The 61,787-nt window shown below is 36.3% G+C and overlaps 1 protein-coding gene across 2 annotated transcripts; it reads left to right on the forward strand.

Annotated features, from left to right (window-relative positions):
* The first annotated feature begins 15,216 nt into the window (after positions 1-15,216).
* On the forward strand, positions 15,217-59,753 carry KLHL8 (kelch like family member 8). Of its 2 annotated transcripts, none has more exons than XM_019731260.2 (10): positions 15,217-15,409; positions 36,721-37,072; positions 42,792-43,340; positions 44,577-44,763; positions 48,348-48,491; positions 49,484-49,595; positions 55,448-55,616; positions 55,837-55,996; positions 58,461-58,662; positions 58,904-59,753. In XM_019731260.2, the coding sequence occupies exons 2-10, from the start codon at positions 36,824-36,826 to the stop codon at positions 59,025-59,027; spliced, it is 1,896 nt and encodes a 631-aa protein (XP_019586819.1). In that variant the 5' UTR covers positions 15,217-15,409; positions 36,721-36,823; the 3' UTR covers positions 59,028-59,753. The 2 variants fall into 2 exon arrangements, with proteins under 2 accessions (XP_019586819.1, XP_019586820.1); XM_019731261.2 differs by lacking the exon at positions 15,217-15,409 and adding an exon at positions 15,426-15,764 and having other exon boundaries at positions 58,904-59,176.
* The last annotated feature ends 2,034 nt before the right edge of the window (positions 59,754-61,787 follow it).

The raw sequence follows: 61,787 nt of genomic DNA on the forward strand, positions 1-61,787 counted from the left end.
ATAATTTTTGTCACCATTCTTTTTTATAAAGTTCCTTTAGAACTTTATTGCATAGTCACAATGACAAGCCAAATAATGTACTGCTTGAATGAACCTCCATGTCAGACTGTTTGGGTTTTAATCTCAGCTCTGTCCCTTTTTTAGTTGTGCAGCCTTATGCAACTTACTTAACCTCTCTGAGTTCAGGTTTCACCCTCTAAAAAGTAGAGATAATTATAGGACTATGTCATAAGCTTGTAATGAGGATTAAATAAGTTAATATCTGTAATGGATTTTCAACACTAACAATCGCTAGTGCTATGAAGTGTCAGGTATTATTACCTACCTCCAAAGCTTTAAAATGTTGTTGAGGCTATGATTCTTTTATTTGTTTATTTTCAGTTTAATTTTTTAAGTGCGCAATTCAGTGGTTTAGGTACAATCACAAAGTTGTGTAACTATCACCACTATCTAAATCCAGAATATTTTTATCACTGCACAAAGAAACTCGTATATATTAGTCACTCCCCACTCTCTGGCAACCACTAATCTATTTTTGGTCTCTATAAATTTGCCTGTTATGGATATTACATGTAAATGGAATCATGGAATACGTGGCCTTTTGTGTCTGATTTCTTTTACTTAGCTTAATATTTTCAAGGTTCATCTATGTTGTAGCCTATATCAGTACTTCATTTCTTTTTATGACTAAATAATATTCCTTGTATGGACATACCACATTTTGTTTCTCTATTCACCAGCTGATGGATATTTAAGTTGTTTCCACTTTGGGGCTATTATGAATAATGCTGCTATGAATATTTACATACAAGTTTTTGTATAAATATAAACTTTCTTTTTAAAATTTTTTAACAAATACAAATTTTCAATTCTCTTGGGTAAATACCAAGGAGTAGAATTGCTATGTCATGTGATAACTCTATTTTTAATATTTGAGGAACTGCCAAACTGTTTTCCAAGATGGTTATACCATCTTATATTCCGACCAACAATATATGAGGGTTCCAACTTCTCCACATTGTTATCAACACTTGTTTATGCTTTTGATTATAGCCATCCTAGTGGCTAAATGAAGTGGTACCTCACTGTCATTTTGATTTGCAATTTTGCTAATGATTAATGATGTTAAATATCTTTCCATGTGTTTATTGGCCATTTGTATATTTTCTTTGGAGAAATATTTATTCAAGTCGTTTGCCCATTTTAAAATTAGGTTATTTGTCTTTTATGGTGGGGATGTAAATATTCTTTATGTACTCTGGATATAAGTCCCTTATCAAACAGATATCTTTTCTCCCATTCTCTGAATTGTCTTTTCTTGATGGTGTCCTTTGAAGCACAAAAGTTTTTATTGTTGAGGAAGCCCAATTTTTTAATTTGTCTTTTCTACTTGTGCTTTTGGTATTATATCTAAAAACCATTGCCTAATCCAAAGAAAGCCACAACAGTTTATGTCTAGGTTTTCTTCTAAGAGTTTCATAGTTTTAGCTTTTATATTTAGGTTAGTCTTTAACCTATGTCACGTTAATTTTTGTATATGGTATGAAATAGGGGTCCAAATTCAATCTTCTGCATGTGAATATCCAATATGTCTTTATTGGTAGTAGAATAATACTAGCCTAATAGAATGAATTCGAAAGTTGAGACAGATCTAAGGATCTGTCCATTTTATGCGTATTATCTAGAACTATGTGGCATATAATTTTCATTGTATTCCCTTATAATTCTTGTTTTGTTTGTTTCTGTGAGTTTGATAGTAACATCCCTGCTTTCATTTGTGATTTTAGTAGTTTGAGTCTTCTTTCTTTTGTTCTTGGTCAGTCTTGCTTAAACTTCGTCATTTTTGTTGACAAAGAAACTTTATTTGATTTCTCTTTTGTTTTTATATTCTCTATTTCATATAATTCTATTCATTTATTATTTCTTTCCCTCTGCTATCAGTTTAATTTTCTCTGTTTTCTAATTCCTTAAGATATACAATTAAATTATTGATTTAAGATCTTTCTTCTTTTCTAATATAGGCAATTGCAGATATAATTTTTTTCCTGCTCTAAGAATATGCTTGTTGAGAAATTGTCAAGGACTAAATGCATAAACTATAAGATATAATGCTTAGCATCTAAGGACCTAAAAGGTATTAATAGGATACAGATTTTTTTTTCTGAATGTAAAGCAAAACAGAACTCATTATCAATATTAAATTTGTATTTTTATCTTCAATATACAGACAAAGCGCTTTAAGCCTAATATTATTTTCAGAAGTAGGATATAAATGATAAATATATAATTTATAATCTATCACTCCGTTAATTTCTTCCTGTAGATCAGCCCATATTTTCCTTATGCTCATGTGGATACATTTATCTCAGTCTAATGATTTGTTTATTTAACCAATGGTTGCATCACTATGTTGTGTGTTAAGCCTCCTAATGAAATAAACTAGAACTAGGCTAACTTTCTGTTCTCCTAATTATTGTTTTTTTTAAAAAAAAACATTTTTGGAAGAGAATTTCTACTTAGAACAGCTAAATAAACAATTTTAAGAAAGAAATATGTACTAGCAAGTACTTCATCATTCCAGTCCCAGCTCAAATACAACTTTCCTTTGAAGCCTTTTCTGATCATCCAGAAAATTATGTTTCCATAATCTTCTAAAACATCACTCTTTTGTAGGATTTGTCATTTTTTTGTTGTTGTTGTTATTGTTTGTGTTATTATGGTATCTTCCCCAGGGGGTTGTTAAACTGTGAGATCTGTGAGGGTGAGGAACGCGCTTTATTCATCACCACATCATCAGGGTTTGACTCAGTGCCTGGGACTCAACACTATGTTAATCTGGAAACGTGGCCAACAGCCAGTTCTGGGATTTGAGCCAGGAGGGTTTGTGGCACTTTGGAAGTTTGTTTCACATCTGTTACCTTTTCGTTTACCCTCCCACTATCAAACAGTTTGGGACTGTTATTGTCATCTTCACTTTAAAATTACAGGTACGCAGTACATAGAAGTTAAATGTCTTTCCAAAACTCACCTAGTGAATAAAAGTCTAAGCTATAAATAAATTTCCAGTCATCGGTGTTCTAAAATGATGTGCTCTTCCCTGAGGCTGCTCACGTAAGGTGTCAATTAACGAATCACGTTCCTGCTTTTTCATTCTATAAGGCAAATTACTAAAGTAAAAGGAAAAGTGACAAATTCTATATAAAACCCTAGAAAAAAGACTACTGTTGTTTTAAACCTTCCCTTTTACCTAGTGTCAAAGCCAACTTTTAGGGAAAGCCATTCGTTTCCTTTTGTTTCCATTCCTTCCACTTTGGAGGTAAAGCACTTCCTTCACTACTGCTTCTTTAACAACATATTCCAGCAGAGGGAGCTCCAAGTGTTTTACAAATATCTGTTACCACAGTGCCTTCACTTCCTCCAACTCCGCCTGTCATCACAAAGACTTCAATTTTGGCCTAATTCAGGTGCCAAGTCATTGAGTAGGCCTGGCTTCCCCTGGGGGTACATTAGGAGCCGGTAGGGTTTGAAAAACCTGAAGAGATAGACTGTATTTTATCATACATTTCCATATTCGATTAGAAAGTTTATATTTAAATATACAATATTAAGTATAGAGTATAATTTTTAATGCTGGATTTGCTATAGTTAGAGGTCATGATAAATAATGACTAAATAACAACAAGCATGCTTTCCTCCCCCCAAAGGTGTAGCATATACAATTTATCTCAAGGAATAACACAGGGATATTTTCCATTTTCGTCATTTAGCAGGCCAAATACTTAAAAATATCTCTACATCTACAATATGGACCCAGAACTCATCCCACTCTAACTCTAGTGGTTCATCTAAGAGTTGAATACTGATTGTAGCAAACTGTTGCTCACCTGTATTTTAGGTAGTTTATGCAACATCTAAACAATGACAGAGAATGCATTGTGGAGTGGTTCTAAAAGACACATTCAACTTGAAATAAGTATTTCTAAAAACCATTTACTTAAAATAATAAATCAAAGAATGAAAAAATAGGTGGAAAAATACTGAGTATCTTCTACAGGCTAGCTATGATGTGGGTATAAATGGTAACATAATAAAAACTTCATTTATAAAATCAATTCAGGCAGACTAAGGATTTAAATATGAAAGGTAACCCTCCAAATTTTAGAAGAAAATGTCTTTATGTCTCAGGAATGGGAAAGTGTTTCTTAAAGAAGATATAAAAAGCTCAACCCATTAGGTAAAGATTGATAAAATTTTATTACATTCTAATTAAGAACTTCTGATTATCAAAAGATACCATTAAAAAAGGAAGAAGATAAGCTATTAATGGAAGAAGAAACTTAATACTTATTTAATGAACAGAGAATTACTATTTAGGTTATAAAAAATGTACTCCAAAAAGACTAGTCAGAAAATCAAAACAAAATTCCAATTTAAAAAATGGGGGGAAAAATTAAAGAGGCATTTTGCAGAAAAATAAATCTGAATTGGTAATAAATATATGAAACATTCATAAAACCTCATTCATAACTAGATAAATGCCAACTAAAACCAGGAGATACTGTTTTACATTTATCAGATTGGCAAAAATTAAAAAGTCTGGCAAAACTTAGTATAGGTCAGAATGTAGTACAGATGGAATCCTCAACTTTTCTAAAAAGTATAAATCGATATCCTCATCTTGGAAGACAATGTGGCATTATCTGGTGACATCAAAGTCATGAATACTGTGAAATTAACAGCTCTACTTCTAGAGAAACTCTTGCATTTGCTATGTAAACTTGTACATGTCACAAGTATTCATAGCAGCGTTGTTTGTAATAGTAAAAAAACTAGAAACAACTCAATACCCAAAAACAGGATAGGAAGTAAATTATGGTATGTGCATCCAAGGCAATACTACACAGTGGTAAAAAATGAATAAATCACAGCCAAATACACCAACAAGACTCACAAATACAATGTTGAGCAAGAAAACCAAGTTGCAGAAAAAGACATACAATATGATAACATTTATTTAAAGTTCAAAAACATTTAAAATAAATGCAACTAGTGTAAAACTACAAAGAAATCGGCGAGAATGGTAAACATTATATTCAGAATAGTGTTTACCCCTACGGGACACAGGGGGATGTGTTTGTCAAGGAGCCCACTAAGGGCTTCTTTTATTTAATTGCCTTTTCTACCTTATGTACACACATATGCCAGTAAGTGCCAGATACATTTGATTATTTTTAAATAGTAAAATTTTTATGTTTAAAGCTCTATTAGCTCTGAATTGAGAGAAGTTATTCTGACAAAATGTGATAGGTTTAAATTAGAGTCATAGTTGTAGAGATAAAGTGTTAGGAGAAAACTTGTGAGATGTTGTGAGCAAAGAAACTGTAAAATCATGTTTGATTGGATTTGGGTACAAAAACAGAAAAAAGATTAAAAAGAAATTTTCAAGTTTTGGAGGCCAAGAGAAATTGGGTGGCCTGAGGAAGTTGGGAATAGTAACAGATTGGAAGTCAGGACTCAACATGTTGAAATCCAATATTAATAGGAGAGCCAGTGGAGAGATCCAGTCCGTTACTGGAAAGACTGATGTGTGAGGTGATTGGTACAGGGGTTAAGGTTAAACCTAAGTGTGAATTAGATACCTGAAATAATGAGCTGTCAGAGGCCTCTCTTAGGCCTGTTCATGGAGGAGGAGTAACCAGCTGAGTAACAAAGAGCAATAGCAGCATGACTTTCATCTATTATTACAGCAGCAGCGTCTTCCTACAATTGGCCTTACTTACAGAAACACGGCAGTTCATAAAAAAAGGAAAAGAATGACCAATGGAAACAACAAAAAGTTCATCCTTATTAATCAAAGAAATAAAATTAAATATTGGCAAAGGCTTCAAAAAGCAAATCAAGTTGATAGAGTTGTCAGGAAATAAATAATCTCATTCATACGTTGCTGGTAGGAGTATAAACCTTCGTAGGGGCCACTTTTAAGGTAAAACATCAGAAACCTTTTGAATTTATGTGACTTCTGATGTAGCAGTTCCACTTTTGGAGAAATATCTTGATGATTTAGCTATAAGTCACACAACCTAGTAATTTTTTATTTTTTTGAAAACTGAAAAACTTAAAACTTAAAAATGAAAGCTTGATTAAAAGAACTAGGAGTAAGTCCATACAGTGAGACATTCTGCATGCATTTTTAAATGTTGTTAAATATAAATATTTTTTGACTTGGCAAGTTATTCAGCATATATTTTTAAGTGGGGGGGGAAGCAAAACCAATTTAGAAAAAAATTAATTCATATAAAGAAAATCGTCCAAAAGAATACACAGCAAGATAGTAACAATTGCTTTTTCAGAACAGTAATGTTATTTTTATTTTCTAATTTTTCAACCGTACCATATGTTTCCCTTAGACGATAAAACAACACCAGTGTTTATTTTTAGTTTAAAAGATGTCTTAGTAATTTTTCTCAGAAATATGTTTGGATATCATGAAAGCAAAGAAAAAGGAAAATATGGGGACAGAGAAGTTATATCAAGCAAAGCAGTTCCTTTTATATTCCAGCCACAAATGGGTTGAATATCACTGGTGTTATCATATCATTCTACTCTAGAGGTAAACCCGAAGATAAGAATTTAAGTCAAAAAAAAACACAAAAAACAGAATTTAAATCAATATTTCATTTGAGAGGTGATTCCAAGAAGCACTGACAGCAGAGGTGGGTTGGGGGAGGAAAGGGAAGGAAGCTAATTAAGGGTGCACTATCAGATGGATTACCCCTGTGGGTAACAGGGCTCAATGCCCTGGAGAATTCTGTGAAACTGTGCAGAAGAATTGCCCCCAACCAGGTAGGTGAGGTTGCTATGATTTTTAGTCACCAACTTCCTTTGGTCATTGTCATGCGGGAGACCCTCCTCGCTGCACCATGTATCACGCGGGGTGGCATGCGGGGTCTCTGCTCCCACTCCCCACATAAGTATGCAGGACACAGTGAGGCCAAAAAGGAACACCCACGGAGCCATAGGTAGGGGAGTCACACCACTATAGCCTCGCTGGAGGCTGGATTCATACGACGTGGGACCTGCTGTCTGCTTTTCTGCCTCCCAACCGACTGACTCCTTGCTAACTGCAATCCGCTCTTGCTAGCTCAGCCACCATCTTCTTGCTAGCCCCCATTTACTGCTAGCATAGCCACAGCAGTTATATTAGTGGCCAACGGCTCACTAGTTACAGCTGACAGCCAACTAGCCACAGCTGATGGCCATCCACTCACAGTTGATGGCCGTTTACTACCTAAGCCAGCACTCAGGAAACCGCACTCCTGGCTCTGTCCCCACAGTCACTGTTTGAGAACTGCTTGTGGGGAGAGGGGAGATGGTAAACTTCCCAGTACTTCTAGCCCCTCTGGCTTTGGGCTGGTCAGGCAGATAGAAAAACCCCTCAGGTAAAGAGTTGCAGGTGTCTGCATAGGGATGCCTAGGTTCCACCTGCATGCTCCCCTGCCCTGTTTCAGGAACACCGCTACCCACGCAGCTGTGTAAAAAATCCTAACATCTAGCTCTCTCGTGCTTTCTAATACTGATTTTTAAATGATTTTTCCCCCTTGAGGGCTCACATAGTAATGTGAAGGTATAAGCCTCCTCTGGGGCAGGTAGGGGGTGGGGATCAAAAGAGGGAGGGAATTAAAAAGATTACAATTTGCTTCGACTGCTCTGTGCTGAACACTGTGTCAGGTGCTGTGGAAATGGAAAAGAAGTGTAACTCATAAATCCTGGTCCACAGAGCTTACAATATAAGAGCATACTTACACACACATGAAACATTTAAGTAGCAGTAAAGGATGTATATAATTAAATGTCAGTATGAGTGATACAGATAAAGATGCTGAGGAGAGAGACATTTCTGTGTTTAAAAGTAGGTCATACACTGAATCCTAGACCAGCCCAGAGGATTATATGACAGTTGAAAATGAGGGCAGTCTAGGTGATAAGCCCAGCATGAGCAAAAATGTAAAAGGCAGGTGTGCTGAGTATCTTCCAGTTGTCTCTCTAGATCCCTCTTCACCCTTCTCTATCCTGCTGTATGACAGAAAAGCTGACCTTTATGGACAGAATTAATGGGCTTCCTGGAACTCTGATTTCCAGCAGCAGCCTTTGTCAGAGTGTCACTTGAGGTCAATGAGAAGGAGAGGGAGTCTGGGGTATTTCTATCCCAGCTCCCTTCTTGCAGGGTCACCCCAAGTTAGCTGATTTCCCTTATCAAGGCTTTATTATAACCAGCAGGCCTCTCTACACACAGCTTTCTCTCCTCTCCACGTTCTGGTAACTGCTCTCCTCCGCGTAGTGTTGTCTAGAACCTGTCCACACCTTTGTTAAATTTTCCTCAAATTGCTCCTTAAATATACCATGAGTGCTCTGACAGCAGCCTGACTGAAAGAGTGAAAATAGGCTCCGTGAGAGGAGAGAAGAGTGAAACCTTGTGTGGAGCTTGAGGAAAGGGTTCATGTTGAGAAGTAGAGGCAGGTAAGATGGACATATCTTTTTAATTTTTTTTTCCTAAAGAAAAACGGTACTACAGATTTGAGGACAGTATTCAGAATGAAGTTTAAAAATTCTTAACTGACATGTAAATGGCTGCTTGCCAATGAATGGCAGAAAGGTGATTACACGGTATCTCCTCTCCTTACTGAGCTTTCTTTGGCCTCATCTGTTTTGTGACATAAGGGAAGAGTCTTTGTGTGGTAGCTCCAGCAGGTAGGCACATATTCAATTACCCTTTGGGCTTCTATGATTCAAGTCTCAGCTGCTGATAAAAGTAGCAACTGAAACCTCCCTAATAGGCTGAAACACAGGGTACTCTATTCTATCATCCAGTTTTGCCTCTGAGGAAATTGGCTGAAAGTTTATCTTCTGGTTCTGTTTCCTTGGAAAATAAATGCAGCTATAACAGTTTTTCTTTTTCAATGTTGGCCTATAAACTCCCAAAGAGAATTACTTACAAAGAGGATGTGAAAATTTGAGCTCCTTTCTGCACCCTCTGTGCAAGGATTATGGGCGTATGAGTTCTAGATTGTGGCAACATGACAGCTAGCAACCATTTAGGGAAAAGAATTATATCATCGGTAAAAGATTGCAACATGATAACCTCAAGGTATTGTCTTAGAGTATCTGTGCAAACAAGTCAAGGCCTAGTGAGGTAAACTCACATACCTCCTCTGATACTCAACCCTGGTTGTTAATACACATAGACCCAGGGAAAGGTCCCAAGACTGAAAAATCTACTTCCCTATTTGAAGGGTAGGGGAAGACGGAAAATAGAGGCTGGCCACTCCAATATGGTAATTAGTAGCATTCATTAAGGGAAACTTACATATAAAGCATGTCTTGAGCAGCTGCAAGATGAAATAGATCCCCTAGCTTAACAGGCAGCAGAGAATTACTTTGGGTAAAGAATGGGGATAGTCATAGGTACTAGTACATGAATGCTACGAGATACAAGAAATTCCATGCTTGACAAGGTGAGAACAATGGCCTGTTCCAGGAACCAGCAAATAGCAAGAGGCAGGGGAGAAGTACTGGTTTATGTCAGAATGAACGTCGATTATGATCAGTCTCTAAGGAGATTTTCAGTAAGCAATCTCCAGTTCAGTCCAGGTCCAGTTCGTGGGTAGGATAGCAGTCCTGTCATGGAATAGTCTCTCCTCCACTGGTTTCTTTCTTTCAATCAGTGGTTTTCAACTGCTGATTTCTTCATTGCTCCTGTCTTGCCTTCTTTCTCCACTGACCCAGTGAAAGAACAATCCTAAATTGCTAATTAATTAGGAAAGAAAGCCTGCAAGTCTGGGCAGGACACTGTGCCTATTGCAAAATTAGGAAGCAGCCACATGTTGTTCATCAGAAACAGGTATTATCTTTTTTGCAACTGGCAATTCCAACCCCTCAAGGCTTGTGGTGATGCTGTTTTGGTGGTTCAGTGGTCATCAGGGACACAGGCTCCTTTTGTCATTTTTCTACCCGTCTATATACGACTTCCACCTTCAAACGAAAGGAAGTTGTCAACAAAAAGAAGACTTGAAGTTTGTAGATTTAAAAGAAGAAAATTTTGTTTGAGCCCATCTGAGAACATTGTCCGAGAGTAAAGTTCCAAGATACCTTGAAACAGTGCTCTCACTCTAGGAAAGTGAGGGGATGTTTACATAGGCAGGAGGACAAATGAAAATACAGCCATGCATCAGCGGTTTTAGTTACAGACATCCAAGGATGGACAGTTTGACATCAGTTGGAGAGAATGTACAGATAAGGTAGGGTCATCGAGCACCTGGAGCCAGGAGTTGTGGGAAGGGGTCTGGAAGCAATTATTTTTACATTTCTAACAGGATATATGAAGAAGACGTACTGCCTTCTGTAACCATTTATCTTTTTAATTGGAATTGTTGGAAAGTATATGTGGCTAGCCCCACGAAACGCCTTGGTTAGGAATTTATTGTGTTCCCTTAGTAACTGATCAAGTTGGAGCAGTAGCTTAGACACCTTTTCTTTTCTCATAGTCCAAAGTGGCTGCTAAAATTTAAGTCATTACTTCCAGGAAGAAAAAAGATAAGAGAGCTACCCCCAAACTGAATCAATTCCCTTTAAGCAGCCATCCCCAAAATCCTATGCAACACTTGTACTTATATCTCACAGATAGAACTTAGTCTGTTATATGGGTACATAGTCATCCTCCAAATTAAAAAAAAACTGGATTATTTTATTAATGAAGAAGCAAGAATATACTATTTAAGCAGCTAGCAGTATCTGCCATTCTGCGTTTACTTTAATTTTAAAAAATTCAAACATAAACTTTTCAGAGAGAGATTCCATTATGAGAATGTGAAGATGATATCAAAAAGCGAATGTAATATATAGATCTACATCTTAATGAGAAAAGTACTTTTCACGGACATCATACATTTGCAATACATATTGGAATTGAAACACAATTACATTTGTTTCACTGTGCCAGTTTTTACCATATATATTGATACATTTTTGCTCAGAAGTGTATTACACATGTTTCAAACATAGATAATAGAAAACAAAGTTTCTCTAAGTGTATTTTTTTTTATAACTAAAATAAGAACACTTCTGGAGTGTGGTAGGGGTAGAGACAAATTGCTCTCATCCTTTTGACATATTGTTCTAGAGAGAATGCCACAGCTCCCACACACCTGAAGCCTGAAAACTCAATGGTGTCTAGGTAGGTTCATGGGAAATGGAAAGTAGTTTGACTTGGGCGGGATGGAATAGCAAAGTGAAATGTTAAAAATGGAAAGAAAAAAAACAACCCCAGATTAAATTATACATTAAAAAACTCACCAACACAAATAATTTTTAAAAGAAATGATTTAGTACACAATCTGAACTATCAGTGGCCATACCAAGGATGCCTTCTCTTTTAGCTCCATCCACCAAACCAACCCCAAAGTACCCAAAATAAATAATCACTCTAAACAAGAACAGTGGATCTGCTATGGAAACATATCCTCAAGTGTTGTCCTCTAGTCCAATGCTGCACCCCCATTCCTTCCACTCAAATTTTGAATACAATTTCTGTCATGCAGATATTTAGTGAGAACTAGGCATCATCCTTTAGGAAGCAGAGTTGAATAGTTGCAACAGAGACCTTACGGTCTGCAAACCTAAAATATTTTCTACTGTGTTTCCCTGAAAATAAGACCTAGCCAGACCATCAGCTCTAATGCATCTTTTGGAGCAAAAATTAATGTAAGACCCAGTGTTATATTAATTATATTATATTATATTATATTATATTATATTATATTATATTATATTATTATATCCGGCCTTAAAATAAGACCGGGTCTTATATTAATTTTTGCTCCAAAAGATGCATTACAAATGATGGTCCGGCTAGGTCTTACTTTTGGGAAAACACAGTATCTGTTCCTTCACAGAAAATATTTGCTGAGTCCTTCCTTATTGCACCAAGTTGATATCCATTCATTTATTGCCCAAGTACTTATTAAACAGCTATTATAGATCAAGTACTGTACTCCTACTTTCTACTTAAGAAGCTTTCAGACAAACGAAGTAGTACATGACCAATTAAAATGCTCACCAATAAGTTCTACCTTAGGGACAAAAATAGATTGCAATGTGAGCATATATGCGAAAAGACACTAACCCAAAATAAAGGTGTATTGTAACCAGAAAAGACTTCCTCATGAAAACAGTATCTAAACTGCTATTGGATGGTGAGTAGGAGTTAGCCAGGCAAAGAGGGAGAAGGCACAAGTTACAAAAAAGCCCAGGGAGAAATTAGGATGAGTCAAATATTTCAGAGATGAGAATGAAAAAAGGTCAGCAAAGTTTAGAGATAACTATGTCAGACTGATAGCAAGGGTAATGGATGAAAGAACTGTTGTAAACTAACTAAAATAACAGAAGCTGGGCCACTGGGCCAAGGCCAGAAAATGCAGCCATCCAGCGTGTGGTGGGGCAGAAGGCAGGAAGTGATTGTTGTTAAGAGAAGCTGAAGCATCACAGGAAAGGGTGGCTGTGGAGGAAGATAATGAGGCAGGAGTTGAGGAGTAGGAGGAAAGGTTAACTGCAGGCCAGTGACTCTGAGTTGCACAGGGAGTGGTGATCTTGCTGGTGGTGTTCAGGCTTTTTAAGTAAGTTTTAATAGACAGGCAGCCAGGGACTTGCCCTCTAGCTGCAAGCTTTGTATCCACTGCAAATGAAGATAAAATTGTCCTTTTCATTAATCTTTCCAAATCCCTCTGCAGGCCTCATCTGAAATGCCTTTGGAGATTATAAAGCCTTTTATTCCAGGATTAGAGATAAAGACTTAAAATACAAATGTCAATTGAGGTTAAAACATTGCAGTTTATTTGGATGAAAGTGCAACAGACAATGAGCCAACAGATATCAGATACTTTCCAGTTTTAATTTATGGGACATTAGGGAAGGGAAGGAGTTTCTAACGAAAGATCCTTACTTAAGGGCCAGTCCTGTGTATTCTCAAATGGAGCCAGAGAGCAATGAATAAAAGCTAAGATGATACTTTTCGTCAGATTTGGGAAATGTGTGTTCTTTTCTTTTAGGTGAGGTTGTAGGGGAGGAAAACGTTTTCTTTGAAACTCCTAAGGTCCCTGGCTGGGTCTGTAAATTAAACTCACAAAGACAGATTAACAAGATAAAAGCACACACATTTTATTGAATTTTTACATGTACATGGGAGCACTCACAAAAGAATGAAGACCCAAAAAAATGACCAGAGCAGGAGGCTTTTACACCTTGTAGACAAAGAAAAAAATTTGTGAAGAATTGACAAGAAAAAAGGTTTGGGCTAAGGTTAGTAAATGGTGAAGAAGTATCTAGGAAGATAAGGGTTAGTTTAACAGGGTTTGTTTATACAGCCCTAAATTCCACCTCTGGTGATAAGTACGTCTTTTTTCCTCCCGGTACAGGGGAGGGTACTTTTTACATAGGAGTTTTAATGACTTGGGAATCAGGGTGAGGGTGGACCATGCAGAGTGACATTCTTGGCTTTTGTCATTGTATTAAATTCCTTCAGCATAAAATATTCAATATGCCAAGGTGCCATATTTTGGGGTAGAATGTCCTAGACCCCATTAAGGTATATCTTGTTTTGTAAGATATATATTTTTAAAAAATAATTACTTAAGGGCATTGTTGTGGATATATCATTTTTTTAGGTGAGGACTTTTCCCCCCAGTTTGTCACTTGCTTTGAGAATTTCCTTTAATTTTCAAAACTTTTGCCTGACTCCCTTCTCCCAATAAAAAGCTCTACACTGGTGTAACTTATATGTTCCCCACTCCCATGGCCACCCTATGCATGCTTTTTTACTTCTCATTATCTGTTTAGTTCTCCGTCTCCTCCCACTAGATCTTAAGTCTCCACCAGCGTAGGGACTATTCTGTTTTGTTCACTGTGTATTTCCCAGTTCCTAGCTCAGGGTCTGGTACATAAAATGCTCAATGCATATTCCTGAATATATAAATAACAATATGGAAGTATTGTGTATATTTATTTGATGTACTTAGTAACTACAAGTAGTCTATTGTTTGTGTATGTCAATGAGCAGAGTAAAAGGAGATCTGCTCCATAAGCTTTTTAAAGGAAACACTGCATCCATGACTAAAAAGAAAAGTTCAGATTATAAAAAAATTTCTATTAGGACATGATCTTATTAAATACATATTGTATTACATCGTGCTTACAACAAATTTTACCTTTTTTTTGGTGCACATTTTAAAACTGGTCTTGAACTATTTTTCTAAGGGCATTTGCATTAGGTTAGCAAAAATGTGCTCTGAAGACAAATATTTTGAAATATTAACAATTATTTATTTCTATTTCTGCTATGTAAAAAAAGGAAGTGATTTTCTTTTATATAAATGAAATTTCAAATTCAAATAGTCATTTTGGGGTTTTTACATAAGATGCTAATGTAAAAAAAGCTCTTTTCTAGCAAAATCAATATAAACCTATGTGTTAATAACTCATAAATGTACTTAGGGTTGAATTATTCTGCAATAGATTCGTAGGGTTGTGGAAGCTTGAGGTTGCTTTAACAAAAGACACACTCAAGGGAGTATCTTTCTTTCAAATTTTTTCCTTTGCTGGCTCTCAATCTCTGCCAACCTACATTCCACTGACTTCATTGAAAAGTTGTTTTATTTCAACATCATTTTTTTTGGATTGGTTTTTAGCAGCGAGTGCTTAGGTTAATACACTGCTTCCGTAGGTTTATAACCTGTGGGTATATGTTTATAAACACAAGCTGTTCTGTATATCCCTTGTAGAGCATATGGAGAAAGTGATATTAGAATAAAAGTAGAAGCGTTGTTTTTTAAAGACATAAGAACACGTGCATGAGGGAACTTGGTGGATACAAAAATAAAATGTGTACTGCCATGGAAATGAAGAAACTGATAACTCCAGAGGTATTCACGCAGCGTCCCCAGAGCTATTTATGCTGCGTCCTATCCAATTGAGTTTTGAGGACTTCCGTTCGGCAGTGGCTGGCCTTATCCCAGCAGGATAACACTTCTCAGGCCCCTGGAGAATCCCGCCGCCCACGAGCGAGCTAGGGCGGCGATGACTTGGGGACAGGGGAGACAATCACACCCCACACTTCCCAGAGTACTGTGCGCAGGCCCCAGCGCGCTCCTCGCCCCGCCCCTGAAGCGCAGCCCTCCGGGGCCCAGCGGGGAGGGCGCCAGGCTGTGGCCGGGGCTCGGCGGGGCCGCGCAGGAGGGCGCGCGTCCCCAGTGCTCACGCGGGGCTGGTGTCGCGCAGCTCTGGGCTGCGGGAACGTACCAGCACAACGGCTGCCTTGGAGAGGCCAGGGGGAAGCGATCGGAGGGACTAGCCGAGGACCAAGGTAACCGGATATTCGTGCGCCTTCACTCCCGGCTCCTTTGTGCGGTGCGCTCACGCCGAGCCCTCGTTCACCCCAAATGCAAATCGTAACGCCTCCGGGCCGCGCCTTAGGCGCCGGGATACTCCAGCCCTCACACGAGCAGTATCCCAAACTCCACAGCTGGAGGGTTTGGGCCCATTAAAGCGCTGCAGGGTTTCGGTCGCCCCCTTTGGTGGAAGGAACGGGGTCGCGATCCACGAGGTGAACCGCAGCCTCTGGCTCTGTCCCCCTCGCCGGCACCACTTGGCGCGCTCCTGTCGATCTTTCAGAGAAGAGAAGGGCAGGCAGGTGCTTCGCGGGATCCAGGGAATGAAGCGTGAGTCTGGAGCCGGTTTGGGTCCGGGAAGGGTGGCTGGTCGCCCCCCAACCCCCGGGACCCACAGCTATGGGGGCGGGGCGGGGGGGTGCTGTGTCCTGCCCCTGCCGCGCGGGGACTAGCAGCCACCCTGGGGGCTTAGCCGCCTGGCGGGTACTTGCTCGCTCAAGGAGCTTGTTGCCTGTTAGGGACTTGGCAGGTACTGGGGAGGAAAAGGGGGTGTTAGTCCTCCATCCGGGGCTTGCCCCTCGGCGGGGCCCGCTGCCGGTCATCCTTGCTGGTACCGGCGGCTTCTGCCGGCGCCAGGTGTACCTCCCGCGGTAGTGGAGACGGTGTGGAAGAGTGCCTCCTGGTATGACATCAGAAACCGCAGCCTCTTTCAATCGACGCAGCTGCTCAATGGAGTTGTTCTACTGCCGCGATGGCAGCTCTTTCCTCCTTCCCGTCGGTCCTGGGCTTAGTTATCTTGCTGGTTTCTTTGGGGAGGACAGTTTGTCTACACACGTAGTTGGAGTTTTCTAGCCGGGGGCTCGTCCTTTACTGGATTTGTACACGTCTAGGTGCCTGGGTTTGAAAAGCTCTTTCTGTATTTTCCCACTTGGCAGCATTTAATCAGATGACTTTTTGTAGAAAATGGAACTTTTCTCCTTATTCCTTTCAATCTGCTTTAATAGCCTAACCATGTTTGGCCCTTTCCCTTATGCTGCTATTACCACTTTGAGAGGGTTCTTTGGGGAAAGGTTCTTGACAGAACCTGGGATGACACAAATATTTTATCTGCTGATTGCACTTTTTTTTTTGTATTGCTTTTCTCTTGCATAAGTTGATAATTGTCAGACTCTTGTTGTTCTACATTCTCCCTCTTTGAGAAAATCCTCTTCCTCCATTTCCCTCACGTCTTGATCCTGCCAGAGGGTAGACTTGGGTGAGCAGAGTACCTCTACCTGGCTGTGGCTTTTTTCATTGGCTGCTGCTTTCCTCCTACTGGCGCCCCTTTTAGTCCAATCAACCCATGCATGACCCACTTCAAACTTTTAGTCACTTTATATAGATTGCCTTTAAGATATCAAGAGTATTAACATAAGTATAAAAAGAATCTCAGGATACTGTACTTCAACCGTTGCTTTTAGCTTCATATTAACATTTAAAGCTGCTATTTCTTTTAGCATTTGATAAGATTACTATCATAGTTTTTTAAGACAACAATATATTCTGTAGTAATTTCACGTTCTGTTTCCTGGCAGGAAACTTAACTCACAGTCAGTGAAGGTAATTTTGAAAAACAGTATTTCTTCATTAGTTAAGAAGAAAGTGAGGTAGATAAGTTTTGACACTGCCACCCCCTTTTCAAAATAGAGTTTATGTTTAGAGCAGGTTTAGGCTCATAGCAAAATCGAGTGGAAGGTACAGAGAGTTCTCATACACCCTCTGCCTCCACATGCCCCCGCCCTGTGCCACATATGCACAGTCTTCTCAACTATCAAAAATCCCCACCCTGGAATGGTAAATTTGTTGCAATTGATGAACCTACATTAATACATTATTATTACCCAAAGTCCAGAGTTTACAGTAGAGTTCAGTGTTGGTGTTGTACATTCTATGGGTTTAGACAAATGACCCTTTAAAAAAAAAATCCAGAACTTTTAAAAGTTGTTGAGAACTGTCAGTTTTAAAAGATTAAAGGGAATATTTTGAACATCCTGAAAGTTAATTTCAAATAGCTTTCTGTTTTAAATTGGATGTTTAAACTTTGGTTTGTTATTTTTGAATTTTCAACAATCATTTGTTTGTATAGTAAGAACTAAAGAGATAAAGGAGAATAAATGCTTCATAGAATAGCAAAGTATCATATTTTTCAGCCCTAAAACTCATTAGCTTGACTATTTCTTCATTTTTCTGAAAAACATGTTTGATGTTAACCAATGAAGCAAGAGGAAATGGGACATTTTGGTTATATTAACTTTTCTTTATTGATATCAAGATATAGCTACAATAATATGTGACCCATTAGGCTTTTTTTGAAAAAAAAATCTGTTTTCTCTATCTGAGGGGCTTTTGTGGAAGAATCAGGATATAATAATGAACTGAGCTTAGTTCTGCAACTAGTCAATTCTGTACTAGAATCCCAGCTCTCCATCTGTTGGTTATGTGACCATGGCAAGTTATTTTCTGAATCTTTATTTCCTTAGCTGTAAATAGGGGACTAAATATTAAGAGAAATAATTTTATAGTGTAATGTGTCATTAGGTTGGTGCAAAAGTAATTGTGGTTTGCACCAACCCAACATATACTCATTGATATCACTCGTCACATTCTGTTATTTAAAACACTGCCAGTATAGCTTGTTTTCTGGTGAATACTGCTTATGTAAATACTATCAAACTTTTTTTAAAAGGTTGACTGTACATGAGATTAAGTTAGTTCTTGTGAGTCAGAGGTAAAACTATGGAAGAGGGTCAAAGGAACTTTGGGAAAATTTCTACTTCATCTCTCTGGTTCTTATAGAGCACACCCTGCTCTATGGGTGCGCCCAAAAATGGTCTTCCAAGAGTATGAGCTCTGTGTATATCTGTACAGTACTTTTATGGGGAGAAGACCCACAGCATTCAACATGTTCAAAAGGGGTTCATGACCATCCTCCCCTCAAAGGTTCTAAGGACCATTAGTTTCAGTTATCTAGGCAGATTTTTTTTCCTAGATGTTTTGCATATTATCTTCAAAATTAGTTTTTTTTCCCCATTCTTTTATTGGGGAAGGGGAATAGGACTTTATTGGGGCACAGTGTGTACTTCCGGGACTTTTTCCAAGTCAAGTTGTTGTCCTTTCAATCTTAGTTGTGGAGGGCGCAGCTCAGCTCCAGGTCCAGTTGCCATTATTAGTTGCGGGGGGCGCCGCCCACCATCCCTTGGATTCCAGCAACCTTGTGGTTGAGAGGATGCGCTCCAACCAACTGAGCCATCCAGGAGATCAGCAGCAGCTCAGCTCAAGGTGCTGTGTTCAATCTTAGTTACGGGGCGTGGAGCCCACCATCCCTTGCGGGAGTCGAGGAGTCCAGCGGGCAACCTTGTGGTTGAGAGCCCACGCTTCAACCAACTGAGCCATCTGGCCACCTGGGAGCTGAGCAGCAGCTCATTGACTTCATTCCAGCTGAGGAGGGCGCAGCTCACTGGCCCATGTGGGAATCGAACTGGCAGCCCCGCTGCCCAGAGCTCGTGCTGTAACCAACTGAGCCACCTGTCTGCCCCCAAAATTAGTTTTTTGGGAAATGAAAGTGAACAGGTAATTTTTGAAGCATTGTGAGTGCCAATTTTCTTCCAGAACTAGAGGTTGATATTTATGATATAATATGTTCATGTGAATAATAGTGCTGCTTCTTATACCTGGAGATGACTCCAATGACTGATCATTATCATTAGGCAGATGCTCTCCACTCCTTCCCTCCCCAAGCTTGATGGGCAATAGAATACATAGTAAAGAATGGCACCCTCATACAATCTAGCATGTTAGAATATTATTTTGAAATGCTAAAATATAATTGGGTTTGTTCTGAAATTTGGACATTTTTTTCTTTTCTCAACAAAACACCAAATGCTAAAGAAAATTAAGTATTTTATCTTACAAACTAGATGATGATATTTATATAGTTTATTTGTTGTAAAATATTCTTCTATAGCACAGAGTGGAAAGTGACATTGAATCCTAATAGGTGATCATTTTGACTTTCAATCTTGCTGACTTGGAAAGAATATGGAATTTACAATCAGCTTATGTAGATTAGATGACAATTTCTAATTTGAATGTATAATATTTAAAATCTTATTTGATATTTGGGGAATTTCTGAATTAGGTTAGATAGAGCTCATTCTTGTAACAAGAGTTTGAAAATAAGGTATATCAAACTGCCCTATTTTCCTTGTTAGTGATAGGTTGCTGGGCTATAAGGCTTTGCAATGTGAAGCCAACTTCTGTTTCTGGGTCAGTTACAAGTACTAGTAGTCACAAGGTCTGAAGAGTATGAGGTGGATCAAGTGATGTTATACAAATTTGTGAATGAATCTGTCCAGCAGAGTAATGTCTTTCTGTCTTTTTCTTTAAGATCTTTTTTTTTTCTTTTTCCCGTTGATATTGGTCAGGTTTTTCAATTGAAAACGGTATACTTTTCAAATTTCAAGGTTCTAAATCAATACTTGGGGATTTATAGAATAAAGTAACAGAACTGTGTTTGCTTCTCTAGATTTGTTATTTATAAAAATCATCTGAGAGGTCTATATACATCTCAAAAATTAATTAGAGATGAATGCCAGCATTTGCATAGTACTATATGTATGAAGGATACATCACTGAGCGGCATCTTGAGTTATTTTAATGCAGAGGATTGCTTATTACTTTAATAATGAGAGTTTCAGTTACATTAATTGGATATGGAAAACAAAGAAGAATCACTTTAGCAAAAATTTTACCTCTGGGAATACTATCACTTTAAGAAAATCAGTGATTTTTATGTGTATTCTCTTACTCGAGCTTTTAAAAATTCAAAAACATTTTTTGTATGGGCAGAATATTTTTAATACCTGTATTTTAGTTCTCATAAAGTAATTTGTACACACTGTGTGAAGATACAGTTACATTTCCCATACAAAGATATAGTTAATGGCATCCTTGGCCTAGTGTTGAGAGTTTTGGCTTTGTCATGAGGCAATCCGGCGCCGAGTCCTGGGCATTGCCACTTAATAGCTGTGTGATCTTGGGTAGGTTTCTTAATTTCCCTGAGCCTCATTATCCACAACTGTAAATATGGGAATAATACCTGTTTAGGTTGTCCTGAGGATTGAAATGAATAAGTGTGAAGTTTCTAACTCAAAAAAAAAAAAAAAAACACAGAAATTACTTACATGACTTACATGCCAGACAACATATTAACTAATGTAATCCTTATAACAATCCTTTGAAGTTGGTATTGTTCTTCATTTTTACAGATGAAGAAACTAAGGTTAATGGAAGGTTATATAACTTAACCAAGACCGTACAGCTTATAAGTAAGCACTCAACTAATGCTGACTGTTTTCATTAAAAAATAAAAAGGCAGAGTTATGGTAATATAGCCAGTTCTCTTCTTTTGTTGTAATAAAAAATGCATTAGAATGTAGAGCATTATAAAGCATATTTTATTTCTTTGCTGGAAGAAATGTTGGTTGGAGGATTGTGTTCCTGATCAAGGACTCAGGATCACATCATTTATAAAAGTAATAATGTCCATTTATGGAATGCTTACTGTGTACTAAATATAGCGTAAGTACTTTACATAGTTTACCTCATTTAACCTTCACAACAACCTTACAAGAAAGCTGAGACTCAGTTTTAAGTGACTTGCCCAAGGCTACACAGTTAATAGGGAATCCCAAAACTGTCTAGCTCTGAAGTCTGCTATTAACCTCTAGTTTGAGCCTTGTGTTAGCTATGGCTAACAAATGTCTCTAAAAAGCCAGGCAGCAGCTAAATAATTTTAAATAGAAAAAAAGTACTCTCATAGTTTGCACCTAGAAGTAAACAGTGATTACCTAAAACTAAGGTCTTGTAGGCCAAACCCAGTGTGCTGCTGCTGGTTTTGTAAATAAAGTTTTATTGAAACACAGCCATAATCATTTCTGTATGTATGTCTATGGCTGCTTTCCTACTACAGTGTCATAATTGAGTACAATTGATAAGGGTGGAGGGTAGAGGCACCAACCTCCCAGCAGGAGGCAGTGGAAAATCTGTGTTTAACCTACTCGCATTTGCAGATTCCCAACCACGGAGTTGTGGAGTTGACCCTTGAACTTAACTGTTGACCCAGGTCAATTGAAAAAAAAAAAAATCCTGTGTTAAGTGGGAGCAGTTCAAACCTGTGTTGTTGAAAGGTCAACTGTAGTGACAGAGTTTCGATGGCTCACAAAGCCTAAAGTATTTACAGAAAGAGATTGCTGACCCCTGACCTATACCAACTCTGCTCTTTTATAAATGAAGAAACTGAGACTCTGAGAGATTAGATAATTTCCCAACAATATAGTTGGTTAAAATCCAGTTCTGCTACTACCTAACTCAACTGTTGTTTCTGTGATAGCCTGCTACTTCCTAGGTTCGATAAAATCAACAAGTGTACCGTATCATTGTATAAGAGACTTTAAAGCATCATAAAAATGTTTATAATATACAGTCATGTGTCACTTAATGTTGGGGATACATTCTGAAAGATGCATTGTTTGGTGATTTCATCTTGGTGTGAATAAGAGAGTATACTTACACAAACCTAAATGGTATAGCCTACTACACAACTAGGCTATATTGTATACCACTATTGTATATGCGGTCCATCATTGACTGAAGTGTTATGCGGCCCATTACTGTACAAAAATATATAACCTAGTGAAAATAGACAAGTTAGCTGTAATAACAGTCTATGTTTCGTCATTTTTCGTCTTACAGTTTGAAGAGCCTGGGGAATGTACCTTGTATGGCCCACGCCTTAAAGTTCTGTGGCCTCCTTTAAACTTATGTTTCCTTATTTTCCTCCACAAATTTATCTGTAATAAATAGAGGCTTTTTGAATCGTTTCATTAATTGATTACAAAACAGCAATTGCAGTTGGAACCTACTGAGCAGTTGGAAACTTAGCACCTATGCATATTTACAAAGTAGAGGTCATGTAGTTTGTATCCAATTTTTTACATTAACTATGGAAGTTTTTAAGTATTGAGGTGATATGATCAGATTTGAATTTGGGAATAGCTGGCAGCAGTAAGAGTGATGTGTTGGTGAGAGAAGGCTGTTAGGAGGCTGTAATAATAGCTGTGAGCTGATGGACCTGTGACTAAAGTGTGGCTGGAGAAGTAGGGCGGGCAACAATGTGAGAGAAATTTAGAAAGTAGAATGTGTGAACCTTGGTTGTAGTAATTGGATAGAGTGAATGGGAACTCTGAGTACGTGTGAGGTATCACATTTAATGGGGATCCTTCTTGGTCACCCAAGCTAATTTAGCTTCTCTCATGATACTTCGTATATCTCTCTACTATTGCCTTGACCACATTATTATTATGTTTTTGTTCCATATAGATGATTTAAGCTCCTTAATGGTAGGAATTATGTCGTATCTTATTCCTCTTTTTGGGGGGTGGGTTACTTTAGATAATTTTTTTTTAAATTAAAATACTCACGTATATATTTTTTTGAAAAAGGAAAATACAATAGATAGATTGGCTCAGGTATTCCTAAATTTCTTCACATTTAGGGTCTGACTCTTTTGAAGCAGTTTTTATCTGAGTCATCTGTGTTTCCATGTAGTATAATCTAATTCATCTAGATTGATGATGGAGGATTAATAGTGGAGCCTTTTTTAAGTGTGCTGTACTATCTTCTGAGGGACTTTCTTTTAAGCCGCCAACACCATTCTTAAAATTTTGATGCAGGTATTTATGTATTTGCTTGGTGTGTGATACACATTCCTTTTGCATGTATCTTAGTAGCAAAACGTAACACAGGCTCATCTGTCGTGGATATCTGCCTTTCTTGAGTCCTATAAAGTAGTGTTTCTCAAACTCTCTGGTGAAAGACTAGTTTGTGAACCAATTACTTTGGTAAAAGACAACAAAAATGAATTACTAGAAAAATGAAATGAAAAAAAAGGACACAAAAAATATAAATTTTTAATTTAGAGTCAACAGATACAAAATTACTCTGTCAGGTGTAACTTTGCTATAAAAGTTTCTAAACCCTCTATTTTTGTGCTTAACCTCATTGCAGACCTGTGAAAAAAAAAGTTTGTGGACCAGACCTACTTTGAATAACACTGCTATAAAAGCGTTTGGTTGTTGCTTTTCATATTCATCTTTGAATTTCCTGACCCTGCAATAGATCAAGTAATGACTGATTAAGTTAATATAAAACAAATGGTGTTTCCCTTCAACACGGACAATATTGCTATATTTTATTGAAATTTCTTGAAATGTGGTTATAAAACCGACTAATTTGTATGTATGTATGTATGTATGTATGTATGTATGTGTCTATGTGTATGTTGGTTTCTGTGCTTACCTTGTGAAAATAAAAGAAGTTCCCAAACTCCTAGGAGAAGACTCATTCTTATATGGCCATGGTAATAATTAGTCACCAGAACCAGTTTTAAACCTACTTACTCAATAAATGACACTTCTTTAGAATTGTTTTTAAGTCAGTGTAGCCAACCAACTGCATCTCGCCTTAGTGGGCAGAATTTGCAAGCCAGCCAGTAGATGATGGCCGGCCCGGTAACATGCTTCTAAGCCTCTGAAAGTCCACTAATACCTACTTCCTGCCAAACCCTATATAAAATGAGCAGTTTGCTCTTCTCAGAGGTACTGTGCCAGACCAGCAGAGCTCTCCCTGAAGTAAGGAATAGTTATTATTCAGCTTTGTGGTTTTTTTGTTTCATTTCAGGTGTCTAGTGGGAAATATCTTTTCACATTTGAAAACAAATTATTGGTAAATTATTTTTTTGTAGGCTTTGTATTTTTATTCAATTAATTATCATTTTTTATCTTATGTACAACCCTGTGACTTCTATGACATTCTCAAATAAAAATAATAAGGAATAGAGACCCCTCCTAAGAGAGAGTGCACACATGTAGCTCATATATTTAGGTAAAATTCAATTCCTGTTTTTTTCTTTTTTACTATTTTATACTATCAGACTTTTAATGACTGTGATACATTAAGTGATCCAGTTCAAACAAGGAAATGATTATGGTAGTGAAGCATCAATAGAATGCCTTCTTAATAAAATAGACCCCAAATAGAAACATCTCACAAAGTATTCAGTGCAGTGCAAGTGTTCTTTATAGATGTTGGAAATTACATGAGTATTTAACATGCAGACTTTGATAACACTTGTATTTACTACATGCTAATACTAAGAAAAGCATGTTTTTAAAGTTACAGTAGTAAATTGTTGGAAATCATGTATACCTTGACTGAGTAGGAACTATTGAGACTATAATCCAGTTTGTCAAAACAGGAGGGTCTCCCTTAATTATTAGCATAATGTATGTTCTTTTGGGCTATTTGATTTAAAATTTAAAATTCCTACTCATTGCTTTTATAAATAGAAAAGGAATAATGTATATAGTTTAATTTTTTCTGACTTCAAAATTTAAAAAAATTTAAGTAACATTTACCTTTGAAATAAAATGATTCAAAAATGCAAACAAATACCTTTGTTAAAATATTTACGTGTGATTGTGATTAAAATAATATATCCAGAATACAGTGTTATTTTAGTTAAAATAATTTAAGTAAATGTTGATTTTGAATAATAGCAGAAAAATAATCTAGCACTCATAATTAATCTGTTCATTCCAAAAATATTAGTACCTCTATTTATTGTATGTGGTGGTCAACATGGGAGCAGTAGGAGTGAAGAGATGGTACCTGTATTTTTGGGGCTTATAGTGTTATGAGAAAGACCAAGAGTGAATAGGCAGTTATTATAAATGTTGCAAATTTGACTAAATGTTGAGGATGGTATAATCCACTTCATGGTTAGTGCAATGGGAAGATATGATCAGATTGTTATGGGGGCACAGAGGTGGGACCCCCAATCCAGGCTAGGAATAAGGAGGATTTTCAGGGATGGCCTTTTTGAGCAAATGAACCTGAGCTGAGTCTTAAAAGATGAGTAAGAGTCAGCAGATGAGAAGGGGTGGTGGTCAAGCATATTTCAAAATGAGAGCATAGCCTAAGCAGAGGGAGAGAGGTAGGAAGTAGCGTGGAGTGTGTGGAGAATGCAGTCGGGTTTTATTCTGTATAACATGAGGTGAGACTTACCATCTTATTTCACAAATATACACAAGTAAATTTTAGTGAATACATTCATCCTCCATCCGCTTTCAGATATAGCTCTAAAATTAAGCAGATAATATTTTGTGTTATCTAATATCTTCATCTAACTGAATTGTAAAGAGCACAAACTAGGGGCGGCCAGATGGCTCAAGGTTGCCGGTTCAATTCCCACATGGGCCAGTGAGCTGTGCCCCCCCCCCCCCCCGCCCCACAACTAGATTGAAAATGGCAACTGGACTTGGAGCTGAGCTATGCCCTCCACAACTAAGATCGAAAGGACAACTTGACTTGGAGCTGATGGGTCCTGGGAAAAAACACAGTTCCCCAATAAAGTCATGGAAATACACACTGTTCCCTAGTAAAGCCCTGTTCCCCTTCCCCAATAAAATCTTGGGGGGAAAAAGTACAAACTAAAGTTATTTTAAAGAAGAATGAGTCTAATAGCACTCTTGCTGCCTGAAGTAGGTTTTGCAGCAGGAACTATATAGCATTGAGGTTTTTCACAGGTTCTTTCAGTCAGTCAGAGTGCCATTTGGAGTTCTCTTTGTACTTAGTACTCTTCTGATTAATGTGTAGTATAAAAGTCACTCTTTGCTTGCAAAGACCTTAGCTATAAAAATTATGCAGTGTAATATGAGTGAAGACAGTGTTCTGTACAATAGTATTACATAGCGATAGTACATGCTAAAATGTGATATAGATTATAAGTGCAAAGAAGTTTGAAAAAAGAAAGTAGACTGACTTAACATAGTATCTTTGTGCTTTTGCTTTTGCTGTAGGTCTTGTTTTCTGGAATTCATAGTCGTGTTTACATATAAAAAACACATTAGTTTTTCATCGATGCAGACAACAGTATGTTGGTTACCAGAGGGAAAGGGGAGTGGGGGAGGGAGAAGAGGGTAAAGGGGATCAAACATAATAGTGACGGAAGGTGACTTGACTCTGGGTGGTGAACACAATGCAATATGTAGATGATGTAATACAGAATTGTACATTTGGAACCCATATAATCTTTATTAACAAAAAATACATTAGTTTTGTTATATATTCTCTGCAGTGAGTCAGTAAAACCCGTCTGCTTCTGTTTGAAGTATTTTTTTCTTCAAACTTCCCATTTTGATTGATACTTTACTGACACTAAGAGGAGCAAAGAAATGGTCTCAACTTCCTCCCTGCTTCAGTGTCATGATGTGCTAGGGTGTGGTGGAAACAGACTTCCATGGACCATGTCTCTTTTTGGGGTATTTTTAATCTCTTAATCTATTTGGGGAAGGGATAGTATTTTTTTCTTTCTTTCTTTTTTTTTCTTTGTTTTGCCTGAGAGTCATGTTTTTAGATACATTGAAAATTTGGGGGGAGTTAGAATTCAGGCTGAGTTATACTTTCACTTCACATTCACATACAGTCTTTATAAGTCCCACACTCTACTGAATTCCTTAGAGTGAAATGTCTTACAGTGAATATTCTTTTCCTGCTCCTGTCTTCCTATTCTATTATATATAATAGATTTTTTAAAAACTTGAGGACATTGCATTCTTTAAATAGACTATTTAAGAGAATTTGGTACAGAAAGTTTCTAAGCTATCGTATCTTGCTCAAATCTGATGTCAAATGTAAAACGAATTTTATAAAAATGAATATTCATTAGTGCCCTTTTCATAGAGCAGTCTTCTGACAAAGGAAATAGTTTTGTGGCAAATAATAGATAAAGCCTTTTACTAGATAGATATTAGAGTGGTTTGATATAAAGGAAGAAAGTGTGTGATAGTTTTGATTTGTATGTATTTAAACCTAGTAAAGTTAAAAAAATAAGATACTCGCGGTGCCTGCCATCATAATACTCAGACGCTTAGAGCACAAAATATGGTATGATGAAAGTTCTAAATGAAAGAAGATTCATTAGACTAACCGGTAATGAAGAGTTGACCCAGTTTTTTTTACATTCGGGGGAAAACACCCAACCCACAAAAATGACGTCGATTTAATCACTCAGGACCCAGGCTCATGTGGGCAAGATACATAGATGTTAAATCATTGTCTTCTCAAAGAATTCACACTGCATTAAGCAATAAGTCTAAAACACAAGTAAAGGCCAAGTAAAGGTAAATGAATGAGTCCGAGAAGTACAAAGTATTACTGGGATTCACAAGGGAGATCACATCTCAGTAGGAGAATTTAGAGAAGACTTCGTGAAAAACGCATTATGTAAGCTGGGCCTTCACATCATTCCCCCACAAGGAATAGCGTGAATATTTCTACATATATTTGAGGAAAATGGAATAGTGAAGTCTGTGATACAGTAGGAAAATAATGGGCTTCATCAGAGCTGAACTGAAACGCTAGCTCCCACGTCAGGGATGTTTAGGCCATCTATAATGAATGTAGTTGTATCACTTAAATGAGAGAGTATATGTAAGATTCCTGGCAAATATATGACATGCAGTGGTTTAGTAAGTAGTCTTTTCCCTCCTTTGCCCTACTTTATGTCAAAAATTAATGGAGGAAAAGATTGGAGGTAGGCTGGAGTCAGAGCAAGGAGGGTCTTGAATGCCAGGATAAGCTTTTTGAAATACATACAGTAAGGAGTTTGGAAGTGACACTTAGGTAAATCTGGCACCATTGTCCTTGATAGATGTTTAAGGAAGGGCCTGGTGATTTGTTAAGGAGGCTATGATAATCCAGGCAAGATACGTGGGTCTGAATTAGAGTACAGTGAAAGAGAGTTCAATGAAAATAGGAGAAAAGGGATGAATGGGAGAGAGGTTTTCCCAAGTGGAAATCAGGGAAATTGAAACTGTTAGGTTAGGCAAGTTAGAGAAGAGTCAGATATGGCTCAGGTTTTGAAATAAGACAAGTGAAAAAAATGGTGTTGCCACTTGCAGAAGTAGGGGAATTAGAATGAATAGCTGGTTTTAGCAGGTGAAGATAGGGACCTTGATTATTTTATGCATTTTGTTGTTGTTGTTGTTGTTCTGTAATTCTATTTCACTTGAGAATGCTCCGGAGAGTATTGCAGTAGTTAACAGCACAGACCCTTGGAGCCCTGCTACTAGGTTTGAATCCTGCCTCCACCACTTACTTGGGTTCCACTCCATCTCATTGTGCCTGTTTTTTTTATTGGTAAAAAAGGGCAAAAGAAGAGCTGCCTTATGGAGTTGTAGTGAGAACTAAATGATTTAATATATACAAAGTACTTAAAAGAGTGGCTGGCAAATAATAGTGTTTTCGATGATGATGATGATGATGATGAAATATTTTGGATGATGGTGGTGGTGCTGATCATGTTGGCATTGATGATGTTTCTGCTTTTATATCTTATTCTATGGCTGAGTTTTGCATCATCTTCATTAGGGATATTGGCCTATAGTTTTCTTTTTTTGTAATGTCTTCGTCTGGTTTTGGAATCAGTGTAATGGTGACCTTGTAAAATGAACTGGAGAGCTTTCCTTCCTCTTGAATTTTTTGAACTAGTTTGAAAGGATAAGTGTTAATTCTTTGTTTGGTAAAATTCACCTGTGAAGCCACCTGGCCCAGGACGTTTGTTTGTCGGGAACCTGTTGGTTAGTGATTTGATTTCATTGGTAGTAATCGGTCTGGTCAGATTTTCTGTTTTTTGTTTTTTGTTGTTTTTTTAATTCACCCTTGGGAGATTGTATGCTTCTAGAAATTCACCCATTTCTTCCAGATTGTCCAATTTGTTGGCATATAGTTGCTTGTAGTATTTTTTTTTTTTCTGCAGTATCCATTGTCACTTTTCATTTCTGATTTTATTTACTTGGGTCCTCTTTTTGGTTTTTATTGGGGAATAGTGTTTTTCCAGGACTCATCAGTCATTGTCCTTCAGTTTAGTTGTGGAGGGCCCAGCTCAGCTCCAAGTCCCGTTGACATTTTCAATCTTAATTGCAGGGGGCTCAGCCAACCATCCCATGAGGGAATTGAACTCGCAACCTTGTTGTTAAGAGCTTGCTTTCTAACCAACTGAGCCATACGGCCAACCCTCGGGCAGCTCAGTGGCAGCTCGTTTTCTTCAATCTAGTTGTGGAGGGCGCAGCTCACTAGCTCATGTGGGAATCGAACTGGCAACTCTGTTGTTAAGAGCTCGCGTTCTAACCAACTGAGCCATTCGGCTGCCCCTACCCTATGTCTTTTGATTGGCATATTTAATCCATTTATATTTAAAGTGATTATTGATAGGTATATAGTTATTGCCATTTTATTATTCATATTTTTGTTCATCATTTGTTTGTTTTCTCCTTCTGTTTAAGAAGTCCTTTTTAATATTACTTGTAATACTGGTTTGGTGGTAATGCTATAGCTTTTTCTTGTCTCAGAGGCTCTTTATCTCTCCTTCAATTTTAAATGATAGCCTTGTTGGGTAGAGTAGGCTTGGTTGTAGGCCCTTGTTTCCATACTTTGAATATTTCCTGCCCTTCTTTCTGGCCTGTAAAGTTTCTGTTGAGAAATCAGGTGATTGTCTTATAGGAGCTCCCTCGTAAGTAACTAGTCGTCTTTATCTTACTGCTTTTGGGATTCTCTGTTTGTCTTAACCTTTGCCATTTTAATTATGACGTGTCTTGGTGTGGGCCTGTTTGGGTTCATCTTGTTTGGGACTCTCTGTGCTTCCCGGGCTTGTATGTCAATTTCCTTCACCAGGTTGGGAAGTTTTCAAATAGATTCTCAATCCCTTGCTCTCTCTTCTCCTTCTGGTACTCCTATGATGTGAATATTATTACACTTGATGTTGTCCCAAAAGTCCCTTTAATTATCTTCACTTTTTTTTCTTTTCTTTTAATTCTTTTTTCCTTTTTGTTTTGATTGGGTGTTTTCTGCTACCTTGTCTTCTAAATTGTTGATTAGATCCTCTGCTTCATTTAGTCTGCTGTTGATTCCTTCTAGTGTGTTCTTCATTTCAGTTATTCTTTATTTGACTGGTTCTTTTTTATGGCTACTGTATCCTTCTTTATGCTTACTATCTCTTTATTGAAATTCTCATTAAGCTCTTTAAGCATTTTCATAACCAGTGTTTTAAACTCTATCTCTGGTAGGTTGGTTGCCTCTATTTCATTTGATTCTATTTCTGGAGGTTTCTCTTGTCCTTTTATTTGGGCTATATCTTCGTTTTCTCATTCTGGCTGCTGTCTGTGTTTGCTTTTATGTATTTGGTAGATCTCCTACTTCTCTTAGTCTTTTCTGGGTTGCCTTATGTAGTATGTGTCCTTGTGTTCCAGTGGCACAGTCTGCCTGTGAGTGTGTTCCAGGAGTGTCCCTTGAGTGTGTTGTGTGTGTTCTGTTTCAGTTGAGCCATGATTACTATTGGCGCATCAGTGGATGGGACTGACTTCCTGGCTGACTGACTGTGAGGATTGGCTATGCCCACATTGTGTGTGGGGTGACCCTTCTGTAGGGGATTCAACCCCACAGGCTCTTGCGCATGTTGAAACCACCTTTTGGGTGTGCCGCTTGTTGGGCTAACCAGGTAATGCTCTGGTGTGGTCTGAGCTGTCCTTTGGGTGTGTTGTTCCTGGTGTCTGTTGGGAGGGGCTTCTGTGCTTGCCAGTTTCAGCCTTTCCTGTGACTAGCCCTGGGGATACCCGGTAGGAGCTACAAAGCTATATGTGGTTTGTTGCTGCCTGTGTTGGACCTGGAGGGGTGTGAGGGTGGCCTTGCTATGAAGCAAGGCCGACTGCCACCAGTATTGGGTTTGGGGCAGCTTTGCAAAAGGCCCAGGACCCCCTAAACATGTTGCCACCTGCCAGCTGCCCATAAGGTTCAGCTTGAAATAGCCTCCTTAGGTGCACAGACCAGTCTAGTTCACCCGGTTTTGAGAGTGCCCCTGGTGATGCAGTAATAGCTGGGTGGGGCGGGGTCCCAGGGAGTCACGAGGCGTGGCTGGTGGTTTTTCACAAGGTTAATGCGTATTTAGCTCTTGCACCAGTGGTCTGTGACCACTTCACAAAATGCCCTGAGAACACAGCAGTCAGTCACCACTCGCCTTGGGCTCACAGATCCCTGAGAGCCGCCCAGGAGAGGCTGTGGCACAGGTTGTGGTTCACTGCCCCCCACCAAAAGTTCCCCAGGCCACTGTGGGCTGTCTGTTGCTGTAAAAGGCTGCTGAAGTTTGTGGGGTGGGGCCGGCTGCTCAGTAGCTGAGAATGCCTGTCAATGCAGTACTAGCTGTGTGGGGCAGGGACCCAGGGCATCACTAAGGTGGTGTGCACATGCAGATTTTACTAGACCAGTGAGGTCTCAGATCTGACCCTTTGTGGAGAGGGTTCAACATAGAAAAGAAGGTGCCCTCGTACGCATAAGGCAGGCTCCCTGCAAGGATAATAGCTGCTGTCCCTCTTGCCTTCACCCTAAAGCCATACAACTCAGTCTTTCCCCACGTCTTTGGTGCCTCTCGAGTTGCTGCCCCTCCACTGGAGACCAGGTGAGTGTTTGCAGACGAGTGTGTGCAAACCCTTTAAGAGGGCGTCTGGGTTTGTAGCTGCTTTCTTTCTCACCAGGACAGGCAGACAGAATCCTCACTGATTTTCACTGCCAGATGTTGTAGCACCATTGAGTATGATGTTTGCTGTGAGTTTTTCTTACATGGCTTCTATTGTTTTGAGGTAGTTTCTTTGTGTTCCTAATTTATTGAGTGTTTTATCATGAAAAGATGTTGAATTTTGTCAAATGCTTTTTCTGCATCATTGAGATGATCATGAGGTTTTTGTGTTTTGGGTTTTTTTTGCCCTTCACTTTCTTGATATGTTGTATCACACTGGTTAATTTTCGTGTTGACCCATCCTTGCATTCCAGGAATAAATCCCACCTGGTCATGGTGTATAATCCTTTTAAAATGTTGCTGATTTTGTCTGCTAGTATTTTGTTGAGGATTTTTGTGTCAGTGTTCATAAGGGAGATAGGTCTGTAGTTTTCTTGTATTGTCTTTGTCTGTCTTTGGCCTTATAGAATGAGGAAATGTTCCCTCCTCTTCAATGAGGATGAGAAGAGGATGTGAAGGGAGGGTTATTAGTGCTCTAACTGTTCAATAGAATTCACTAGTGAAGCCATCAGTTCCAGGGATTTTACTTGTTGGGAGATTTTTGAATACTGATTCAATTTCTATACTATACATGTCTATTTAGACTTTCTATTTCTAAGCAATTTAGCATTGAAAGGTTTTGTGTTTCTAGGACCTTGTCCGTTTCATCTGGTTTAAGTTTTAGTATACGGTTGTTCTTAGTATTATCGTAATGCTTTTTACTTCTGTAGAATCAGTAGTAACACCCCCATTTTCATTTCTGATTTTAGTAATTTGAGCCTTCTCTCTTTTTTTCTTAGTCTATTTAGCTGATGGTTTGTCAATCTCAGTGCTCTTTTCAAAGAACCAACTGTGATTTCATTGATTTTTCTCTATTGTTTTTCTGTTATCTATTTCATTTATCTCTGCTCTATCCTTTATTATTTTCTTTCTTCTCCTTTGGGTCTAGTTTGTTCTCTTTGTGGTTACTTAAGTTGTGAAGTTAGGTTGTTGAGTTGAGATGTTTTTATGTGTTTCTAGCTATAAATTTCCCCTTTAGCATTGCTTTCACTGCATCTAATAAGTTTTGGTATGTTTTGTTTCAGTTTTCATTTATCTCTAAGTATTTCCTAACTTGTGATTTTTGTCTTTGATCCATTGGTTGTTTAAAATTGTGTTAATTTCCGCAATTTTGTGAATTTTTCTATTTTCCTTTTTGTTATTAATATCTGTTGTCATCTTCTTGTAGTTAGAGTAGGATATCTGTCTTTTAAAAACTATTGAGACTTAAATTTGTGGCCTAATATATGGTCTATACTGGAAAATGTTCCATTTGCACTTAAAAAGAATGTGTATTTTGTTGTTGGTTAAAGTTCTGTACATGTCTGTTACAATTAGTTGGTTTATTGTGTTGCTTAAGTCCACTGTTCCCATACTTATGTTCTGTCTAATTGTTCTATTATTGTGAATGGAGTATCGAAATCTCCAACTTTAATAGAACTGTCAATTTTTCTCTTCGATTTTGTTAGTTTTTGCTTCATATATTTTCACAACCTGTCATTACATGTATAAATGTTTGTAATTGTTATATCTTATTGTATTGAGTGTTTTATTAAAGTCTTATTTTGTCTGATATTAGTTTAGTCATTTCTGCTTTCTTTCGGTTACTATTAGCATGGAATTATTTTTTCTATTTTCATTTCAACTTGTTTGTGTATGTGGATTTCATGTGAGTCCCTTGTAAACAGACAGCATATGGTTGGATCATGTGTTTTTATTCATTCTGCCACTCTGTCTTTTGATTGGAGAATTTAATCCATTTATGTTTAAAGTAATTATTGATGATGAAGGACTTCTGTCATTTTGCTATTTGTTATTTTTACACCTTGTAATACACCTTTTTGGGCCCTCATTCCTTGCATTACTGTCTTTTTTTGTGTGTTTAGATTTTTTTTCTTGTAGTGAAATATTTAAATTATTTTATTTCCTTTTGTGTATCTTTTATAGGTATTTTCTTTGTGGTTGTCATGAGGATTACATTTAACATCCTAAAATTATAATACTCTAATTTAAATTTATACCAGCTTATCTTCAATAACAAACAAAAACTGACCCTTTACAGCTCCATCCCCACCCCTTTTCAATTGTTGATGTCACACAGTTACCTTTTTATACATTGTGTCTTCCAAAACATAAATTAAAAATTATTTTACATTATTATTTTAAAATTACTTTTAAATTAATTATTTTTCACTTATTATTTTAAATTATCCTCTTAACTTATGTAGGAAACAAGACTTGGTATTACAAACTAAAGTTACAGTTAGTAATAGCTTTTACATTAACTTTTTTCTTTAAATGTATTAGCTTTTTAAATCACGTAGAGGAAAAAAATACAGTTATAAACCATTGTTACAATAATACTACCTTTTGTAATTACCCGTGTATTTACTTTTATTGAGATATTTATTTCTCCATATGGCTTTGAGTTGCTGTCTAGTGTTCTTTCATTTCACCTTATAGGACTCACTTGAGTGTTACTTGCAGATCAGATCTAGTGGTCATGAACTCCCTCAACTTTTGTTTATCTGGAATTCTTAATTTCTTCCTCACTTTTGAAGGAGTTTTGCTGGCTATAAGATTCTTAAGATGACAAATTTTGTCTTTTAATATTTTGAACATTTCTGCCCAGTGTCTTCTGGCCTTCAAAGTTTCTGATGAGAAATTGGCTGATATTATTATTCAGGATCCCTTGTATGTGAAGATTTACTTTTCTTGATTTCAACATTGTCTATCATTGGCTTTTGAAACTTTGATTATAATGTGCCTAGGTGTGGGTCTCTTTGAGTTTATCATTCTTGGACCTTGGATGTTTATATTCATACCTTTCATCAAATTTGGGAAGTTTTCAGCCATTATTTTTTCAAATATTCTCTCTCCCCCCTTCTTTCCCATTCTTCTAGGACTCCCATGATGCGTATGTTGGTCTGCTTGATGATATCCCACAGGTCTCTTAGGTTCTGTTCCTGTTTATTCAGTCTTTTTTTCCTGTTCCTCAGTTAATAATTGTCATTGTCCTGTCTTCAATTTTGCCAATTCTTTGCCTGCTCAAATTTGCCATTGAATCCCTCTAATGAATTTTTTTATTTCAGTTATTGTACTTTTCAGTTCCAGAATTTCATTTTGATTCCTTTTTAGGTTATCTCTTTATTGATTTATTTTGTTGACACAAATGATTTTCTCCACACTTTCTTTAGTTCTTTGAACATCTTTAAGATAGGTCTCTTAAAGTTTTTATCTAGTATAAATGCATTTGTTCTTTTTAAGGGACAGTTTAGAAATCAGATTCTTCCTCTTCCTTAAGATTTGCTGTTTTTTGTTAGTTTTGCTTTTTTAAAAAATTGTAGGCTATCTCTCTGCTGAAGGTAAGCCTGAGATGTAAGCTTAAGGTGTTCTCAGGTCTTTGCTAAGTCTTTCCCTGGGCATGCACTGTCACTTTCTAGTATTCCTTATATATGCAGTTGTTTTATAAATGTCTTAGTCCTCAATGTCTTGCTCCCTAAAGAGGAAAAAGCATAAATGAAGGGAGTGAATGACACCAACCTTTTAAATCCCCTAGAAAGTAACTTCAGCTGAGAGGGAGGGGCTTGCAACAGTGGGAGGAGGTGCAAAAAAATGGCTGCCCACCTCTTTGTTTACACCTTTGTGACCAGAAACAGGAGTCAGCAGTCAGAGCAGAGATCCTTGATATTTGAAGAACAGGATCCTTTTGGCCCACCATGTCTCCTACAAACTGCAAGCTGCTCTAGGAACACATGCACAGTTGCTTGTCACATGGCTGGGGGTGTGGACTGGGCAGCTGCTACTTTTCTAAGAGCTAAAATTGACCAAAATTAACTGTAATTTACCATCCAAATCTTCTGGAAAAGTTGCAAGCCTTCAGCAGGCTTCAGAGTTCCAAAATAATTACACCAGGCAGATTCTGCCAGTGCAATTGCTGTCATGGTAGGGGGACAAATTCCTGGTGCTTCCTATTTTACCATCTCCCCAGAATTTTCAAATTAGATTTTAAAGGAGTTCCTTCACTAATATAAAATACAGCTGACCCTTGAACAACATGGATTTGTTCTGGGTTGGTCCACTTACATGTGGATTTTTTCAATAAGTATAGTTGGCCTCTTGTGTCCATGGATTTCACATCTGTGTATTCAAGCAACCATAGATCAAAAACAGTAGTTTCTCATTCCCAACTGTGGATTCCCAGCTGCAATTCAAAAATACTGTTTTTGATCTGTGGTAGATTGAATCCACAGTTGTGAAGGGCCAACTTTAGGGTTATACATGGATTTTCAACTGCACATGGGAGGTGGCGCCTCCAACCCCGCCTCTTCAAGGATCACCTGTATTTTGCTGAGGTAGGTAACTTATGTGACATTTAGCATAAAATCTACCAAGTTACCTGTTCTTTTTTCAATTGATTTATATGGCCCTTTTATATATATAGTCAGTACTAGTTATTGATAGTTTTATAGTTTTAACTACAATTACTGATTTGGTTTTCTTTTTTTGTCTCTTTCTATGTGTGTTTTGTTGATTTTTCAGTCTCAGCAAACTGGACAGTGTCAGTGGAGTGGGTTTTGAAAATGTCTGAAGTTTAGTGGGCTGCATCTACCTTCTCCCCACCCTTTACTACAGAGTAAATGGGATGTTTGAGAAGACAACTCTATTAAGAGTGTTGCAGATGGCTTCAGAATCTATGAATGCAAAACAAGCTAGGAATCAGTGCACAAAAGGGAAAAGGCAACAGCACCAGCAAGCAAAGAACAGATCTTCAGTTAGTGATGGTGATGGAGAAGACTCCTTTATCTTTGAAGCACATGAAGCTTGGAAAGATTTTCATGGGTCTCTTCTTCGGTTTTATGAAAATGGAGAACTCTGTGATATAACACTAAAGGTAAGACTGTCTTTTTTTCTTACTTTTCTCAACATCTACAGTGTATTATGAAAAATGAGGGTTTCTATAACCACACAAGGCAAATTTCTGATGCTATACTTATTTATAATCAGAATGATTTTCATATTAATCTTTCTTATTGGAGGGGAAGGGACATAAGAGAGGGTAAAATAAAGGGAAATTAACGTAAGACAAAATTCTCATACTAATTAAATGTTGATATTTGTTACTTCTTAGTTAATTTAACTTCAGAAAGTTCTAAAACCCTAAAACAGATAGTAATTATTAGTAAGATTAATAAGTCGCAGTTGATTAGATAGGCTTTTCACTTGTGAATTTAAAAATATTGATATATTCACTCACGCTTGATTTAAGTGAGAAGTCAGGAATTCTTGGCTGTTTCTTCAACTGCAGTAGTGTTTTACTTATTTATGTTCCTCTTCTCTGTTAAGTGAGGTTGTTTCTCTATACCTGATAGTGAAGTGGAGTCTATTTAGACTTGGGTGGAAAGGTCTTTAGTAAACCTTATGGTCTATGGGATCATGTTGTTCTGCTACAAAAGACAGCTTTAAGAAAAATTGAAAAAGTGATCAAGTAGCATGCGAGAGCCTGTGTTCTAATTGTTTTTCATTATTTGTTTAAAGTACTTTCTTGTTATTCTTACTTCTCAGTGTTTTTCTAGTGATTCATATGTACCCATGCGGCACTTTCCCCATGAGATTTGCCACTTTGGCATCTCTTTGTGGATTTTGCTTCCTGTTCCTCATCAGACAGGTTCTTAGAGCTTGTGGTTGTAATGACTGAGGGCATAATACTTGGAGAATCAGATCGGGGACACTCAGCCAAAGTCCATAAACTGAAAGCATACGCTTTGAGTGCCAGGCCCAGAATGTCCAGGAGTATAGTGTTACACTGTAAATAAATGGCTTATATTCTCTTTACTTAAACTTTTAGTGCTCTTACATATTTCTAAGTTCTAAGATACTGAGAACAAAACCATTATGAAATTATACTAGCTCTGTGTGAAATTTAGTCATGCGTATATTTTAATGAAGGAATACTTTGATCCATATGGTATATTATGTTTGAGCTCATGCCATAGTTCTAATTTTCAACCCTATTGTGAAATTCAGTGACCTACAGTGGTTTTGGCAAAAATAAAACAAATGTAAAATAGATTATTTGAATTTAATCAATTAGCAATTAGCACATCACTATGCATGGAAAACAGATTGCTGATTATATAAATTTTGTAATTAGATTTTAGGATAATTTTTGCAAGCTACTGCATATAAACTTTCTTAACTGAAAAATAAGGATACAGCCATTTTAGGACAAGTAATAACTAAACTTACAACTTTTCTTTGTTTATTCGGTAATTTCAACAGTAGGTTGAAATGAAAACTTCAGAAGAATCTGTAGTGGAAGACTGAAAATAGTATGAAGCAGTGACAGAGGTCATTTAGGAATAAGAAACTTCACTAATGTAAAGGGACTATCATTTTTATTTCCTCAACTGTAAAATTACGATGATGATTAAGATTTTAAAGAATGAGATAATTGATACATGTAAAGTCCTTATGACAGTGCTTGGTACATAGTAATCAATACATATCAGCTATTAAGCTCATTAGATGTACTATTATTGTTGTTCCAAGCGTAATAGATAATTCTGCTATGGTATGTTCCGTTTCTGTTCATTAGAATGAATTACAACTTAATGTTTTAGTAGGTCTGCTGTTGGATTGGTTTCTTAATTTGAGTTTAACATTTTTTCACTTGCAGAATTTAACTATCACAGAACAACTAAATCAAATTGGGTTATGGATAATGTATAATGCCCTATTCAACATAAACTTCACTGTTTATATTCATATTACCTTGAAAATTTTTCCTTGATATAAATTCATCTCCTTTTATTAGTATGTTTCCTTTGATTATTATTGCTTTTAGGATGAACATTTTAGGAAAGCAATTACCAAAATTTGTTTTATTGCTCATGCATAACGTCATTAGCCTGTTTTAAAATTCCAAAGTGAGCACCTGTATTATAAACAAATAAATTCATTTAGCAAAATATTTCCTAAGGTCTTACTCTAGTACATGGAGAGCATAAATGAATTTGAATAATATCCTGTACTTGCCTTGAGGGAATTTGAAGTTTAGCCAGAGATAGACCCATACACAGCTAACTATAATACAATTTAGTGATTGCCATTTTTTGTTTTATTTTTATGGAAGTGTAAGAGAGGATCCATTAATTATGTCTGAGAGGTGATTGGAAAAGCTTCACATAGAAGATTATATATATTATTTTAAGGTCACTCCAAGGAGAGGTAAAACTTGTTTATATAATATGTTTATTAGTGAAAATATTTTCATATATCCAGTGGCGGCTCTAACATTATATATAGGGGAAGCTTCTTAAGGGCAACATTTAGCTAGGGAAAGAGCAGGAGGAAATTGTCCTGAAGAGGTACTGCATAGCACTCATAATATTTAGATTTTATGGTATAGATCAGTAAGAGTGGCATTTACAAAGATGCTTTTATTCGTGCTTTTCGTAGTTTGAGGAAATGTCATTGTCCTTATGAAAGGTCATAATTTTGCTTCAGGAAGTTAATAGAGATTATGAGGGGAGACAACCCCTTATATCACCTTCTGATGCAACCATTGAATATGTTTTATTCATATTATTTGGCTTCCCTTCGTTTTGAAAGTGCATGTTTCTGAGAATTTTTCAAACAAATGTTTATGGGATTCTTTATATGGTGATGGAAGGAGAACTGACTCTGGGTGATGAACACACTATGGGATTTATAGATGATGTAATACAGAATTGTACACCTGAAATCTATGTAATTTTACTAACAATTGTCACCCCAATAAATTTAATAAAATAAAATTTAAAAAAATTAGAGCAAAAATCAATAAACTTGAAATTATGAAATCAATAAAGAAAATCATAACCAAAAAAAAAAATGTTTATGGGATTCTAATACACATTTTCAAGGCCCTAAGTGTTAAAATTATTTGCTGTCAAATCTTCCAACTGACAAGGTAAGAATAAGTGCTCTATTACCCGTATAAATGAAACAGCTAACTCCTGATCGGAAAGCAGACATAATAAAAGAGAAATGATAAAGGAGAAAGTGATCCTATATTTAACACTTAAGCATTCTATGTTAAGAACTGTAATAAAATGATTATCACTTTTTTATCCATTCAACTAGTAAGTCAATCTTTTTATTTTTTCATGTTGCTAAGAAGAGGGCGTACTTATTTATATTCCTAGATCCTTGTTTATTTGACCCCCAAAATGCTATCTAAATTATTTCCATTGTACAGGTTTTTTAAATGAATGTAGTAAGATTGGTTAAGATTGTAGAACAGTGAATGTGGCTAGATAGTGTGATGTGGTAATTCACTATCAACCAAAATAGTATCTTGAGTCTTCTACATTTAACCCCTTCTTGACCTGGGCATTGTAACATTTTTTTGGTTACTCAAACTGGTTAAAATTCCTGGATTATTGAAAAGACTAGTTATTTGAAGGGCAAAATTTCACGGGTCAAACCGAAAAATTAGAATACAGTTTGTAAACGTACATAAAAGAAACCTTGATTATATAGGGTTTTCTTCCCCTCCAGTCTTCATTTCTATGTCACTATGTGTCTTCAGCACTTTTATTTCAATGCAGTTCTCAACCACTTAGCTTGAGTTTCTGTTAAGCGGCATAATTATAAACATTTCAACCTAATGTACTTTACTTTTTGTTTTAATCATTTTTAAAAAGTTTAGTATGTTTGTGAGTGATTTTTTTAACCATCTCTGTTAATGGGATTGTACAGTTAATACTTAGAAATGAAGTGAACCTATGTAAGAACAACTAGTTTGCAAAAGAATAGTTCATAGGCTAGCCAAATTTTTAAAAATATTAAACATAGCTAAGAAGTAAAAGTTAAATCAGTTAAAAATTGTTTGCTTATCAACATATTGAATATTTAAAACATGTTGGCTTTGGAAATTTTGATGAAGGGGTATTCTCAAGCTGCCTGTGGATATGTAAATTGGCACATTGTTTTTCATGGACAGTTTGGTAGTATTATCAAGAGCTATAAAAACTTATAGGTTTAGATTGATTAATTCTGCTTTTCAGATTTTTATCTCAAGGACATATTCTGAAATGCTGCGAAAAACTTTAAAATACTGTTTCAATTTAAAATATGAAAAAAGTTATCTAAATGACAGATATCAGAATGGTTAAAGAAACTATTACATCCACTGTATAAAACAGCATGTAGCCAATAAACATGAAGGTTACGAACGTTTTCAGAAACTTAGGAAAAGGAAACTTTGGAAACAAAGTTCAGGACAATCTGAGGTATGCATAGAAATGCATAAAAAGTTGGAAGGAAATATACCAAAAGGTTGACAGTATTTATTAAATTGTGAGTAAAGTGTTTCCCTTCTATTTTTCTGTGTTTTCTTGATTTTACACATTGAATGTTGTACTCGAGGGGAGGAGGGAGAATACTTGAAAAGTTAAGTGACCTTTAAAGTAAGATAGGTTCATTTTGTAAGTCAAATCTCATGGTTAATGGAATATCTTTTATGTTCTTCATTTAGTTAATGTTCTTTTTGTATCCCTTTTAGTTCCTTTTAACTCATCATTCAGCCAATCATGTATTATTTCCAAACAGAGTTCTACATAGTGAGTCACACAGTTTTTCTGGTTGGACCTCAATTAAAAGTTAGGTTGTTTGGCTTTTCCTTGTTCTCCTCTCCCTGTGTTGAAAGTGAAGTGCTTTACCATTAGGAAAGCCTTTGTTTCATTGTATTTTGATCCCTATTGGCTAATCCATGGAAAATTACTCATGGTTTTAATTACCAGTTTGTATTGCAAGCTTTTTTTCTTGAAAAAATAAGGGATCATTTTATTAATGTTGATATCCTACATATTTCACTAAAGTTTAAGCTTGGCATATTTCCTGGAGCATCTTGAATTACTCCTGTGTTCACTAATCGGATAAAAAAGAATGTAAATTAGAAATTTCACTAGTATCCAGGATAAATACTGCAGTATTTATGTAATTTAAATTGTATAGTAATGTCCATATTTTGTGTATTTTTCACCCAATTTTAAACATTTAGTCTTTTAGACTTTGATTTCTTTCATTTCTAAATTTCTGATGAACTGTTTTTTATGTACAGAGAAGAAAAATGTAGGAATAACTTTTAAGAATATAATGAGACTGTGTAGTATCAAAGGATAATTAATGAATTAAAAAGCCCAAATCTTTGATGTTCCTGTTTCATACATGTGGCTCAAAGCTCTCTTTAAAGTTGTGATGGGTATTTATTCTAAAAGGTACATAGGGGTGTGAGTGTGTGTGTGTGTGTGTGTGTGTGTGTGTGTGTGTTAAATATCCATATTTTTGTTTATTTGGATCAAGAAATTAAAATAGAATTAGAGAGGGGACAGAACCTTATTATGAACAACACGAAAATAACTTGTGGGCCATTGATTTGTGCAGCTTGGATGAGAAGTCAGTGTTAAAATAATGTTTACCTGGGAATCATAGAACCCTATTTTATAGTACTATTAAAACAAATACACTAAATTTGTCTGGAGTTTTTGTCCCTGCTATAACACATGTCCCATGCTGATCTAAAACTAATTTTGATATTAAACTGAGTCTCTCTTTGTTTTGAACAGGTTGGCTCAAAGTTAATCTCTTGTCACAAACTGGTACTGGCTTGTGTTATTCCCTACTTCAGAGCCATGTTTCTCTCTGAAATGGCTGAAGCCAAGCAAACAGTGATTGAGATCAGAGATTTTGATGGTGATGCAATAGAAGACCTGGTCAAGTTTGTCTATTCTTCGCGGCTCACTTTGACTGTTGACAACGTCCAGCCTCTTTTATATGCAGCGTGTATTCTGCAGGTTGAACTGGTGGCTCGAGCTTGTTGTGAATACATGAAATTACATTTTCATCCCTCCAATTGCCTGGCAGTAAGAGCCTTTGCAGAAAGTCACAATCGAATAGACTTAATGGACATGGCGGATCAGTATGCCTGTGAGCATTTTACGGAGGTAGTGGAGTGTGAAGACTTTGTAAGTGTGTCACCCCAGCACCTCCACAAGCTTTTGTCCTCCAGTGACCTCAAGATTGATAATGAAAAGCAGGTCTATCATGCAGCCATCAAGTGGCTACTTGCCAATCCTCAGCATCATTCCAAATGGTTGGATGAAACCCTTGCACAGGTAGGGGCTGAAATAAGAGATTGTGTATAGAAATGAACAATGTGGAAGCAAATCAACATGTTTCACGTATGAAAAGTGTAAATTATCAATGGATGTAATACAATATGAAAATGGCTTTGACTCTACTTTCTTGTTTACTCACTGTACTATTTAAGGATAAATCTGAATTTGTTACATTTGAATTAGATATATTCTCTGCTTTTTGACCTGAATATTTAAAGTATTCCTTTGAGATAGTAGTAATGAATAATTTATTTATTGCTAGTAGAAAATGGTTCTGAGGAAACACCTCAAAATTGATTTATGGCTAGTGTTTTTTAGTGAAGTTTTTAAATTTTATTGAATTACTTTGCTAATTAAAGTACATTTATTTTTAATGCATGTAGATTTATTTTGGAAAGAACTACAAGACATCACTTTCCATTTTCTTCCCTCACCACAGTTTTGCTTTTTAAATTCTCAGAAATGTGTCTCTCTTTAATTTTTTATTTGTTTTTCCTGTCAACAGGTGTTACTTGGATAGGGAGGTAATAAATAGGCCTTGGAATTACTTTGAAAATAAGTTTGTCAACAAAAATAAAAAGTTTCATTACCTTGCAGCTATATTGTGTGTGTGTGTGTGTGTGTGTGTGTGTGTACACATGCTTTTAACTCAAAACCGTCTGACCTGGTTTGATCATCCCTTTAATCCACTAGAAAATCAGTGCATCTTTAAGAGAGGAATGGTGAGTGCCTCTGCTGAAAGAGGTGATGCATCCTTGAGTTAGAATATAACCTTCCAAGGTAACTGATTTGAAGAAGACAACACCTATTTGTTTCACATCTGAATGTTTACATATTTATATAAGAAATAAATTGCATGTCCATATGTTCAGTCTTAGTTTTAAAGTGCAGACGAACAAAGCACAGCAGTTTTGTTTTGATTGTGCTGTTTCTTTATCAGCAAGGAGCCTTGTGATTACAATACCATTTTTGGAAGTGAGTAAGAAACTTGAATGAAGACAATTGAATTATGTTATCCAGCCTACTTAAATTTAAAAGGGGATGATATATTGAACATGTAATCTAATTTCATTAGTGCAGACCATTACTGGAAATTGCTTTAGAGCTTGGCACATTGAGCTTTAAGGCTTTATGAAGTAAATCAGTTTTAAAAAGAGAATGTACTGCAGTGAAAGAGAATGAACTATCCAGTTACAACTTAAAGTTTATATCTGCAACTGTTCATGATCTTAGGTTCGTTTGCCGCTGTTGCCAGTTGATTTTCTTATGGGCGTTGTGGCAAAAGAACAGATTGTCAAGCAAAATCTAAAATGTAGAGATTTACTGGATGAAGCAAGAAATTACCACCTTCACTTGAGTAGCAGAGCAGTACCTGACTTTGAATACTCCGTTCGGACCACACCAAGGAAGCATACTGCTGGTAATTAAATTACTCACTTATCAACTCTGCTGGAAGGATCTTTGTTATGTTTGAGGTTGGTTATGTGCCCAAACTTAATTGTAAGTTGATTAGTATCTGACTGTCTTAAAGTAATAATTGGTAAATAAGGTTATATCTGAATTCTTACTGTACATGATTCAGATAGTTTTACGAATAAGCCCAAAACGAGCCTGCTGAAATACTCTTATTTTGATGTCTTTCTGATTGTTCTGGGCAGAATTAGTTCTGTCATCTGTGCTTTTAGAGCACTTTATTTACACTTGTTTTATTTTTCACTATGTTGCATTGAAATTTGTTTGACATGTTTTGAGCCCTTCAAAGACAGGTATCGTAGTTTTGCATCTGTAGTGTCAAGCTTGGAGCTTGACACATATTACATGTTTAAATACTTGTTTTTATATTTTATCAAATCAAAAGAAAGGCACTAAATCTCACATTTGTATTAATAGGCTACAATAGACTTAGAATCTAAAACTCTTATTTTTGAGGATGCATACAGTTTTCCCTTTATTTGCCACAATTTTCAGACTTTATATTTTCTGAAGGAAATAGTTCATGATCACTCTTTATAAATGTAAAGAATATATGAAGGAGGAGGGAAAATAAAGAAGGTCCAGGAATTCAGGCATCGGTACTCTGAACAGAGACTTCCTCTACATTTGCTGCTACCTGATATACTCGTAGTTATCAAAAAAGAGATCTGTGGAATTGCCTACAAACAGCAAAAGGCAATACTTGTTAGGTATAGCGGGATTTTTATCTAGGCAGTATAAAGAAAGCTCAAAGGTTGTCCATCTGCCTATAAAGAAGTAGCTCTAAACGATTAGTTTAACATGAAAAGCTGCTGATATATTTTCCTTTTTTTATAGATTGATTTCAAGAATTAATTTTTTTTGAAGTGTAGCTTTTTTTAGTTGTGAATCCTGTTTCAAGAAGTCAAGGTATACAATGAAATTTTTCAGATTCATATTTCAATTCAAACAATATCTTGGCAGTCTAAGTTATATGCCAAACATATACCAGACCCTCATATACAGGATCCCTTACATGATTGCAATAACTTTATGAAATAGGTTTTGGTGAAGGATCGATCCTCAGTATGGGTTAGTTGGTGTTACTTCATTTTATGGATGAGGAAATGAAGAATCAGGGTAAAATTATGCCCAAGGCCACAGAGAAATAGCAGAGAAAGGATTTGCATCCTTATCTTTTTACTTCATTCTTAGTTTTCTTTTCTTCCATATCATGTTCCTAGGTACCCTATATAGCTGAAAACACTGCTTTCCATTTAAAGAAAATCTAATTGGTGATTGGGGTTAGTTACATCCTGGGATTATAATTCCAGTGGTGCGATTAAACATCTGTAGTTTGGGCAGATTTCATAAACTCTGAAGGCCTCGGTTTATTTATAAACAATTCTGACTGCCTGATTTTTAAAGTCTCTTCAAACTTTAAATTTTACCTGACTTAAAATATTGAATTAGTTGGAAAAGATAGCACAAGCAGTTCTGGTCATTCATTCATGCAGTCATTCGGTAAACATTTATCAAGTGCCTACCACATGACAGATTCTGGGTTAAGTGTTAGAAATGCAAACATAAATAAATATAGCCATCCCTGTTTTGAGAGAACTTGCAGTCTGACCTAGGGAAATAGACATGTGAATAAATAAAGGCAATAAAGTATTACAAGTACTTTGATGTAATCATAAGGTACAGTGGGAAGCACAAAAGAGTGGTTATTTTTACCTCGCAAGGGTCAAAAAAGGTTTTATAGAGAAAGCAAACCTCGGTCTTAATTTTTTTGTAATAAGTACATGTTTTTCTGGGTACCATTTAGGGAAAGGGCTCTTCTGTTCATCTGACATTTATTGAATGCCTAGTACATGCCAGCACTGTGCTGGTCCTTATTAGGGCACAAATTCTTAACACACAGTCTTAACCTAGTTTAGCTCTGGTGACAGACATCAGAATAATAGACCATTTCAATACTATGTAGTAAGTGAATGATAGTTACCACAAGTTGCTATCAGAACATCGAGGATGAGCACTAACTATGCATGTTGCAGGAGCATGAAGTGTTAAGAGGAGAGGGAGAAGGTCAGGTTAGAAGCTGCAAGGCCTTTACGCTGCGCTAAGACTTTACCTTGTAGGCCAGTGGTTTTCATGGTGGGAAGGAAGTGCTGGCCCCCTGGACCAGGAGCATCGGCCTTGGTTAGATGCTCAATACTCAGGAATTGGTTAGAAATACAAATTCTTGGACCTGCCACAAACCTGCTGGATCAGGAACTCGGGCCCCACAATCAGTGTTTTATGCCTCTTGGGTGATTCTGAACCACACTAAATTTTGTTGTTGTTGTTGTTGTTAATTGCGGTAAAATGTATGTAGGTATATGCCATTTTATTACACTTCGCTGATAATGAATTTTTTACAAATTAAAGGTAAGACCGTCCACCAGAAAAGATGATTATGACTTGCTGAAGGCTCAGATGATGGGTAGCATTTTTTAGCAATAAAGTATTTTTTAATTAAGATGTGTACATTGTTTCATTAGACATAATGCTACTGCACATTTTATAGACTATAGTATAGTGTAAACATAACTTTTATATGCATTGGGAAACTAAAAAATTCATGCGACTGGTGTTTTTATGATACTCACTTTATTGCTCTAGTCTGGAACCCAACCCACAATATCTCCGAAGTATGTCTGTATAACATAAAAACTGCCATTTTTAAATGTACAGTTTTGGGGCATTGCTAAGTTGTTTTTTAAAATGAGTACTGGGGTACATAATGGAAAGCTGTTGAAAGAGCCTTTTCATTAGATTACTCTGTTGACAGTCTGAAAGCAGATAGCCTACTAAGTAATAGCTGATGAGGGCCTGCACTCAGGCAGTGCACTGGGAATTGCAGGGAGAGGAAGGGAAGGAAGAGGTGGTTTAGGGAGGTGAGGAAGGGAGAACCTTTTGAACATGTTGGGTTTGAGTGCCTGTGGGAAACCACACGGAAATGTGGCTTAGAAATATAGGTTGGAAGGCATTGTGACAATGGAATTTAAAATAAAGGAATGAACTTTTCCTGGAAGAGCATGAAGTGTGTGAGAAGTAGGCTAGGGATGAAACATGGAAAACATAAGGAGAAATGATCTGAGACAGGAGACTTGATATTAGGAAAATCAAGAGAGCTAAGGAGTGTCCCCCAAAAATCACAGAGTGAGCAGCATATCAAATATTGCAGTTGTGTTCAGTAAGAAATGACGAGGTTATTGGATCCTGCTATGACCTTAGCAAGAGCAATTTTACATAGTGGGTGAGGATCTGAAGCATGTTGGCATGGGATGCTAGCAAGCAGGGGTAGCTAACGTAGCCTATTCTGTGAGTAATTCAAATGAGGAAGAAAAACAGAAAATTAGATTTCTAGTAATGACATTAATGCTATCCCAACAACTCATTCTTTTGCTATTAATCAAAATTTTAACTTCCTAAATATTTTTTCCATACTCATTTTTTAAAAATCAGGGAGCTGCGATTTTGACCTCTGTTTTGTGGCTTTACCATTAGGTGTGCTGTTCTGTGTAGGTGGTCGAGGTGGATCCGGTGACCCTTTTCGCAGTATTGAATGCTATTCTATCAACAAAAACAGTTGGTTCTTTGGACCAGAAATGAATAGTCGAAGGCGACATGTGGGTGTAATCTCTGTGAAAGGTGGGTTCACTGTTGTCTTAAATCACATCACAAGATCATAATGCTCTTTTTAAATATTTGAACTTTGGGAATTCTTTCTATAAGAAAATTGCTAAATTATAAAATGTTTCAATGTATCAATAAAATATTTCAGTGGTGATTATTTAGTTGCTTTATGCCCATTGATACTCAGTGGACAATCTCTTGCTAATAGGAGCTTTACAGGAGACGAGTATCAGATAAAAGGGAGTTAAACTATTCTGAATTATATTTGCAAAAGAATCAAACTAAAGAAGCATGTCTATTGAACCCAAATAATAAGTATATATCTGCTTTTTTTTCTGTCTACTCATTGTTATTGAAATAAGATTTTCCATCTACGTATTGTTATTGAAATGAGGTTTTTTTACTGGTTACTGAAAATGATTAATTGCGGCACCATGGTGAAATTTGTAGGAGACTTTTTAAAAATTATTTCTTTTCTGAATATAAATGTATAAATGCTTTTTGGGGAAAATATGAAAACATTTTAATAAAAATAAAAATCATCTGTATCCCAAACATCCAGAAATTGTCACAGTTAACATTTTGGTGTGTAATCTTTCTAATTTTTTATGTGTTTTATTTTATTTACAAAAAGTTTGATCATATGGTATTAAGTTTTGTATTTTCATTATGTAACTAACATAAGAGCAGTTTTCATTTTAGTAAACATTCTTTGGATGCATGATTAGTGATTTCATCTACTAAGTAATTAAAAAGTTGGGAAACCTAAGGGAGGGATAGCATTTGAGCATTTAAATAACTTCATGTAGAAGGACGTGTTCCAGGCATTTTATTAAGTAGAAGTTTACACTTATTTTCATTGGACTATGGAAGTGACAGTGATTGTAATGTTGAACAGAAGAATACTTGTTGAAAATTATTATGCTGTTCTAATTATATATTGATTATAAATATAAATACCTATCAATTTATTTGGAATCAAATGCAAATACTTCTCTATTTGACAGGTAAAGTGTATGCAGTGGGTGGACATGATGGAAATGAACATTTAGGTAGCATGGAGATGTTTGATCCTCTGACAAATAAATGGATGATGAAGGCATCAATGAACACAAAGAGGTAGATCAGCATGGACATTTTTGATTGGTTGGTAGAAAATTAAGAAAGCTTCCTCTAATTGAAAGGGCCAATTTTTTACATTTTTAGAAACTTTAAATGTCTTCTTAAACACATTTGTTAAAGTGTCCAGTGTGATGCTTTGTTATAACTTTTTATATTTTCTTGAGAATTAAATAGAATCATGTCTGCTAATTATAAAGTTCATTGTTTTCACTTATACCTGAGTGTTGATTTTTTTTTTAACTTTTTATTTTGAAATAATTTTAGATTTTTAGAGAAGTTACAAAAATAGTAGAATTCCAGTGTATCCGTGGTTCTCACCTGGAGGTGATTTTATTCCCTCTGTGAAACACTTGGCAATGTCTGGAGGCCTTTTGCTTGGGTTGGGGGCAGGGAGATTGGTGGAATTGCTGCTGACATCTAGCAGTTGGGAGAGGCCAAGGATGCTCCTAAAGGTCCGGTAATGCACAAGGCAGTCTCCCACAGCAAAGAATCATCTGGCCCTACATGTCAATAGTGCTGAGATGGAGAAATCCTGCTGTGTGCTCTTCACCCAGCTCCCATAATGAGGACATCTTACACCCCTGCAGTACAGTTATTGAAACCAGGAAATTAACATTGCTACAAAGCTATTAATTAATCTGTAGACCTTGTTCAATTTTGCCAACTTTTCCACACATTCTTATGCTTCTAATTGGTTTTTCTTGCCTAATTGTATTGGCTAATGATCTAATACAGTGTGACTAATAACAGAGATAGGTGTGTCTGTCTTTTTCCTGATATTAATGGAATGTCTCTGGTGTTTCCCTACTAAGATACTGGCTTTAGAATTAAGGTATATGTAACGTGTGAAGAAAATATCCCTCAATTTCTGTTCATTACGTTTTTTATCATTATGAGCATTAATATTTAAAGTTTTCATCTACAATAAATTGAAATATATGTCGTAGATAGCTCAGTCTTAAGGAGAGGGAGATTTTTTACTAATGTGACTTAGTAAATGTTGACTATCCTGTTCAGAATGTTTCAAATGACTCAATTTGCAAATTTTTAGATGTCCTAAAGCAGAAGGATAGCTAATATGTGACCAAATCAAAATTCAAAAGCATAGTTGACCAAACATACTCTAGATCTAGAGGCAAAACCTAAAAATATTATAATTAGAGTTATAGGTTAAAACTTGCTTTCTATATTTTAAAAAATTCAGTTACATCACTACAATGTGGTGGAAGTCAGGTTTGTGAGTGTGTTTCATATGGGAAAAGTACCTGAACCAATGTGAAGCACAGCTCTTAAAAAAGAAAAAAAAAGGGAGAAAAGCATTAAAAGAACTTCTCTACATTACGAGACGGGAAGCCTTTAGATCAAGGCAGATTGGAGTTGTACTCTTCTTTATGCTGATCTGTCCATATCTACAGCTGTTTTCTCAAAGTAGGGTATGCAACATGAGTTGGGGTGTGCGAACAAAAAATTAGACTGAATTTTTAAATTTTATCCTTTTATATTAATTTTGAGTGCATGTTTTATAATGAACATAACCTGTTAGTATAGTATTATACTATAGTATATATAGTATTACTGTTATAGTATTATAACAGTAATTATGGTATATGGGGGTCCACAAAAAATGGTTATAAATGTGAGAGTAATAACCTGGGCTGCATATAAGTATGGACTAGTAGGTTAGTAAGCGATCTGAAAGCCATGTCATAGAAAAAATTGTTGAAGGGTTTTGGTCTGGAGACATGAGGATTTAAAGGTTATCTAGCTATTTTAAGAGATGTATAGGGCTTAGAAGGAAGGAATAAATAGTTACTTATATTTCAACAGAATGGTAATGGAGCATGCTGTAATACCTCCCAATGACTGGGATTATATAGGCCTAGGTCAGAAAGGAAATATATATTTTTGTAGCAAATGGGAGATTAGATTACCTATTCTATTCCTTTTTCAAATTTAAAATTCAGCAAATAGGGTGAGGAATTCAAAGACTGAGCTTAATAATTTACATAAACCCTAGATACTACAATAATTCTGCCTCTGTTTCAGAGTGAATATGTAATCGTGGGAAGAAAAAGAGGGCTGTCTGAATAAATATTGAAAACACTGCTTAAAAGTAGCTCTGTATAGAGAACAAAAATTAAAACATCTCTATTGCAATTTTATTTTAAAAAACAAAACTTAAAACATTGTGGCTTGTATGGTTTATAAACTATAGCAACATTCTGTAAGAGTTAAAAATGATTTGTTACCAAACAAGCAATTTTAAGTTGAACTGCACATGGGAGGCACTGCTGTCTAATTTTCTATTCTGTATTAATTTAACATATAGTGTTTTTAACTAGGTGTTTTCATGTGTTAGTCTGAAAGATTAAAGGGAAATGTGAAGAGAGTTCTGCTAAAAGGAGATTTTTAGCCTTTTTTTTCCTCACAAGGAGAAAGAATCCTAGGGGGGAAAAAGCTTATCTTAAAATTTGCTGTTACCTCCCACTTATCTACACATGACATTTTAATACTTTAATAGGGATTGATTTATGCTACAGGATAACTACAAATAGTTTAAATTCTAGTGCATGAATTAAAATGAGGAGAAAATCCTAAAGTACATTTTTAATTTTTATACCCTTGTCTCTTTATTATGCTAAGCTAGTTTTTAGCCAAGAAGTGAGTGAAACTTCTTTAGCAAAATAGCAGTTGGATTTCTTTAACTCTTTTAAAACATGTCCTGAGCACTTTACAATAGCTATCTAACTGTATAAAAAATAATAGAATTATAATTATTTTGTCATTATTTGCTTACAATTGTATTCCTCCAAATCATTTTTTCAGTATGCATTCCAAGATCATTTTCACATGTAAAATATTTGGTTTTCTTTATTCCCCCCCCTTCTTTTTCATCTTTCCACTAAAAAATGGACACTGGTAGTTGTTTAACCTGTGCTTTTATTGAAACCTATCATCCTAACAGAGTATCTCTAGAGGTTGCATTATTTATTCAACAAATACTGGTTAAGTGTCCATTGCAAGACATACCTACTGCTAAAGACACAGCAAAAAATAAGACAGCTGAAGTCCCTACCTCTGTAGAGCTTACATTCTAGAAGGGAAGATACAATTAAAGATATGATTACAAGGGCAATAGTGTCAGCACAGGGTAAGTAAAGGGTGCTTGAAAGTGGAGAAGAAAAAGAAAAAAAAAAAGAAAGTGGAGAAGATTTTAATGAAGTCCCAATAGACCTAAGATCTGAAGGAATAGAATAATTTAGTCCAGTTAAGTGGTGGTGGATGGAAAGAGATGAAGAGTCTTCGAAAATCTGGAGGTGAATGAGAGCAGAGTGCATGAAACAAGTCCAGTATGGCTGAGAGATCAAAGGGAATAGTGTCAAGAAATAAGGCTGAAACAGTAAAGAATGAGGGCCTTTCAGGTTTGCCAAGATTTCTTATTTTATGTGGTGAGCTTTGAAATGTACACACACACAATTTTTTTTTTTTAATAGCAGGTAAGTGATAGATTTCTCATTTCAAAGATCCTCTGCCTATGAAATGGACCAGGGATTTGAGCAGGACCAGAGTGAAAACAGTCTGGAGACCAAAAGGGTTATTGTAGTATTTCAGTCAAAAAAATAATGGTGGCTTGGGCTAAAGTAGTAGAAGTTGGGATAGAGAAAAGAAGACATACTTGGGAGGGAGTTCAGAAGTGTACAGTCAGCAAGATTTAGTGATAATTAGGTGTGGGAAATAGAAAGAGTAACAAGAAGGTAGAGGCAAGGATGATCCTTCAGTTCCCGGCTTAAGCACCTGGACGTGGATAGTCATTTTGCCAATACAGCAATTTTCTGCATTAGGAAAAACAAGGTGGTGAACAGAATAAAAATTTTGTTTGTCTTGTGATAGGTTATTAGTCTTCTATTGCTGTGTAACCAATTACCACAAACTTAGCACCTTAAAACAACATCCATTTATTAGCTCATGGTTCCAGCAGGTTTGACTGGGCTTTCCACTTAGGGTCTTAACAAGGTCAAGATCAAGGTGTAGGCTGGGCTAGGCTCATACCTGGAGGCTCTGGGGAAGAAACTGTTTCCAAGGTCATTTAGTTTATTGGTAGAACTCTGGACCTTGTGATTGTAGGACTGGGTTTCTCTTTTTTTTTTTTACTGGCTGTTGGCCAGGGGTTACTCTCAGTGCAAACAGGCCACTCTCACGTCCTTTCCATATGTTTCCCTCTATTGTTAAACCAGCAGCAGCATGCAATTCACCTCATTCTCTGAGTTTCTGACCTGTCTCTGCTACCAGCTGAAAACATCTCTGCTTTTACAGGGCTTGCGTGATTAGAGTAGGCCCGTTCAGGTCATCTCCCTTTGCTATATAATGTAGCATATTGTAAGTATAGGAGTAAAACTAGAGGGTGAATATTCTGGCAGGGACATCTTAAAATTCTGCCTACCCCAGGGCACACTGAGTTTCATTTCAGATTAAAGAGCCAGCAAGACAGATTTGAGGTAGAAGTTGGATATGTGTCTGGAAATATGTATTAGAGTTATCATAAATTCGTGGAAAGAATGAGATTGCTTACAGAGAGAGAAAGTATAGGGTGGTAAGAGGCCTTCGGGGAACTTTGTAAGTTAATGATATGGTAGAAAAAGACGGCACTGATGAAGGAAACTGAAAAGCACCAGCCAGAGACGTGGGAGGGAACTCCAACTTGTCATGTCATGAAAATCAAGAGAAGAGTTTTAAGGAGTAGGAAATAGCCAATAATGTCGTATGTGGTTTGGGGTGTGAAAGGGGAGGGAGAATTATTAGGCACACTTATTTCTGCCATGAGGTAACACTCTTACATTCTAGAGGGCACCTGTGTTCACACACACCTGCAAATTTTTATGACCACATATTTTGTAAGTCATTGCGTTATACTCAGGACAGAGGTTAAGGTGACTGAAATGACATTATCCTTACGAATTCTTTCCTAGGATACTCTTTTGATAAACTTAGAGTTAGCATCTCAGTGATAGAGCAGCTACTCTCTTTAGTAATAATAGCCAATACATAGCGCGAAATATGGGCCAGCCGCTGTTCTTAGCACTTTCCCTATATTAGTGTCAGCTGTGTCTACTCCTGTCTCAAATGGGTTATCGATGGAGAAGCAAGGTGGTAGAGGTTCATAAAATACACGACGTTATCCAAAATACATACCACGTCAGTGACAGGTAATAGTTTTAGAATAGTTTGACTTTTGATTGCTGCAATGTTTTCTAAGAAATTGATGTAATTTTATTCTGATCACCATTACAGTGAATTAGCTTTTAACATGGACTAAGTCTCTTTCATTCCAAGAAGAGAAATACATGCCCTTCAGAAAGAAAGCAATGTGATATAAAGCTTGTAATATAAAAATTGACATTCTTTTCTGTGGTATAATGAAACCCTGCAACAAAACATGCTCTGCAATTACATGAAATTTGGAAATGAGATTGACTTCTCACCTCCATAGCACACTGTCAGTGTGTCACCCTCTCAATTATTCAACATTCAACTGTGTGTTTTACTGAGTGAATGTTTTGGACTCCATCTATAGTACTTTGTTGGGTTTTACTTTGTTATTTCATTTGAGTTTAAAGTATTCTGTGTCGGCTATGTATTATAAAACCGCAGGGAGCACTGTTCACAGACTTGCATGATTCTGCAACCCTGTAGCCATCTATTCAGAAGCTTTGATTAATCTAAAAATGGGGAGGGCGGGAGGGAACCACACTGACGTTTAACATGATGAATGATTTGCATTAGCACAGTTTTTTTGCTACTTTTTTTTCTGGAAACAATCCCAAATGCTAAAGTGTGTTTTACCTTTGCAGGCGAGGGATTGCCTTGGCCTCTTTAGGAGGCCCAATTTATGCAATTGGAGGGTTAGATGACAACACTTGCTTCAACGATGTGGAGAGATATGACATAGAATCTGACCAGTGGAGTACAGTGGCACCAATGAATACTCCCCGTGGAGGAGTTGGCTCGGTGGCTCTAGTAGTAAGTTATATGTTGGCTTGCTCATTGCATTGCAATACATCATATCCCTAACCAAATAAGGAAACATCTGGTATATTCATATCTTCAGTATGCAGATATTGATTACATACCATATTATTTCATGAAATACTGCTTTCACATTCTGATCTACCATTAGGACAATATATAATAAATAAGTTCAAAATCTAATGTCATGTGTTTCTATTTTCTCTTTATTTAGAACCATGTTTATGCAGTAGGTGGCAATGATGGAGTAGCTTCTTTATCTAGTGTGGAGAAGTATGATCCACATCTGGATAAGTGGATAGAAGTTCAAGAAATGGGTCAACGAAGAGCAGGCAATGGAGTTAGTGAGCTCCATGGTTGTTTATATGTTGTTGGTGAGTGGATGGTATTTTCTCTGGTCTAATTTATTACAGGACGTCCGATGACAATGTTATAAGCAACATAGCAACGCAAATTATACTACATTTTGGTGCAAGTGGCATCAGTCCTAAGATTTGCTTTTGAATCCTCAGAGTTCACATTTCATGCTTTTTTGTTTGTCTTCCTCTTTCATGTTTAAAACTTGTACCTCCATATTTTTATAGGGAGTAGCAAGAATATCTAAAGTAAGGGATTACATTTAAATAAGATATATATTTTTAACATAAGGACACAAATTGAATATGCTTTGCTAAAATCTTTAAAGATTTAAGACATGTTTTCCTTGTCTCATTTCAAAGGAATTATGTTGACTAAGCAAAGCAATAGGTACTTCACATGCATAATGGGTGTTGCCGTCTTTATATTGCCTTTTGACTTACTGAATTGCAGACTTGGAAGGAACCACAGGGCAATGCTTTCTCAAACTCTAATATGCATATGACTAATATGGAGACATTGTTAAACTGCAAGGGAGAGGCTCTGATTCTGTATTTCTGACAGCTCCCAAGTGATAATGCTACTTCTAGTCTACTCAACACACTTCCAATAATAGGAAGGCTTCAAAGGACTGTGAGACGGGAATAATAACACCTATCTTTACGAATTGTTTTAAGAATTAGAGGTAATATATGTTAAGTATCTCAAACAGTGTCTGGTACTTTGTAGTTACCCAATAAGTGGGTAGCTGTCTTGTGATCAGTAATCCCTTACTTTGCAGAGGAGGAAATGAGTGTAGAGAAATTGTCACTAGCACGTGTCACACTTAGGTTGATGTAAATTATTTGATGTTACATAACTTCGAGTTTTTGGTAAGAGAGTGGGATATTGTTAGCGTTTAAATACCTTCAAGTAATAGAAATAATGCTGAATCTTCCAGTGCTCAAGTGTGTTAAAGAAGAGAAATAACATAATTTACCTGTAGATCTTGCCTGATCACCACAGCAGTCTTGTGAAGTAGTCAGAGACTCAGAGAGAGCGAATGATTTACTCATAGTCACGTACCTAAATAAGTAACAAAGGTGGAATTTGAACTCGGGTCTCTGAGAAACCCGAGTTTACAGTACAGTTGCTGCCTCTCACAGCTCCCCATCTAGCATAGGTATTGACATGTATTGTGTCAATAGGAGTTATCATGGTGGCTGTTATTTGCTAAATCTTCTGGGCCCTTGTAGTTTAGAACAGCGATGGTAAAAATAAGACTGACTCAGGTTGAACATTAAAAAAAACCCTCTTGGTCATTCAAATCTTACTTAAAACAGGTACAACTGATTTAAATCAGAAAAAGTGAATGTGTGCACATATCTCACAAGCTCATTGCATCCTGCCTTTTGTATTCCTCTGCTTTGAATTCTTTATTATAAATTTACATGCATTACCTAGGGAAGTGATAGGGAGCCAGTGGAAAAGAAGGCTATGGAAAAGGTAACTATTAAAAACTTAATCTTCTACATTAGCACGATAAAACTAAACCCTTTATTATAATGAAAAAATGTTTTGGATCGTGGTTTTGACTATGACACGACTGTATACATTTGTTAAAATTCATCACATTTTGCACATACAATCAGTGATTTTTACCTCATTTAAGTTGACTAAATGTAAATCCATTAGAGAAGTTGACTCTGTTGATTCTTTTTACTGACCTTGTTTCTAAATAGACACTTCCTGTCCTCAGGAAAATAGGCTTAGTCACCAAAGAGACCTATTAGTCATGTAGACTGAGATGGAGCCTAAAAAGAGACATTTATTTTTAAAGGAAAGAGCACTGTTAAAATAACAGTCTATGTTTAACTCCGAGGACTATTATAAGTAACACTGTTAGAATGATCTATAGAGAGGATTGTCATTATCTAGAGTATGTAGCATGAAGATGTAGTTTTGGCAAAAATTGGTAAGAATTCAGTCGTAGTTTACCATCTCTATAATTATGATGGCAATTACAGTTTTAAGGGAAACAGCTAGAAAACTTTAACTTACATCTGAATGAGTCAAATAAATTAATGTAGTTTCTTCTCTTCTCAAGCTCTGTAACTGTTTAAAAATACAATACATACATGTACACATAGAGAAAAAGAATCTCAGTGCTGTCTTGCTTGCCCGTAAGAAGCTAAGGAAAAATTATATGAAGTCTGTGTTTTTTTTCTCTTATCTGCTTAGATATAAGGACTCTAGTTTTTCCCTCTTTAAGATTTTTAATCCTAGTATTGAGGTAAAATACTATTTCAATGATCTTGAATTATAGAAAATGTCTATTAGGAATTGGTAGTTGGTGATAGGTGTTGAGATTATTTTTTTTCCTGATTGTGTGTGTTTTCTCAGATGTTTTTAAAAGATTGGGTATGTAGAAGCTATTGAATTGAGATTTAGTAGTTAATTTCTATGAAATGTAATGCTTTTTAAAAATCTTTCTTTGTATAGGTGGCTTTGATGATAATTCTCCTCTGAGTTCAGTTGAGCGGTATGACCCTCGAAGTAACAAGTGGGATTATGTAGCATCACTTACCACTCCCCGGGGTGGAGTGGGGATCGCAACAGTGATGGGCAAAATCTTTGCAGTTGGTGGTCATAATGGCAATGCCTACTTAAATACAGTGGAAGCATTTGATCCAGTGTTGAATAGGTAATTTTTATGTTTTCTCTGTGTTTTAATGGGATCTTCCAGTAACAGGTTACTCCAGAGTGCTAAAATGCTGCCAGATGTAGTTAATATGGAACATTTGGGATATCTTACCTTCCTCAGGAAGCTGGCATCTTTCAAAACCAGTCACATAATAGGGAGTTTTTGTCTTAAGTGGTATTTTGAGTAAAGTCAATCATGCCTTGTTTTGTTCTAAGATAACACTCTTTCTCCATCTTTTCAGGTGGGAGCTTGTTGGATCTGTGTCTCACTGCAGAGCTGGAGCAGGTGTAGCTGTGTGTGCCTGTTTAACTAGCCAAATTCGAGATGTAGGTCATGGGTCCAATAATGTGGTTGATTGTATGTGATTTGAGGTCCAGCCACCAACAATTTAGTTGTATCTGATAGGCAAGAGAGACAACCTGGATTTTGTACAACCATTTTTGAACAGTTTTAACTACTTACTAGAGTCTTATTTAAATGTAAACTGTTGTATTGTGACTAAGTGCAACTTTTGGAATGGTAGCTAAAGAATTATTCGTAATAAAGTTAAATATGATACTTCCCACTTTAGCAAATACTTGAGTAGGGAAGGAAGACATTTTAACCCGAAACCATACCTCCTCTGAAAAATGTTTAAAGTAGTGCCAAAACCTTGAAATCCCTTTTAAAAACATGTGGATGAATCAGAGTGTAAAATGGAGTTCTTTGCTGAGTTTTACCTTTTCTTTTGCCTAACGGTGTTAGCCTTAGGCAGTGGATTTTTCCCAGAGGGAAGATTAGAACCTAATCATCAAGCCAAGGATATCAGGATACATAAGAGACCTGCTCCTTTAGAAGAGCATTTCTACTTGGTGCTGATGAATTTATGCCTTGTTTTTTTTTCTAGGTGTTGGTTTTTCAATTTCTTGGATATTTACAGAAATAGAAAAAAATGTTTCATCTTTCTAAGTGCCACTTGGCTGCATTTTCAGAAGCTTATAGGAGTGTTGTAAGATCTTAATTTCCGTTTGAATCGTTAGGACACCAAAAGACCTAGTACATTCCATCTGAACAAATGTACACTTTTATTTTTTCATCCCATGCAAAAAAAATTTTTTTTTTATAATAAGCAAAACTTGAACCAGAGGAAATATTACAGGAAGGCTTTCGAGTTGATGTTAATCTAGCCACAAGACCTTGAGAAGGAATTGTGCTGATTACATACTCCCTGATGATGGGGATCTGAAAATATGTTTAACTCTCTTGTTTGATGTAATCATTTGATTTTGAACCCAAGATTTGTTCTTTCTATTTTGCTGTTTGCCACCATCATGGGTTTTCTAACTATACAGAATATGGATTAATTCATTATCAGAAAATGAATGCATTTTTACAAAAACCCATTATAGACTGTAGTTTGATTAGTTCAAGTCCATTGCCAATAAAATATATTGTTGGTAAAAATAGAGAACAATTGAAACTATTTTTCCTGTTTTATTTAATACCCTCTAGTATATTTATTGAACTTTAATTGAAAATATTTCTATACATTAATTTGAAGCCAGGATATTGATACACCTGCTGACTTAAGAGCTCTTCATGGTTTTAACTAGCATTATAAAATGGTCTATTCGTTATATGTATATATTTTTATAAATATTTATGAATATTAAAATATCCTATTAAAATATTAAAATATTTGCAACGCAGCTTGGAACCTCTCTCCTTTAAAGGTTTCTAAATTTTCCTGTAGAATTTAGTATGTACTTCACGGCTAGCCAGTCATCTGCTTTACAAGGAAGCTGGGCAGTGAAGAATATTAACCCCATCCAGCCCTCCCTGAAGTTCATTGCCTAGTAGCTCTCATGGTCCTCATTCAGTGGCAGTCTGGGCTTGTCAGTGCAGTAGGATAAAAGGCCACATTACAAAGCCAGTGCCTCTTGGGTATATTAGACCCAAAAAAAGAAAAAGAAAAAAAAATGTAAGAGGGCTCAGGCTAGCAGATAAAGGTCTTTTGTGACGTAGATTGAAAAGTTCCCTGATTATGCCATTTTTTTGCTGTCAGCCTATGGGCAACTTCATATGTCATTGCTAGATCTGAACCAGTATTCTCTTGTATGACTATAACCATATTTCAGTCAATCCCAAAAGCATTTAATTCTATCTCACTTACGAGACTGGCTACAACTGGCTGGATGTAGAGAATAAGACTCAACTGTGTATTTCTGGCTTCAACTGTGTATTTCTCATGTCTAATGAAATTTTTGTATTACAGTGCTTGTTAGCTATGATTATTAGTATGTTTCTTATATTTATTTTTGTGAAGGGGATTTTGATTTTATTGTTTCGAAATGTTTTATTCTTTGGCATATTTCTGTCTTGGTCATCTATATAGAGTTTTGGAGTATAAAGATGTTACATTTCCATTTCTGCTTTTTATTATACAGTAGTCTTCTAACATACTAAGTTGGTACCCTAGCTACCCAAAATATGAACTGCTCATAAGAGAAGTGAAGCAAATGGAACATGTATCTGTTACATTATGTATGGGCAGTCAGCTTAGCTTTGAAGGACCTGAAAAGACAAATAGCAGAGCTGATATTCACAGTCTATTAAACTCACACTCTTTGAGGTATGAAATGAGAATCGGGCTGAAGGAGTCATGCATTCGAAAGATGATTGTATGCATAGGTATAAAGAGATGAAATATTCAAAGAAGGTGACTACTTGAGAGGCCTGTTACTTTAATCTCAGATGTTAATAGCGCCTACCTAAAAGTGATATAAAATAGAGCTAAAATTTTGAAGTTGTAAATGAAAAAAGTAAAAGGTGAAAATTTGCATATTCTTCAAGATATATTTTTAGGTGCTTTTGTTTTAATTCTCCCATATTGTCATTAAAGCCACTGCTTTACTATATTGCACTGCCACTTTAAAAATGAATTACTTGATATTGTTTTTGATTAATTTCACTATATTGTGTAACTAATTGGTCATTTTTTAAATGTTTGAATAAACTTTATACTCCTTCTAAGGAGTGTTATTAATTCACAAATGTATTTTGAACTTAAAATGCTGTTAAATGCTTAGATAAGAGATTGTTGAAGTTGTATAAACTACTATTGCAAATGATAAATGTGAGAATTT

The sequence above is a fragment of the Rhinolophus sinicus genome, linkage group LG02, assembly GCF_036562045.2.
Source record: "Rhinolophus sinicus isolate RSC01 linkage group LG02, ASM3656204v1, whole genome shotgun sequence".
NCBI classification, from domain to species: Eukaryota; Metazoa; Chordata; class Mammalia; order Chiroptera; family Rhinolophidae; genus Rhinolophus; species Rhinolophus sinicus.

What these genes read in the sequence shown, in the direction of transcription:
- KLHL8 (XM_019731260.2), top strand. Translation starts at nt 36,824, where the DNA reads ATGTTTGAGAAGACAACTCTATTAAGAGTGTTGCAGATGGCTTCAGAA. An exon ending in GCATCAATGAACACAAAGAG is followed by an intron (nt 49,596 to 55,447) that starts GTAGATCAGCAT and finishes TTACCTTTGCAG; the next exon opens with GCGAGGGATTGCCTTGGCCT. An exon ending in TGGTTGTTTATATGTTGTTG is followed by an intron (nt 55,997 to 58,460) that starts GTGAGTGGATGG and finishes TTCTTTGTATAG; the next exon opens with GTGGCTTTGATGATAATTCT.